Source organism: Polyodon spathula, chromosome 16 (genome assembly GCF_017654505.1).
Source record: "Polyodon spathula isolate WHYD16114869_AA chromosome 16, ASM1765450v1, whole genome shotgun sequence".
Taxonomy (NCBI): domain Eukaryota; kingdom Metazoa; phylum Chordata; class Actinopteri; order Acipenseriformes; family Polyodontidae; genus Polyodon; species Polyodon spathula.
In genome coordinates, this window is record NC_054549.1 from 29,594,786 (window position 1) to 29,666,874 (window position 72,089).

General features: G+C 38.6%; 3 protein-coding genes across 5 annotated transcripts in view; 2 read left to right on the forward strand and 1 right to left on the reverse strand.

Annotated features, from left to right (window-relative positions):
• The window catches only part of LOC121328853 (RNA-binding protein 5-like), a 20,832-nt gene extending 17,154 nt beyond the window's left edge, over positions 1–3,678 (reverse strand). For all 3 annotated transcript variants that reach the window (XM_041273975.1, XM_041273974.1, XM_041273973.1), the window contains exons 1-4: positions 3,577–3,678; positions 1,096–2,758; positions 867–956; positions 579–648 (exon numbers count right to left, since the gene is read on the reverse strand). In XM_041273975.1, coding sequence (XP_041129909.1) covers positions 579–648; positions 867–956; positions 1,096–2,758; positions 3,577–3,620 — 1,867 coding nt within the window. In that variant the 5' untranslated portion in view covers positions 3,621–3,678. The remainder of the gene's footprint in view (positions 1–578; positions 649–866; positions 957–1,095; positions 2,759–3,576) is intronic.
• A 1,835-nt stretch (positions 3,679–5,513) lies between these two features.
• LOC121329206 (protein SAND-like) lies at positions 5,514–11,600 on the forward strand. Its single transcript, XM_041274679.1, has 6 exons — positions 5,514–5,855; positions 6,331–6,501; positions 8,032–8,433; positions 8,783–9,548; positions 10,126–10,273; positions 10,688–11,600. Exons 2-6 carry the CDS (start codon positions 6,381–6,383, stop codon positions 10,826–10,828), a joined length of 1,578 nt encoding a protein of 525 aa, XP_041130613.1. The 5' UTR covers positions 5,514–5,855; positions 6,331–6,380; the 3' UTR covers positions 10,829–11,600.
• A 2,576-nt stretch (positions 11,601–14,176) lies between these two features.
• On the forward strand, positions 14,177–40,535 carry LOC121328235 (macrophage-stimulating protein receptor-like). Its single transcript, XM_041272791.1, has 21 exons — positions 14,177–14,362; positions 19,354–20,671; positions 28,073–28,249; positions 28,547–28,669; positions 28,966–29,136; positions 29,601–29,761; positions 30,099–30,237; positions 30,392–30,528; positions 30,907–31,086; positions 31,288–31,387; positions 32,727–32,948; positions 33,444–33,590; positions 33,733–33,895; positions 34,229–34,327; positions 35,129–35,338; positions 35,663–35,743; positions 36,904–37,085; positions 37,242–37,351; positions 37,475–37,640; positions 38,720–38,856; positions 39,449–40,535. Exons 2-21 carry the CDS (start codon positions 19,415–19,417, stop codon positions 39,651–39,653), a joined length of 4,167 nt encoding a protein of 1,388 aa, XP_041128725.1. The 5' UTR covers positions 14,177–14,362; positions 19,354–19,414; the 3' UTR covers positions 39,654–40,535.
• Positions 40,536–72,089: the final 31,554 nt, after the last annotated feature.

The following is a 72,089-nucleotide window of genomic DNA, read 5'->3' on the forward strand; positions in this document are numbered from 1 at the left end:
ACGACACAATAACCTTTTACACTGAACTTAGTTTGGTCAGGTTCCTCATCAAATATGGAACACAAACTAACACCACGTGACAGACCCAAACTAGTCAGCAATTTGGGAACAATCCCGACACTAATAAAGCTTGCTGTCCTTTCTTCCCCCAAATATTTTAGTACAGTAAACACAAACCATTGCAAGCTAAGGCACAACCCCAGAGAACTACTCTTGGTTCTCAAACAGCCAACATCTCCTATTAGGTAAAGCTTTTGATAAAAACAGTTACTGCAGTGACTTATTTTAACTTAGTTTTCCCTTTTTTTATTTGAGTGTTTAAAGTCATGAATGAATGAGGTACTTGCATGGCTATTGCCTAATTTTCCAGCTAGGTGTAACTAGCGTACAGCTTCTTCCTATTTATACAACTCAAGTGTGGCACGGCACTGCGGCAAACTGCCAAAAAGCTTCACGACGCACAACCTTCTGAAGATCATTTGCACAAGAGAACACGTCCTTGTGACAACATTTGTTTCAGTTTATCGAGTTTAAAAAAAAAAAAAAAAAAAAAGTCTCTACTAGGTCTTGTATCTCACCTGGCACAATGTCCTTTATTTTCATTCCTTGTGGTCGAACTCCATTGGTGTAAGTGAATGCAGAAAGAATCTAAAAGAAAGAGACAGAATGCAAGTCATTTACAATGCTGGACCAAATAATAATACACACAACCAATCAACTGGATTTTATCAAGACTGATGAATTCCTTTAAACTAGTGTGTGTGTGTGTGTGTGTGTGTATATATATATATATATATATATATATATATATATATATATATATTATATATATATTTTTTTTTTTTTTTTTTTTTTTTTTAAATTACCTCTTCCGATGTGGCATTTTTACAAATCCCTTTGACAGAAATAATGCTGGAGACCTTCTCTTTAATTGAGCCACTTCTGTAATCCTGGTCCTTAAATTGAAAAGACAAACAATACATTTAATTTGATGACATTAACAGGAAAGGTCTGAATCCAAGAGGGGATTATAACACTGGATCGCCTCAGATATAACCGTTTTAAAAGCAGAAAAACAGAAATGAGCTTTCTTACTTGAAAGCTGAAGTCACTTGAACTTGGGGCTGGAGGTTGTTCTGTTTTTTTTTGCGGCTCCTCCAATGACAGATTCCCATGGCCGTAGTCAAAGGTCTGACCGGAAGTGACCCGGTAATCACTATCTCTGTAGTCTTGGTCCTTGTAGTCACTATCTTTTTTTCCTTGAAAGTCCACGGTCAGCTCTGGCGCTTTCTCTTCTTGGGGTCCTGCTGAAGGTTTCTCAGACTCTGGGAAGGCAATGAGGGGTGCCTTGCTTTCAAGTTCGTCAAGGGCCGAATTGTTTCTCCCTAGGAGAGAATCAGTGTCCTTGTTATGCAAATGGACATCCTTGAATGATGCATCCTCATTTTGGTCTCCTGGCCTACCTAGTAGGTCCACTCCAGTCCTAGACCGGTGTAGTGTTGCTTCTCTGCCTCCAAAGCTCAATGGATCCAAGGAGGAGTTTCTCTTCCAGTCTTGGGAATCAAGTGGCTCTCTTTCCTGTGACTGGAAACCAAAGGAATCTTTAACAGGATTACTCTCCCTCCCTCTGAATTCAGAGCTTTCTTGGAAATCGCCAGGAATCCTCTCCCTTACTCGGAAGTCCAAGCTTTCTCTGGCTAGGGGAAGTCTCTCTCGTTCTTTTGATTCCAAAGCACCAACGCCCTTCTGGTGCATGTCTACTGGAAAACCATCACTCCCTCCAAAACCTGCTGAGCGCCAGTTTTCCTGTCGTGGCTCTTCTCTGCTTCTGAAAGGTGGTTCTCCTCTTTCTCTGAAGTCACGTTTATTACTTCCGTCGCCACCTCTGAACTTAGGAGAAGGTCCTTTCCACCCCCCAAAATCAGAAGACAAAACATCCCTTCCTTTAACATCTGGTGGGACTCCATCACTTCCCATGAAATGCACAAGTGATTCATCACCACCTCTCAAATCAACTGAAGGTCTAGATCTGCTTCTGAAGTCCATGTCAGATCCATACCTCCCTCTGATAGGTACTGGAGGCATGCCTCTCCTGCCAAAAGCCATAGAAGCCCCATCTCTCACTTCCATATCCATACTTAAGCCATCTATATCCTCATCCCCCATGGGGTGCCTAAATCTTTCCCTTAAGTCCATGTTACTCTCCTCTCTTTCCCTTATGTTCATTGAACGTCTTTCACATCCCAAAATGTCCAATGGAAGCCTTCTCCTTGTATCTACAAGGAGTCCATCTCTTCCTCTAATATCCATGGGAAGTCTTTCTCTTTTCCCTAAAACTATAAGAGGGTCACCAAATCCTCTTAAACCCACAGCATCTCCATCTCTTCCTCTAATATCTAAATCATGGCCACCTCGCCCCCTAATATTTTGAATTGCATCTCTTTCTCTCATTTCCACAGGCAAATCAAACCTTCCCCTGTTATCCATCGGCAGAGTATCTCTTGCCCGAAAGTCCCTAAAGTGAACATCTCTTCCTCTAATGCCTATAGGTTCCAAATCTCTGCCCCTCATGCCAGGTGGGTGACCATCTCTGCCTCTGATGTCCAAAGGTGGCCTGTCCATTGGTCTGAAGCCCATTTGAGGATTCATGCTTGGATGTATTACAGCTCTTCCTCCAAACTTCGGAAAAGGACCCGCTGGACCATCATGTGTCTCTTCCCTCCAGTGAGGAGCAAATCTTGGACCTTGGAGGTTTCCACTGTGAACAATTGAAAAATGAATCAATGCATAGGGCACAATAAGGACATTTCATACAGGAGGCTTGTAAAAACAGTTTACAAGGTGTCATTTGCAATCAAATCAGCATGCACCTGAACACATATGGGAATGCTAAATTCCTTTAAATGTTTCTAATCATTTAAACTTTAGTATTAAACAAACTATTGAGTGATGTAACTATGATGCACTGTAACATTAAAACATGCATGAGTACAACTGATGTTTATTGGAAAAGTTTTTTTTTTTTTTAAATAAGTTACCTTACACTGTACACATCCTACTGTACAAACACTACAGAAGACCTATACTTGACAATGGTTAACCAGCTAGTACAAAATCTCTCACTTACGGAGTATGCCACTGTGAACTATTTACAAATTTGATACTACTAGTTTTATAAGTAACATGTATCAGTACAAAACTAAATGTTTGACTGTAATAACTAGCAACAAATGCAGAATACATGACACATTAGTTTTCCTGTACGTGTACGTATCAGTAGTTACCAGAATTGTTTAAGACGATAAACGGTAAAACTCAATAAAAAGACATTGTGTTATCGTCAGACGTCAATTTTCTCCAGTCTGGTATATGTACATATATATATGTTGATATATATATATATGATATATATATATATATATATATATATATATATATATATATATATATACACACACACACACATATATATATATATATATATACACACACACACACACACATATATATATAATTCTGAATCCTACCTATATTAAAAGATCATGTGTTGTGTCATGCAAATTTTAAGTTTCTTACCGAAAAGGAGTGCCTCTTGGGCCAAACCGAGGGCCACCCCACATAGTCTTCCACTTGAGCCAACAGCACCAGAGAAATAAATTCTAACCAATGCTGCACCAAGCTCCTGCAACAGAAATCAGAGGAATATGAGCGAGAGAAAAAAAAAAAAAAAAAAGTAAACAAACTAGTTTCAGATACATTTATCATCTGCAAAACCGGTACATGGGTCCACTGAGCCCATGCAAAGGCAATATCCTTCATTGCCATGAAAATGTAGGATCACTTGGGGAAGCCCAAGACATGGGAAAACATTTTGTGGTGGACCAGTAGAGTGCTCAGCATTTACACATTCACCACTGGGGTGTTTAGTTTACATTTTAACAGCTGCCAAATTAAAGTCAGTAGTATATTTTATTATTTGCTTTGCTATATGGTCAATGGCTTGTTTTACTACATTTTGTGCTGCTAACCAAATTGGTAATCTCTTTGTAATGCACGTACACATCCTAGCTACAGGGGCCAAACCCTCAAAAAAAGGCATGTGATAGTTCACATACAGCTTACCAAAATGCCCATGGTATAATAATCATTATTTTGCAGCTATATTGCATTCATACCCTTATTTTTTTCCTGTAATCAGTGATTGTGCATAGTATTTATTTGCCTAATCATCACAGTCTCAGAAATTAGTAAACACAACTGTAAACGTACACTTTAGAGAGTGGCCTAATCAAAAAACACCACGACATCGACCTAATAGATAAGACCGGTAAATATACCCACAGAGCCAACCTTGGCTGGTAGTACTCAGTACCTATAACTACATATTTCAAAACTATATTCTTAATTAATTAAATACGATTAAAAGGAGGTTATTACATAATACCAATGCGATTTTCACTGTGTGTGAATAATGACCGCTACATTCTCAGCAAACATGATGCTAACAGCACTGGCACACGTCTCTACCCATTCCACTAATTACTACTAGGGTCACAATGCGGTTGCTTTACAATCGATTATATTATTAAGATCACTAAATTACAAAATATAACTACAACGATGATGTGTGAGAGAGAGATGATGCCATTCTATCCCGCCGGTGCAGGCACACAGCTGCCCACGATTAATATCACATATCTTTACTGAAAGTGACCAGAGATGATAACAGCATTTCCAAAAATAAATAAAACAACTAAAGAAATGATAACAATAAAACTACCAACCCTTTTTTTTTTTTTTTTTTTTTTTAAATGTGCCCACTCTGCTGCAATACACAAAACATGGAGTAGACCGGAACTACGGTAGATCGACAAATAGGAAGTGTGGTATTTTTACGGTATGTTGGAAGTTGTAGTTCACTAAGACTGCTCGACTTTAGACTGAAAAATGAACTACTGGTTGTAGTTTATTTCCTCGGCGGTTTGTGAGATACAGGTGTATCACGGTCATATAGTTATGATTTTTAACTCTTTTTTTCCCCCTTCTATTTACAATAATGTATAGATAGTTTTTTTTGGTTTTTTTGTTTTTGATAAATCACCATGTGACCAATGTATCCATAAGCCATTGCAGGGACCGTGTTTAAAAAAGACTCCCATTGCAAATAATTTTGGCCCATTGTTGTAATGTGAGTTTAATTAGTGTATTGGTTACAAGCTTACGTGTGCCAAATTGCAATTAAAAAAAAACGATATGGTTCAAATTGTTATAATGCGAATAATCAGTTCTCTTCATTAGTATGACAATGGAGAACGTTACATTTTTGTTGTACCATTATATTACATATTTAAGCATTAATATGTTTAATATTTTACCACATATTAAGGTGGGCAAAAAAGTCTGCAAAAAAATGTAAAAGACTATTAAACATATCATTATACCATTCTAGGTGAAAAGAGAAAGCGAAAGACTCAAAATCCCAGAATTCAGCGCACTCCATGTTGGACAGTGACCCTTTCACGAGTTCCTCTTTTCAGGATTAAATACAGTAATTGAGAAATGCACTTTCACTTGGGGTTTGCGGAGTGTCAGAAGGTGACGTTTTCCTCTCTTTGCTGTCAACAAAAATTCCGAGCACTTTAAAATATATGTATCCAAGATGCTGGACACCGTAGTAGCCACAGTTTTGCCGATCCCCAGCAGGCATGCAAAGAAGATCAAACTGTAATTGTTACAATCTGACACAGTATACGCAGTTGTAGTCAGCTCCCAATACACTAGTACGCATAAATTCAATCAAGGGCCGCTCCTTCAGATTTGCCATTTATATATTCTGCTTGTGTAACTCTGCTGGGGTAAGTTTCAGTTTTGTATTTTTACATCATGATTAACACTGGTTTGAATGGTTCTGTTTTGTTTGTGTGTGGAGCTTATAACTAGTAAAGTTCCTGACAGTTGATGAGGAGATACTTCTGTGATGAAAGGGGAGAAATTTACAGTTCTGTTTTCCTTATCTGATAACAAGTGCTTTTAAATGTTATATTCATAATTACAAAATAATGTGCAAATACACAGGGGGCACTTTAATAAATCCATTGGCATATTTAATGCATGATGCTGTACCCGTAGCATGTGTTAACATGCCCCTGTTATATTTGTATTAACGGTTTTTCAGGCACTTTACAAATTGCACAGTACAGTTATTACAACCAACATAGATTTGAATACCTTGTTGAAGAACTTATGATATGCAGCAATGTGTGGTTTAGTGGAAAAGTAATTTCATTTAAAAGTAATATTACAGTTTTCTTTACACCTGTCCTTTATCAGCCCAGCCCTGCGCTGTCTGCCCTGGCACTCAGTTTGAGCTGATTGGGAGAATGGCTGCTGACGTCCATAATAGAAAGGTGACCTGGGAGATCCAGAATGGATCCTTGGCTCCTGTGGACAATAGGCGGAGCGAGAGCCCCACTCCAGGGCTAGTGGAGGGGACAGAGCCAGGTAGAGTCTTTCAACATTGGGGTTATAGTATGACTTATTTACATGGTCTGTACAGTTAATTTATTGTTCTTTGTACTGTTTTATTGGTCCTCTGTGTTTCATAAGAATAAGAGGTCAATTCATAAGCAAATAAATAGTTTCAAATTGCAAAATAGCCCACCTTTATATATGACAGCTTGTATTTGCCAGTCTCTCAGTATGGACAGCCAGACAAAATGCCAAGTATAATACCTGATTCTGAACAATAACAAAACAATGATGCTTTGCACTTGTGAACTCGCTTTTAACTTTTTAGTCAATCTGTTACCCATAAGGGCTTTTCACATTGCCATTTTCAACCCGGGGCGAACTCACCTTTGCCAGAGACTAGGGTTGAGAATTTTCAACCCAAACGTTCGCCCTGCGGCGACTCGACCCGGGGTTGAATGATGTAGTGTGAAAACGGCTGTAGGTGTCTCCCTTTCATGGCTTAATTTCGTGCCTGCAATAAGAAAATATTGCAGTTTGTTACAAGCCATTGAAGACAAGTCAAATGTTTACAGTAGCTTTTTACCCCTTAGTCACTACTGACTTGCAACTATTGTTCAAATAATGGCTCATTTTGCTGGTATTGTGAAATGTCACAGAGTTATCAGTTGTGACTGTGAAATGCATCCAGTCTGGACTGATGTCTGGGTTTAAAGAATGCCAGAGTAGTAGCCAATGTTCAGCTTATTTTGATGATAGGCACATAATTCTAATTTTGGTGAAAGTCTGGTTCACAAATTCCTAATTCTGAAGGTAGGGTTACAATAGGTAGGTTCTTAACAGTTGTAATTTTTCTCACTGTCTATTTGTATGTTCTTTCTTTCCAAGTACACAAAACATGCATTAGTAGTTGTCTTGTTAAACCTTAATGCCAATGTATTAATGTATGCAGGTCTATCTCGGTTGTTAAACAGGGACAAAGTCCTATGTTAGTGCTTTTTCTGCTGCATTTTTAGATAAGAAATACTGATTAAGAGTGTCCTCGTAGTGTCAGTCTGATTGCAAGTATGGGCTCTGGCCAAGACGCTCCTTTTACAAGCAGAATGTGAGCAGAGTGAGAGAAAATAAAACTGTAAAAACCTGACTCATTTAGTACAGATCCTGTCACTTATTTACATTAGGTCACATCCTTCTTCTAAAAATGTAACATCTGTAATTTTCATAAAAAGCAGTGTTGGGGAGGTTGGTGGATTCAATCATTTGGTGGAAGAAAATCGCCTTGAATCCCCTCAAATGGAGGTTAATTTAACGACCTAGTTTCAAGCAAAGGTATATATTTATTTTGTAGAATGAGTATGGGTGCCATCTACCTGTTTAATTCTGATTTCTTTGTCCCCTGGTAGAGGATTCAGCATAAACTTTTTTATTTTTTTATTTTTTTTCTATGGTATAAGGTGCAGATGTCAGGGAGTCCTTTAAATGTTCATACAATTTGTTAAACCCAACCCAAGTCTTCGTGGCTATGGACCACTAAGTGTCCTTTTTTATTTTTTTTTTCTGCAGGTGCTGGGCAGGAGAATGCCATGTTCATCCACACCCGGTCCTTCGAGGATCTCACTGCAGATAGTGAGGAAGCAGCCGGCAGAGACAGTCAATCAGAATCCACCTCCGAGCTAAGCCATGACATCAGCCAGCTCAGCACACAGGAAGGAGACCAGTCAGGGGAGGGGTTAGATGCCGAGCCGAGGCAAGAAGGCAAGCCCAGCAGGAGGGTGGATGAGGATGACGTGACCAGCGAGACGTGGAGACAGAGAAGGAAACACGTCTTTGTGCTGAGCGAGGCGGGGAAGCCGATCTACTCCCGATATGGAACAGAGGAGGCGCTGTCCAGCACCATGGGGGTCATGGTGGCACTGGTGTGTTTTGTGGAAGCTGAGAAGAATGTCATTAAGTCGATTCATGCAGGTGAGAGAAGGGGGTAATTTTGTTTAAACTTTCAATTCTGTTTTCTACAAGCCTTGCCCAAGCATAATGAGGACTACACTGAAAGGAAGATATTTACCATCCCCAACTTACAGGTACATATACGCAGAGAACTTTTTCTTGATTTTGATAGCTCTAATTTAGTATTGATCACTAAGGTGAGGTATTTGTATGTCAAACCCCAAAGATTGTCTCATTTGTTAAAGATTTTGTGTTGAATGGCATTTTGTGCTTATATGTAGATCAGATTGATTTGTTTTAAAGAGTTATGTTTTTCTGTCAACAAAAAAGTAATTTAAATTATTATGTACCTTCATTTTTTCATTTCCAGATGGCTACAAGGTAGTGTTCCTGCGGAAGAGCCCACTTGTCCTAGTGGGGGTGGCCCGAACAAGACAGTCGGAGCAGGAGCTGTCCCGAGAACTGCTCTACATCTACTACCAGATTGTGAGCCTGCTTACCCTCACACAGCTCAACCACATCTTCGAGCGCAAACAGAACTATGACCTACGGCGACTGCTGGTCGGCTCTGAGCACCTCACAGACAACCTTCTGAATCTGCTAGACAGAGATCCAGGCTTCCTTCTGTGTGCAGTCACCTGCCTGCCCCTCCCCTCCTCCACCAGAGATGTGATCAGCTCTAGCCTCCAGGCAGCCAAAGCCAAGAACCTGGTCTTCTCCGTCCTGCTGGCGGGGAACCGCCTGGTGTCTCTGGTGAGAAAGAAGGACCAGTATCTCCACCACATGGACCTCCACCTCCTCTTCAACCTGGTGAACTCCTCCAGCTCCTTCCGTGAGGGCGAGGGCTGGACGCCCATCTGTCTTCCCAAATACAACCCAGCCAGCTTTTTTCATGCCCACATCTCCTACCTGGAGTCGGACTCTGACCTCTGCCTCATCCTGGTCTCCACAGACCGCGAGGACTTCTTCAACCTGTCTGACTGCAAGCGCCGCTTCCTGGAGCGCCTCCGCCGCCGCAGTGCCTACATCACACTGCAGGAGGCACTGCAGGCCCCTGTCTATTCTGCCACTCAGGTGGGCATCCCCGAACTGAGGCACTTCATCTATAAGTCCAAGAGTTCTGGGCTCTACACAAGGTAAATGCTTTCAACTATTCATTTGTACAGTATATGTATTTATTCATTAAATAAAAGTTAGAAAATGTTTTTAGTCACTGCTGCGTTAAGATCTTACAGGACTTATAAGTAATGAAATATAGTAATTTCATATCTGTCATACACCTCTATTTGCTATGTCTCACATATTATAGCAAACACAATTTTTTTTTTTTTTTACTATACTGGGTTAAAGAAAGCTCTCATTTTACACACTCAGAAGTTTTACTTCTTAGAAAAATGAAAATACATGCTTAGTTCTTTTAAAAAGTGAACACTGCAACTGCGTTTAGAAAACAAAATACTGTTAACCACAATTTTCAGACTGAAGTAGGGAGCATTAACAAATTACATTAACATTATACATGCAAGTGTCAAAACCCATTCATTTTAGGCTGGCACTATTGTGGGAGAGGACGACAAAGGCCTGCCAGCTAAATCTGTTTTATTATTTTAGAAATGTTTGACATCTTTCTTCACTTCTCTTTTCCCCATCTATATTTCTCTGCCTGCTTGCTTCATCACTTCCATCTTAACCATGCCTCCTGCCCCGCCACAGTCCTGAGCTGCCCGTCCCCTACCTGGCTGAGGAGGAGCAGGAGAGGCTGATGGGTCTGTACCAGTACCTGCATAGTCGTGTCCACCACCCCAAGCGCCAGCTGCACTCCATCTACCACTGCGGAGAAAGAGAGAACTTGCTGGCTTGGGTAAGGCAATTGTTTTAAAATGTCTAAAAATGTTTGTTTTCAGCTTGTTTTAAATACACCCAACAATGCTTTATTCAGTTATTGTCAGGAGAGTTTCTCTCCTTCTCCCTCCTTTGTTATATAAGATAATTCAATAGTGTGCATTGTTTAATGGAACAATGACTCGTCTTTGCTGAGTTTTTATACATTGGTTTCATTGCTTTTTTTAAACTGTTCATATATATTTGAAGTAAGTATTTAAAACTCCACATTGATGCCAGTTCTAAGCACACAAGTACACAAGGAAGGATGAGCCTCATTAGCAGGGATGAAACCCTGGATGTCCTGTACAATAAATTGGATCTGCTAACTCAGCTCACTTAGTTTGTACTTACCTTACACTGGTTTACATTACTCTTGTTTGTGTGTTTCCAGGTGACCAGTGGCTTTGAGCTGTACCTGTGTTTTAGCCCCTTGGGAACCAAGGCACTGGCCATGACTGCCATTACCAAGCTATTAAAATGGATTAGAAAAGAGGAAGATCGCCTCTTCATCCTCAGCCCTCAGACATACTGATCAATACCATTTCCCTAGAAACCGACAGTGGCTACTTCTTTGGAGATGGACCAATTCCTAAACACTGACCATTTTGTTAGAAATAGACAGTACCTGTGTCTTAAGACATTGCTTAAACTATAACCAGTTATACTAATTTGTGAAACCGTCTTTTAATAGATGCTGTTTAATTACAGTGGAACATACTACTTTCTGAATGTGAAACTTACAAAAATATGTATGCATTCATCATATTATGGTTCAATAAGGGAGGTATCAGGTTACACATTGAATAATGAAGCAATAATACTCAATACAGAATGAATTACAAGAGACTATGAACCAGTCTGTCTCAAGTAGACAAACGCTTGGTTAGTCTTGAGCGGTATTAGTTTCGAGTTCATTCAGAATACCCATGAGAGGAGCTTATATTTTATTGTAAATGTGTTAACCCCTTTTGACCTACATCTGCTGTATACTTTGGTGTAATGGTGAGGCATGACCTACTTAACTTAGTAAGGTCAACAAAATATTCTGGAATTATGCTTGTTTTATATTTCCCTTCTATTTTTAAATTATGTTTCGTTACATATTGTAAGTTTTCCACTAGAAGAAGTATAAGGACATTGGAAAATCAACACTGTTTATTTAGGTTATGTCCATAGTGTAGAAGTCAGGTGACATTCTTTAAAGATTTTAAATTGAAGCTGACATATTCAAACTACCTATATGTAATGTGTGATCAACCCATTTGGAAACCTGCTTGTGAATGAATAAATGGCAATCATTTGGTTTTGACTTGTTGATTGTATATTGTTTAGATAGTGCAGGGTAACTCACACTGAAGCCTTGTTTGGCTCGAACTGTCTTTCCTTTCATGTTCTATTTCAGATTTGCATGCCTAATTACATCTCATAGTTTCATCTGTTTGTACAAAAGATAGCCTTATTATAGCTAACTAGAACAATATGCTATATATTTAGAAAATGCAGCAATATATCCAAACATTCCCACAACAATATTAGGTTCTAAGCTACTTTGGTTTTTAAAAGTTTATTTTATGCAGTATGTGTAGAACTGCATGTCATATTCTTTTTATTATTTTGTGTATGTATATGTTTTGGTATACAAAAGACAGCAAATGTAACATTCTTTAATATACAGTCCTGTAACATTTTAGAAGGTATTTTGTCTATACCTTTGAGGTAATTGACACTGGATTTAAATTGTTTAAACTGTTTTGTATCACGTCTGGGGGGAGAGCCACCTCCTGCGAGCCAGCACACAACCTCATACCTAATTACATGTAAATAAAAAGATAACCTCGTTGCCTTGTATTCATGTTCATACACCCGTTCCTTCCCACCCTCTACCCCTACAGCTTCCCTTGGATCAAATTCATTCCCCAAAATAAAATAGAGTCTTAATTGTGTCTGCAATAAACACGTTTAATAAAAATGGACTAAACATTTGAGTTTTCATTGTGAGGGAAATGTATGACCCAATATTCAAATATGTCGCTGGATGATTATATTTTTTCTTTTCATGGAGACTGACATACTGTAAGACTAAGTGATGATTCAGTGATTTAGTTTCTGATAGTTACCATGGCCACAGTTACAGTGAAAAAGACTTGTTTCCAAACAAAGTTAATTCTCAGCATACACAATGTTAGTGACAACAGGCAAACAGTGCTTTTACATCACTAAACAAATGCTGAAATGTCAATAGAAATTTTAAAGATGTTATTTTAAATAAGTCATTTTCAGTAAAAGGGAGTTCAGTTTCAATATGACTAATGAACACGTGTATGCGTTTAAATGTACTGGCACGATGATCTACTATTAATACTACTATTTTCGTACAAAAAATACTTTTTCTTATATGCTTAAAACATGTTTTCCTTTTTTTTTCATTTTCCATCAGAACTATGAGAAAATCATGTGAGACTACACAAATAATATAATAAATATATATATATATATATATATATATATATATATATATATATGTGTGTGTGTGTGTGTGTGTGTGTGTGTGTGTGTGTGTGTGTGTGTGTGTGTGTGTGTGTGTGTGTGTGTGTGTGTGTGTGTGTGTGTGTGTGTGTGTGTGTGTGTGTGTGTGTGTGTGTGTGTGTGTGTGTGTGTGTGTGTGTGTGTGTGTGTGTGTGTGTGTGTGTGTGTGTGTGTGTGTGTGTGTGTGTGTGTGTGTGTGTGTGTGTGTGTGGTGTTGCATCCAGCAGGTGGAGTGCCTGTATCAGTACAAAGTGTTCTTCCCTGTCAACAGGGTCTGCACAAATAAAGTCATATAAATGTGTAACAAATGGCACAGAAATAGCACATGGACAGTTAAGTTTGACCAATTGGGAACAACGTGTGTTTGTATTACTAAAATGCACAGTAAACTCCGCGGGGGGGGGGGGGGGGGGGGGGGGGGGGGGGGGGGGGGTCATTGAAGCTATGTTGCTGTAATATAACATATTTTTATTGGTTACCTGAATACCGTGTCTGTATTATATTGCAGTGTGGTAAGGGAGGGGATATCTGTTACTCTCCCACTGCCAAGTAAACATTGCTTTGCTTGTATAGCTGAGGTGCTCAGTAAACTTTATAAAAGATTACCACAGTAAAAGCATACTGAATGCATGGTAGAGCATAGCAAAGCAATGTAAAGAACAGCGAGGTATGGTAAAGTGTATTAATTAACATGGAAAACCAGGGTAAATTATGGTTAATACATGGTATTACAATGGAAAAAGCATGGTAAAAGAGCAAAAATACCATGACAAAATAAAATATAAAATACCATGTTAAACTTGTATATGGGAAGTGCCTCCACTCAAGCATTAACTGTACTTAATAGTTATCAACTATTAAAAAAAATAATATGTTTTCAAACAGTGATTCCATTTTTGGTTTCTGCACAGTCACTTTCTACCCCTGAAAAAGAGAATCGTTAGAGCATCCTGGAATGTTTCAGTCTGACTCCTTCATGCTATTGACACGCTGCCAGCATACATATTTCTATCCAAATAGTTTGAGCAATGGCCCGTGGTTTTGCATAACCTTCAGTTGACTTCTGAATCTGCTTTCAGACAGTCGTTTATGAAAAATATAGCCTGTTTTAAACCAGACTGCTAGAGGGACGGGAAAATACTTTGTTTTAACATACAGTAAAATTTGAATGATGTGACTAGTGTTCATAATAATACGCTATGATTTGTGTTGCTGTATCTTTCTTAATAAATCAGAAACAATGCATACACAAGCAGTTGAGCAATCCTAGACATTATTTACACAGCCCCTGTCTTAATTGTTATGGAAAGGGAGGGGCATACAATACCTAGACAAAATTACCCCACTACTCACTTTAGCTGTTCCTTTGGGGAGGCATTTCTACACGTTACTTACCGTAGATAAAAGAGTGAAAAACGAAAGAAGGGTAAAATAACTAAAAATACTCCAGCAGTAACATTGCTTGGTCCCGGAGGGTCGAGCTTGGAAAGTTTCTTGTGTCCACATTGAGCCTACGGTGTTTCTTCAGGTTTCTAGTCAGGTAGGGTTAAGTCTGTTGCCTTTAAATATAAGAAACTTTTTTCAGTTCTCTCCATGTTTACTACAGAAGGGGAATTAAATTAATACAATGTGGGCATAATTATGGGACAGTAAAAAAAAAAAATGGTATGTAAGCTATAGCTTCAATTCTCAAGATCGTGACAAGTTTCAAAATGTACTTAGACAAGGTTGATACAGTAACGATGGCAACTCTTCACGGTCTTAAAAACTTAATGAGGTCACAGATTGTGTTGGTAAGAGTGATATGGTGAAATATCCACCTGTACAACCAAAGGCTACGTATTGCACGTTTGGATTTGAGTTTAAAGAAACACCTATACTCTATTATTATTATTATTATTATTATTATTATTATTATTATTATTATTATTATTATTATTATTTATCTACTGGTAGAAAAATACATAGTCTATTTGATACTGCCTTACAGTAGGGCATACATAATGTTCTAAATATGACTAAATATGAATTGTCTGTCACAATTTTATCTTTTACATTAATACTGACATTCTAAGTCTGGAAATGCTTGCTCTGAACCCCTGGCTACCCTCATGAGAAAAAAATGTATTGGCATAGATTTCTACACGCCCTGAGTTCATCATGATGTGCAGAGAACGTGGAATCAATACATAACGGATGTTGTAAAACACATAGCTGCCTGTAGTTTTTCTAAACAATTTAATGAACACTAATCTTTATCTTAATCCTGGTTACACTAGAGTACTGCTATGTTTTATCTCTTATGTCCAATAGAATAATAGACCATGCAATTTCCCCAATAAAAGTTGAAGCCACAACTTAGAAGAAACCAGGTTTATTGTTGTATATCTTGGTATAAAATCAGATAATGTAGCAGTTTATAAATATTTATATAAAGCTTTATGTAAGCATAATGAAAGTATAGAACAGTTCTACAAGGGTAAATCTAGCCTTTCTGAACATGTTTAGTGATTGAAGTTTTTGAGCTAGTCCTTAAAAACAAAATAAAAAAAAAATGATGTTACCATTTTTTAATGAGTACTTTTTTAAGCAGCACTGTCAACAAACTGCTGTGGGGCTTTTGTTGGGAAACGTGTTTAAAACTTTCTTTATTTTCCCACGCTACTACCTGCCAGAAATGTGTTCACGACCCATAATTTAAGAACATCTGCCACGGGCACGATGGCCTGGCTTCACGGGCACGAATTTCCCCGCGGGCACCAATTTGAGGATCACTGTCCTAGAGCCTATTGACATTGCTGGGCAGGTATTACATTTTTTCCAGCATGCGCAGTGTCTTTGTAGTGGAAAACAATGTATTGATGTGTAACATAGCTGCCATCCAGAATAAACCAGGTTAAGTTGTAATGAGTACGTGTCTGCCTTGGGAAACAAGCACACGTGCCATGCAGGAAATCAGCATAGTCAAAAACAGGGAGGACAATTAACTAAGGTTTAGCTGCTTGTGAAAGACAGCATGGGGTTGTCTTCTTAATACTTACAGCACTATGGGAATACCAACATAGATGTGCCTAAAAAAGATTATGTAAAGCCTGATTGAAGTTAGGGAAATGTTCAACCCCAGTTTTCTTGGAATGAAAAAGCTAGTAATCGATCAATAAGACAAAAACGTGCGTCTTTCTAGTTTTTTAACATTATGTTTCTTCATAGGAAAAAAACGTGAGTCACCTTTTTACATGCTTTGATTACAAATTTACGAATTACAAACTATTTTACTGTTGTAAAATAGAAAATGCATTCACAATCAATGTATCTTGTTTTTCAAAATGGCTCTACTACAAATATAATGGTTGTTTCTAATCAAATAAATTAACCGAATGTGCTCAATCCATCAGACTCAAACCTGTAAAAGGTTCATTTTTATTTTTTCGCACACGCAGAAAGCAGATAAAAGGTTTGAGTGATCAACCTGTCAATGTTACCGACGTTTCAGCATAAACTTTAATTCAGAATTTATTTTTCTTTACTTGACGTAGTCAAATATTTTGGAGCTTTACCTGTAATACATTATTAAAAAAATCTAAACCAGTTAGATTCCCTGTACTGTTCAAATATCTCTGACAACTTTCTTCAACAGAACTCTCTGAAACATTATTCTGCTGCTCATCACATTCAGTTGGTAACATTTTGATAATGTGTACAAATGTTCTAAGCCTTTATTCAATGTACCATTTATTTTTCTAAAATGAAAAAGGACTGGTTTGTATTGTTGAAAATTGGTAATGTACCCAAGTGGTTTCTTACCAGTATTGTTAACAAACAGCCCTTTCTTTTGATAAAATGTTGCTCTGCAGCAACAGCTTAAAGTAAATCAGTCCCAAAGAATCACAACTGATTTACATGTGTATTCATTTTTTTACCTGCTGTGAGATTATATATATAAATTCGCCTTTGATTTTATTCTCTGTTGTCTGAAGTATGTTTCAAGCTTGCTAACATGATCATATTTAGGAGGCAATCATAAGTCACAAAGACATTGGTTACCTTTTGTATTTCTTACCTTTTTTTTTGTTTGTTTTGTTTTGTTTTATGTATTTGCTTTAAATGTCTAGTGTAACTAGTCTCCGATATTTGCAACTAGCTTTTTTGACAGGAAATACTCCCATTCAAACTCACCTAGCCCACCGGTATGATAGATGCTACCCTGTAGTAAGAGCCAACATGTACAACATTAATGGAAAGCACACTCAAGGGTAAATCTACTGAGCCCTAGAAAGCCATATAAAATGTTCCAAGGTACTGCACTTGGCATCCTCCTAACATTTTCTAGTGGGTGCGTCACTTAAAGGAGAATTATTCCTTGTTCACAACTGAATACTGATGTGTAATATTTTCCAGCAGATAACCTAGTGGAACCATTATGTGACTTGGCCTGTAAATGTCCACACAAACAGCATGCTTTCCTGTTAATTGATAGCCTTTATGAAATTGTATAAAATTTGCAGTGCAATCATATTCAAAATCATCACTTAAGAGGTGAATCACAAAAGATGTAACTTTCACTGTCTGAAACTCAGCTGTAATCACTTAATTCACAGTTTCCAGATCTGTGTAGAAAAAGGTTCCATGATAAATTACCCCCCTCCCCAATCCTTTCTCAACATACACATATGCAAACGTCCATTGCTAAGTCATGTAGAGAGTACATAATGTAGGAGTAAAAATTTATCTGTTCAAAGTGAGTCACGAAAGATTGTGAAACAGTCATCTTACTAACAACATATTACAGCCAATGGTTTTGGACTTTCAAATCAAAACTTATAAGTACCTAATCAAAATGGAAGTAAAACCTAGAAAATCTGATTCACTAATTAATTCTTAACACCACCAAGGATCAAGTTGTCTTCAGACCATAAGCTACTAAGTGTTACTAACCGGTTTCTGTCTGCTTTTTGGGGATAGGGTAGATGGGCGTGTGCAAGAATGAGACAAGACTAAGTTTCAGTTGGTCTTTTCATTCATCAAACCTAGAAGATTTTTAGCTGGGTGACCACAGGGTGAGTCATTTGTCTGTACTGTATTTTATTTTGTCACTTGTAAAACTTGCCCTTCTGCTCCAGGCATTTTCCATGTAATGTTTTGCCTAATGTAGGCTTAATGGAACTCTATTTCTGACCACTAACTTACATAATCAAACCCAATGTGGTGTTGTCTATGCTCTATGTGGTATAAACAGTGGAACATAAGTACTGTGTCTCTTTCCCAGGATAGGTTAAAGTAGGTTTGAAATGTAACATTAGAACGCATAGCAAGGTTTCACAGCAAGGAAAAGTTGAACAAGAACAGAATTGATGTAAGTAAATGAAATAAAAAAAAAGTCAAAAGCTTCTAATTTTGAAAGATTCTGAACATACAATTTGGAGTTGAGATTAAGATCAATGCCTGACTTAAACAGGTCATCCTGATTGAATGATGGAACTTAAGGAGGTTTGTTAAAAATAAAACTCTCATTAGAAAACCTCTAATGACATAAAAATGATATGGTTTGCAGAATTATCTAATTTGTTAGTAAAAATTACGGTCATTTTACAGGCATTCTTGTTGATGCATGCCCTTCTGCCCCTCTCTTTTAGAAGAACATGCATTGGTAAGTGGTCACATTAAGAATTGGGAGCAAAAGAAGTTTTATTTTTTAAAAACAAAGTTTGTTTCTCAGCATAAGCACATACGCAGGTGTCAGAGACGGCCGAAGCGGGCGGTGTCAGAACCAGGAAGAAGAATGAAATACACAACAGACAGGATGAAATGAAATGATGAAGACGCGTGTTGGCGCCGGTTTATTACAAAATAAAAGGTTTAAACAAGCACGAAAACACAGGACACAGCATTCTACGCCAAAATAAATTGACAAACAAAAACAGACTAAACTTAACAAAACCGTGCACGGACAGACACACTGACAAACACGGCGAGTTTTAAATAAACAAACATCGTGCTGGCTTAAATTTAGTCTGTTTTTGTATATAGCAATTGATATATTTAAGTTTCTTCTTCTCTCGCTCCCGTTCTCCACTCACCGAACACCCAACCCCGAGTATGTGACAACGTGCATCTATATATACTGTTGTGCTGGGATTCAATTACCAGTTAATTATTCACTTGAATCCCAGCACGTGAATTAATAAAGTGCAATTCCCCGTGCTCACATATTACTACATTTTACTTGCACGTGAAGTGCTGTGCAATCCTCGTGCCTAAATACACATATACATTTTAAACACTCGTGTTACACAGACCCGTTTATATCCCGTGTACCAATGTCTATACACCAACATTTAAACACACCACACGCAACACATGACAGATAATATACACACTGGCGGGCACTTCGTCACAGCAGGTTACTGTTTTCTTGCTGGTTTAGAACATTAAAATAATTACATCTTTTCAAGAAAAATAGTGCTATTACATCCTTGAAATCCTGCATTATGTAATATGGTGAATTTGATGTTCTTTTCTCTGTCTTTATAGCAATCATTTTAATGGTGCACAAGATGAGCCAGAAGAGTTCCATACTTAAAGCCAGCAAGTAATGAAAAAAAAGTTGCTGTTTCTTTTCTTCTCTGCTGAGATGGTCTGGCAGGAAATGTTTTGGGCTACCTGCTTCTGGGCAATACGTTTTATAGTCTTAGCTCATAATAAGTGCCCAGAAATCACCTCCAACTTCGTGGATTTTTCAGTGACCTACAACCCACCTCACTACCAGATCAACAGTCCTATACAAAATATAGTTATTGATAGAACCACTTTCAATGATAAAACAACAGTGTATCTGGCCTCTCGGAACATTATTGAAGCCTTGAATTCCAGTCTTGATAAGTTATGGGAATTACGCACTGGGCCAGTGGGTAACCCGGAATGTCAAATCTGTCAATCTTGTGACATAGAGGCTGAGTCCAAGAAACCAGAGGACACAGACAACCAGATCCTAGCACTGGATACGTATTTTTCATATTTATACAGTTGTGGCAGTTCTCAGAATGGTGTCTGTTACTTCCACCAACTTAACCTTACTCACCAACTGGACCCACCCAACTTTTCCAAGTGCCTTTACAAAAAGGAGTCTAACAGTCAAAACAATTGCCCCGACTGTGTAGCGAGCCCCTTGGGCACAAAAGCCAGCTTGGTTCATGACGGCCAGGCTTTGTTTTTCTTTGTGGCAGCCACAGTTAATAGCACGGTGACCCAGAAGTATGGGAGAAAGTCAATATCTGTGCTCAGGCCATTGGCAACCGAGGATGGATTTTTCCCTGAAGTACATGGGTTTACCGTCCTACCTCAGTTTGTTGACTCCTACTCAATCCACTATGTGTATAGCTTCTCTGCGGGAGATTTCGTCTACTTCCTATCAGTGCAGCGGGAGATAGCCGAAATGCCCTCCACATATCAGACCCGGGTAGGCCGGCTTCCTCACTCCGAGTGGGAATTGAGCCACTACCGTGAGGTGCTGCTCGAATGCCGCTTCGAGCCCAAGCGCCGGAGGAGGGCCCAGGATTATCAACGACAGGTGGTCTACAATGCTCTGCAGGCTGCTCATCTGGGGAAGGCAGGCCATGAGCTGGCCCAGGAATTGGGAGTGGAAGTTAGCAGCGACATCCTCTACGGGGTATTTGCCGAGACTGTGCCGGGGAGCAACAAGCCTATCCACAACTCAGCCCTCTGCGCCTTCCCTGTTTCCAGAATCAACGAGGCTATTGAACGAGGAGTGGAAGACTGCTGTAATCCTGATATTGAGCGACTCAGCCGAGGGCTCAGCTTCTTCCAACCCCTCGAGTTCTGCCCCCATGAGGTAAACATTTACACCTCATATTATTATTTTATGCTGTGATTGTACCAAATAGTTCCATAAAGTCCAACTAACTCCACACAATAAAAAATACTGTTAAAAAAAATAGAGCTTTAACTTACTAGGCTAAAACTTAAGGCAAGCAAGAGGCAACATTCCACAAATCATATTCAAAAATGAAAGTTGGAAAAACCTTTTCACCTGTAGTTCACCCAGTGGGGCTTTAGGGGTTAAAAATGAGCCATTTGAGAAAGAGATCTGCTTTGGGCCAAAAGGGGTATGTTTCAGAGGGTTGAACAGCATTTTCTGGTTGCCTACATTTATTACATGGATTTCTTCATGTGCCCAACAATAAGCAACAGATTTTTAGATGTCTGGTACTGCAATGGTATCCTAATGGCATTTGTAAAACTCTCCTTTATACACTACTGAACTGATTAAAATAGCATACTGACTGTCAGTAAATGCATTGAGTGCATTAGAATTTGACATTGAAGAGGTGAGTTGGCAGAACTGCATGAATTGTTGGATTGGGTGATGGGAATAGGACAGCTGAGCCTACAGGCAGAGTGGCATGGTGGGGGTGGATTGTGGTAGGATGACTGTTAAGAAAGCTACTCGTAATTAATCTGCTCATCATACATGGGATCTGTTGATCTTCCTTGCGCTGTGCACATTTCTTCAAACAGAAAACATGACAGCAAACATATATATACTCCCTGGAAGGTAGTTTGTATTTTTAACATTTGTATTCTCCTTCAGTGTAACAAACAAATAACCTAAAATCTATTTAAGTTACTCCTACCCTTAAACTCTTGTCTAATATGATATTTTCGTAGCAATGGTTTGCAGTCCATTGGATTCTAGTAGATTTGTATTTCAATTCATTAGCTCAGGGTATAATAGATTCATATTTTTGGTAAGTCATTTAGTAAAGGTGTTGTAACAGGGGTGTACTGTTACGGTGTGGGTATCTGCTGAGAACATGAGAGACAGGTTTGTATTTGAAACACAGCTCAGACATCCAGGTTTTATTAACTACAAGTATTGCAGGCAGTTGCAGTGGTTGGTGGCCTCCACTTGGGTACCAGAAATGGCAGCCCTAGTGCGGGAGGATATTTACAACATAATACATGCAGAACAAAACACTCTGCAGAAACCACTAGGAAGTAAAAGGTGGCCAAGCGCTACTCCCACTGAAAGAGAGGTCCTGCTTCAGGAACCTTCTCCCTACATCGAGGGTCTCCAACCCTGGTCCTGGAGAGCTACTGTGGCTTCTGGTTTTTGTTTCAGCCAATCCCTCAGTTACTTAATTTAACCAATTATTGGCTTAATTAGTCAAGATTAACAGGTGTTCCAGATCTTTAGCCACTGATGATGTAAAGACACCTATAAAACCTGCTGGAAAGGGGTTCTCCAGGACTAGGGTTGGAGACCCCTGCCCTACATAAACTAAAATAAACCTTTGTAGGATTAATAAATCCCCTAAATTAATTCCTACATCTGGTCCTAAGGATCACAGTTAAACCTGCAGTCATGAGGGACAGGGACAGTGACCTCCATCACCATCACCACCACCTCCTCCTCCTCCTCCTCCTCCTCCTCCTCCTTTGCAAAGCACAGACCCCCAAAATTAAATAAAAAAGAAGAACAAAGAAACTGGCTTTTCAGCCTCTTTTTAAAGACAGATGACCAGAGTTAAATGATTGTCAATTGTTCAATTCACCGCTGGCCACTTGCTGCACATTCATTTTAATTAGGCAACAGGGAGATCTGACCTCCCAGCCCTGCCATCCAATTAAACAAATTAAATTACTTAATTGTTTGTGAGGAGAAAAATACAGGAATGCTCAGAGGTCTGTGAAAGAGGGAGGCGTTCATTATTCGATGGCTCATAAAACAGATGGTATTTATAGAAATTATATAATTACAGGAATTACTAGGAAAGCAAGATTTTTAATATAATATGCAGTAGATATGTTTGTTTTTGTTTTGTTTTTTTCCTGGTCAGTGAGGGACACACAATCATAACCTAACCTCTTCCCGATAACTACCAATAATTCCTTTTGAAATGCCTCGGTAAAGCTCCTGCCTTGGAAGTGAAGTATTGTCAGTAGCTTTCTGAAAAACAAGTAACTCATTGTTGGAATGCAGGTGTGGCCCAGACTGGCGAGGGAAATCTTTGATTATGAGCATAGAAACAGTAAATATATTAAACAAATAGCAGAGTAAGTGTTAGTCATGGACCTGGTGAAACTACAGTACAGACTCTTTCTGTGTCTCAGCATGTTGATGGTACCTGGTTCTGAGTGGAACTGGAGGTCAAATAGGATGTTTCTGTGATTGCAGCAACAATGTTTTGCTCACCTGATTATAAGTCATTTCCCACAACTTTTTGTCAGAAAAAGCACAACACAGTTTGTTTATCTGTCAGGGTTTTACTTACATGTTACTTTAAAAAGAGACCCTGTCCTTCTCTGAGACTGTCTGTCTCTCCATAGGGCAGGTACAGTACAGGGATGCATTTCGTGACTGTGAAAGGTGAGGAACTGAAAGCTCTAGATACCTCAGTCTGACTATACAGTTCAGGGCTGAACAGTGCCTATTTTCTGGCTACATCAAGATTCTCCTTCTTAAAGTGGTTATGGATAACCAAAATTCCATAATTTTTATTGGTTGTACAATTCCAAATGTCCAGTTTTGCAAGGAAAACATTGTATAGAATGTTATGTTATGCTACTGTTTCACTTCCTAGGTCATTCTTGACCTTAGTCTTATTTCTTCTACAACAGCTTTAAAGAGGGACTATTATCTGTTGAATCATGCACATCGAGATTGTATATTAGGTTTAAAATTGCATCACTGAACATGTTCTGCTAAAAGGCCCTTCCTACCGCATTGACTTGGGTAATTTCCTATTGCTGAGCACACTGTTGCAACAGAATACTTTGTACAAACATTATCCCTCCTTAATGAAATAGAAAAACAGCCAGACTATTAAAAACATCTGGAATAAAAAACCTTTGCAAGTACTGATCTCACAGGTCCTCCTAGCCACCACACCATTTGTCTTAGCTCTCAGTACCGTCCTGTTCTGTCATGGAGTGCACTGGGCTGGAGGAGCTGTGGCTTTGGAAACATCATGACTGCACAAAACTAGCTGTTTCCTGCACTTGTTTCCTGTTAAGAGCCTACTTTTGTATTCCCATACTTCCTCTTTGCATGGCACACTTCTGCTGCTATGATTTCAATGGCCACTTGGGTATAATCAGTGCCAACTTGACAGTATTGTTCATGTATCGCAGAATTAACTTCTTCCATGCTCACCTGGATAACTGAAAACAGCTTTCTTTCCTCTTTCCAACACTCTTTAAGGGAAGTAGAAAATACCATGGCTGATCATGAAAAGTACTGACTTTAAAACCATCCTTTAAATCCACATTCCTTATCTTCATTAACATATACAGGCCTATCAACATGGCTTTAACCCATAGTTACAGTAATATACTTTTAACAAAGAGGGCACCAGGGCATGTCAAAAGTGTAAAATAGTTGATCATGATATTATTCAGTGAGGGGGGACGTTTGAGGAAATAATGTTTTGCTATAAATTTGGCATTCATTCAAAAACAAATCTGGGGCAGATCACATTTTCAGCTGACAAGATAAAGTTTAAAACTGGAAATACACAGGAGAATACATTAACGGATTGATTTCTGCCTCACCGAAGATGAACTAAAGGAACCATATAATAAAAAATTTTAAAAAAATAAATAAATCTCTACTTCATTTTCATTAACAATCTCTAAGCAGGACAGTTATTGTTCCTTAGCATCTCCCTTACAAACCATTGCAAAGTGCAAGGCAACTGCAAAAAGGTCTACAGAACCCTAATTGGGAACACCCCATTCGTACTATGCCCAGCCACTGATAGTTCTATTTAGGATATTAAACACAGAATTGTTTAAACAATGCTAACTCTTTAGTTAAACTTCCAGACTAAAGAAGGACACACCTTCTACACACTCCATTTGCAAACATTATTGTGCATTCAGAAAGTTCTTTATTTCGTAAATTGAAGCCTACCATGAAACACAATACATGTTGTACACAAATGTCTTAAATGTATATTCCTCAACTCTGATTAGATTGCATCATATTGCATCAAGTGGGTCCATCTTGTTGACATAGCGCAAGGTGTTGAATAAGCTGACCAGTAGCAGCCCCTCTTAATTTCTTTTGTAGAATGTTTTAAAAAAACAGGAGAAATAAAAAAACCCAGTGGATCTTCATACTGTATGTCGCATCTCAAGCATCACAATATGATATTGTAAGAGCTTAAATGACACAGTTCTGTAACAGCTTGGCACAGAAATGTAACTCTGAATAGGTCTTCCAAATTAAACTGACACTTATGAGTCATTCTTTTGAATAGGTTTTTAGAAATCGCTGTATTCTGGAATAAACGTGATTCCTCCTGTTCCTGCAATTCATGGGAAGAATTCAGACATGTTTAACAGACATTATATACCTGACTTCTAATGTTATGACTCCTTGTTTTGTCCCCTGTGGAACTTACAATATGTACAGTACAGTTTACAGTATATGTCACACTTACTGTACATTTAGAATTCGTTAAAAAAAAAAAAAAAATTGAAACAACAGGGATCTTAACGTTTAATATTTCCTTCCTGTTGTTTAGATTCACATCTTGGTGACTTTTGAACCCAAAAAAGAAGTAATTAGGTGCCAAATTTCTAAGAAAAACATGCTTTCTCATAATTAATGTGCTTCTGACTCACTCTTTTCCAGTTTCATACTACTTAAGCTTCAGCTGTTTTAAAGTGAGCATGCCAGTACCCGTGTGTTTAGTGGCTAGTCAATGTCAATGTCAACCTGAAACACGGACGCCTCTGTATAGCCTTGTTCTAAAATATTAACCTGTACTCTGCAGAACATTTACATGAAACGTGTTTTTTTTAAACTTAGCTTGAAGACCAATCAGAGCTGTAAAACACACAGAAAGTGCACAACTGTCGATTGTTTTGCATGCAAAAACACACTTTGAAAGTTCTGTTGACAAGCTTGTTATCCCGAATAACCTTTAAGGGCTATGCACATCGGACTCGAATGAAGCGAGGGAGCGAATAAAAAATAATTAAATCTACTGATTTAAACGGAGCAAATCACACCGCAGCCGTAGTGAGCGCCTCGAACGAATTTACGAACTTTTATTTCTATTCACGCCACGAACTATTCGCGTCGCAATGGACCAATCAATCAGAAATACGTTCAAAGGTATTACCTGTCAGACTGTGACTGTCTCGCTCAGGCAGAGATTACCACAGAAATATATATATATATATATATATATATATATATATATATATATATATATATATATATATATATATATATATGACACCACATGGCAAGAAATAGCAGAACAATTGGAAATTGATGGCACGTCATCTCTCTCTATTTCACTTTAATTTTAGTCAAAGTGACGGGGAGCACCGCACACTGGTTTTGTATTTCTGTAAAATGACGCTTCTTTGTTTTAATAATGTTGACCAATAATAACAGTCACATTAGATCTTTAGCAAGCCGGCGGTATTCCCCGAACTGTTTACTTTTTATAGTGTGTGGTGTACCCATACTCTATTTCTTTGTGTTTATTTATTTTATTTTGTCTCCACAAAAGGAGACAGTATTTACTTTTTATGACTGGATACAGTTTTTTTGTTGTTGTTTTGGTTTTCTTGTGTGTTTTTTTTTTTTTTTACTCGTGCTGTATTCGTGCAGTTCGCTTCGCTCCCGATGTGCATACTTTATTCGAATTTGCTTGCTCTCGCCGTTCGCGTCCGGTGTGCATAGCCCTTTAAAGCCAAGTGAACAATAAATAATTTGTCGCATCTCCCTAATTATGAACTGACACTGTAACCAACTGCACTTGGTAGTTGCGAATGAATGAATGAATGAACGATCCGTTTCCAGTCAGAGGTCAGTCACGTTATACGACAGTGTTGAGTTATCCACTTGTGTTTTTAATAGTTTTTTATCCCTTCTGCACCAATAAATGTTGAGTTACGAGTAACGCGTAGTGTCGAATTAAAAAATTAAGAGGCAGAATGCATATTTTTTATATGGAGAAAATTTGGGACCAAGAATGTATGTCGAATTAAGGTTTAATTAAGTAAAGTTGTTTTTTTATTATTATTTTTAATTTGTAAGTCCAAACAGCTGTAATGCATGTTTTCACTGTTGATAGGAATTTACATTAAGAACAGTTACATTGCATGCTAAATATTTCACAACAAGTTTCATACCACAGAATTTGTCAATACTGTTCGTAAATAACCAGCAACAAACTGCCTATCCTGAAATTTCAAAGTGTGTATTGTAATGGCGATTCTCCGCTGCCAGAGGAGGCTATAAGCAGATGTGTAAACTGAACGTCACTCCAGTTGTAGCCAGTATTAAGGGAATTTGTTAGATAGTAAAGCTTGTCAGAAAAACGTCTAAAAGCAATCTTTAGCTGAGTATTTCTGGTCTGTTTGTCACGTTAGGACATTCCGGATAGCTATTACATTACACTGATGAACACTTTAACTAACCATTGCCTTCCAAAGTTGAGATAAGAAAAGCCAAGAACAATTCTATCATAACAGGGCACCGTTATGTGTATTTTCCTTTAGTTCTTTGCGCTAATAGGTAAAAACACCTTTGTCTTCCCATATTAAATATTCAATATTCAATATTTAGTTCTAGCAGTAAATGCAAAGCCATTTAAAAAGTTAAGAAAATCGTGATAAAATATTTGGTATAATAATACATATAAAACATAAACAGCAATACAAACAGGAGATCTATATCCCACTCTATAATTTTAGTATGCTTTTATTAAAGCTTCGTATTTGTGGTAGAAAACACAATATATGGTTTTATGTTTTTTTTTTTCTCCACCTTTCGCTAACATCCAGAGAAATATATAGTCTATGAATTTAGAATTGCAGCAAATGTTTTATTCAAAGATCCAGTGTCTTATAGTAAAAAAAGAATATTGGGTTTATTTCTTCTCTCCTTTATCTGACAGTTGGAGGAGCCATGGGATGTATGTGTTGCCAGTACAAACTATTTTCAGCTTCTAGTGTCTATACCAATGGACAGTGTTAGTTTTAGTTTTTATGTAGCAAAAAATAACCACGGTAAGTGGCATTTTGGGATTTGCCCAGCAACTGTATATTAATAAAATAAAAAAAGTAGTAAAGCATAGTGGAAGTCACAATTACTTTGCTAATTTGCCACTGTATGTGCGGTGTGCTGCATCACAATTAAGACACAGATGCATACGTGTGCCTAGTTCCTGTGTAAAAGTTCATACATGTGTTTTTGTGATTTCAGAGTATGAATGGCAACAAAAGCTGCATCGACACCCCAACATTTGTCTCCAAACCCTACTACCGAGTGGATCTCTTCAACAGAGCGATGAAGGGGGTCCTTCTGACTTCCATCCTGGTCACTCCCATTGAAGAGAAGACTGTGGCTCACCTGGGGACATCGGACGGGAGACTTTTCCAGGTAAAGATCTTCTGGCTGGGGACAAAGGAAAAGCAGTCTAGATAGAGGCAAGTACCTTCACGCAAGTACTTCTCAAATTAACAAGTTCTGCACGGTTACTTTGTCCCCATTCTTGTGGCAAATTTCCAACACTGTACAGTATGTAATTAAACCAAGGGCAGGTAGGAAAAATTTATGTATATACAGACTTTCTTCAAATAAAGGTTCAGGTTCTCAAGGTGAAAAAAAAAAAGCCTTTATTCTGATGGTTGGGCAGTTTTATCTGCTGAGTATTGACCTGACTGGACTTGTTTTAAGGCTGTGCTCCGCAGATCAGGCCCCATCCTCTTTGCTAACTATTCCCTCGATGAGAAGCACCCGGTGTCCTCCATTGCAGCAGAGCTTCCACCCGACCACCTGCTCTTTATAACCGGAAACAAGGTACATCGTCTTCTGTCCTCTTACACATTTTGTTTATTTAATATAGCGCTTACCAAATGGTCACACTTTCACTCTCGACCAAAACTCCTACTCTACCTCTTGTATTGATTGAATTTTGACATTACAACTAAAGACCGCTAATTTAAAGCCAGCAGGCAGACTCAAAACAGTATATACACTTTGTATATGTCTCTGGGAATGTTTTGATTCACAAACATTAAACAATACAGTTGAGTGTCCTTACCCTGTTGGGTTGTAGGTTTTGCTCATCTTAACGATATCTCCAAAATTAACAGGTGACTAAGGTCTCCAAAAGAGGACCAGGTTGTCAGCATTTCCTGTCTTGCAACAGGTGCTTGACAGCACCTGCGTTCATGAGCTGTGGCTGGTGTGAGGGAACCTGTACCTGGAGGGAAGAGTGCACCACCCTGTGGACAGATAAATTCTGTGCACCTGTTATCACTGAGGTAACTAAGAAAAATTCAGAAAAAGAGATGCATATTCTTTTTTACATTCTTTTTTATTTATTTATTTATTTAATTTTACAGCAGACAGAGTCATGTAAAGCAAGTACCTACAGCATTAAACAATTAGTTCAGGTAAAATGTATTATGACTATTCAGATGGCATATCAAAACTGATGTTAGTGAGCATATTGTATTGTCCTAATACTTAATTAATGACTAGCATATCCGTTAAATCAATTGTCTTTTTCTAGGCAAGTTTCTTGGGTATATTTAATACTCAGAAAACAAATAGGCAAGAGTTGTTAACATTTAATGCAGAGACGGGAACATTTTATTAGTTGTGTGCACAATTACAACTGTAATATACTGTAGAACTATGGACATAATCAGGGTAAATGAATATTACTGTACAAAAACAGTATTCTGCACACCTGACTTGGATGGTTTTCCTTCTGCTCCTGCAGTTCTTCCCGAAGACAGCACCCCCTGATGGAGGGACAGAGCTGACACTCTGCGGGATGGAATTCCAGTTCCCACTAGGACCCTTAATCAAGGCCAGCACTCATCTGGTGAAGGTGGGAGAGAGAGACTGCAAAGTGCAGGTTGAGAAGAGTAGGGTAACCCAGTGAGTAACTGCACCAAAGTACAGGCTTTCTTCCTTTCTTGTCTTGTATTTTAGACATAGAGCTACAATTAAAAGTTATTAAGTATGTTTAACTCTGCTTGCAATCATTCCGAATGATTCAGTGTTCTGTATGGCTGCAATGTTAAGATTTGTATGCATTTGGCCATTTTGATTGCAGGTCCATTATGTTTTTCCTTGTTTACTGTATGCATGGGATGAGTTTAATAACGTTGATGCTTGTGAATTTTATTGTTCATGAAATATATTTTTTGATATACAGTATGTATACATGTGAGTTTGGTTGCATTGTTGGCTTATCCTCTAATTCTTTCCCTAGTCTGGTCTGCAGAATAGAGACTTCAGGAGCCGATGAGCTCTCAAAGCCTCTCGCCATCACGGTGAACATTAACAAAGGCCTTGTCAACGGGTCGTACTACGTCGAAGGCAAAGCAAAAATCAGCGGATTCACGTTCGTGGTAACTAACTTTGGTTTGTGTTACGGTTCACAGAAGTCTAGAGCACAGGTATTCATGTAATAAGACTGTCTTAGTCACTGAGATAAGAACCCTCAGGAGGTTTCATATTGTTTCTGTCAATATGTTTCTGACTGGGATTTTCTCCTCTTATCAGAAATGCAATGTCACTGGGATCCTGCCTGACTTTGGTCCCAAAGCAGGGGGTACCATGATCACTTTGACAGGGACTCACCTTGATGCAGGCAATAGAAGGACAGTGACCATGAATGGGAAGGAGTGCTGCATCATAAGGTATGAGAAGTGACTCAGCAAGACAGCTTAGTAATTACGTTATGTTTAGCATTATTGTCATTACTGGTCTGGTGATGTCTAATATTTGCAAGTGACACTTTATGTACATGTGCGCCAGTAATGTTGTTAAAATATATTGTGCCTGGCATGGAAATGTTAATCTAAAGCTTTAGTATTATTATTCTATTAAATATTGTCCTAACTTTAAAGGCGAAAGGTCATGAGTTTAAATGCCTGTGTGGCTGTTGTCCTACTCAGACACTGTAAGAAATTGGTTTGGCAAAGTATGACTACAGTATCAACAAAGAAAGTGTGCAAATTAATTCCAGAAGGACTTGTATTGTTTTAAACCAGATTGTTATGGTCTGCGTTTTTTAGTCTAACCCCCAGGAACACCAGCACTTCTTCGATAGTCTGTGTAACTCCAGCCATGGAAACTGTGCAGGAGGTTGTTCCAGAGGTGAAGATAGATGAAGCCCAGGTGCCGATATCCCAGTCGTTCAAATACAAAGAGAACCCCACTATAATAAAGGTCCTCCCAGAATGTGGCTTTGAGAGGTGAGTCTGACATCCCAGCACAGAACACAAAGGAAGGATTGCTTTCAAACACTGGTGAAGCATTAAAATAAATGTTGGCTTATTTATCAACGCATAATTCTCACTTAATTGTGATAACATATACCTGTAGTGCGTTGTCTTGAAGGTCATATATAAATGTTTTATAACTGTCAAGTTTTCTATTTTTTTTCCCTAATACAGTGGATCAAATATCACAATTATCGGCAGAAATCTAGATTCCGTCTACAAGACGATCATGGTGTTTGAGCCTCTCGAGAAGGATTTTAAGCCTGTATATACGGTAGGTCCATCATGTGAAACAGGATTACTGTGAGGAACGGTTCCGGGACGAATCATCTCATGCTGTAGTGGTGAAGTAAAACCAAATACCATTAAATTAAGATGACATGAGTAATATGCAATAGTAATACATACTAATTCCCAAAGTTATTACCTTGTATTATTTGCTTAAAATCGTCTGTTGTTATAATGCTACCATTCTAGAATGCAGTCGTGTCTTGTTTACAGTACTCCACTCTCCTTTACTTCCGACATCAGTGGTTGTGACCCTGGAGGTTTGTTGCAGTCCAGGACTTTGTTCCAATCAAATCCTAAATGAGTTAATTGACCCTTTAATTAACCCTTTGTCTGTGTAATTAGCCAATTTCTCATTTCCAACTGTAGTTCTAACATAAACAATAACAGCTGACTCGTGTCCTCATTACGAATAAAAGTAACTTCAGCTCTGACATTCCTAAAGCTCCCTTTTTAATATTCACTTTTAATGGGAACCACATATTCTCCTATATACAGTCGAACCTGTCATATCCAATCGTGTAAAATACAATACCCTCTATTAATCAATGGACCTCTAGCATGTATCATTTACACATGCTGCTACCAACTGAACGGTACTGATAGAGAATGGTCAATGCACATTTTAATTTCGGTCTAAAACAGTAAATTCAGTTCAGGACATAATGGATTCAGTTGCAGTTCAAACAAAGGAATAAACGTTTGGGAATTCAGGTTTCACTTTTTAAATGCTGTCGCTTCACGGAACTGCCTAGTTTATCCTTGTTAAATAATTACTGTATTGCTAAACAAAGATGAAACAAGATATTCTCGCTGACTTCCAAATCCAATTTGTGTGCACGCATTCTTGTTGTTGTTTCTGTCTTGGGTTAACGCGCACGGTGCAAAAAAACCTGGCTGATTTCTTTGGCATAGAATGCAGTCTTGTAAATTGCCAAATACTGTATTAAGGTGCTTTGTTTTGATGTCATTTTCACAGATTTTCTTTGGATGGTATACGTTCAGGACCGCAATTTGGTGTTTTAGACGCACCGATATACTGCACCTGACATTGTTACTTTATAATCCCCCAGCGTTAATAAAGCAACTACAATATAGTATAACGACCCTCTGAGATACAATATTTATACACATCTGTTCAACCCCTGTAACCCATTAAATCAGATATTGCAGGTTCTAATGTAAGTTATAATAAAATACAACAGCCTGTAATGCTTTTAATGGAAGCGATTTAAGCTACAGTATTATGTTTTGTTCTGCACATTATCACAGCATACAGAACCAATAGACTAACCTGCTTTTCACTCTGTCGACCCATTGCTCAGGTGTGTGGTCCAGCACTGAGCTCAGAGAAGATGGTGTGCCCGGCCCGTCCATTAAAAATCAGGGAAGATAAGGAGCAGGGGGAGCTCTCATTTACTATGGACGGGACTCGGGGACTTCAAAAGTTTACCTTCTTTTACTACCCGGACGCAGAGGTCATCCCCTTTGAACAGGAGGACAACGTGCTGCGTTTGCAGCCTAACCAGGATAAAGTGGATGTACATGTATGTACACTGGGGTATTTGGGGCATTTGTCAATGTACTAAATGTATGATGTGGTGCTCTATATGTCTATTTGCTTCATCTCAGCCAGAGATGTACAGCTTTGGCCACCTTGAATTTTAGAAATCATATATAATGTAAAAAAATAACTATATGAACATAATTGAGATCTTTTAACATCATGTAATCAAATAAACTACAAAATGATATTGCAAGAGAGTCTACCGGAAACTATGATAGTAGTACAGTATGTTCAATTTCAAAATGTCACATTTTTTAATTGTCAGTTTTTTCTTAAGTGTATAGAAAACTACAAAGCGGAATGAATTCAATATGTTAACGTAACATTATTCAGCAGGTTTCATTGAACTTTATAAAGCAAAATTAGTTAATACAATAGGGTGATGCAAAATGTTTGGCTATAGCTGTACTGTACAAACAAATCAATACAAATAAATACATGTATAAATAACAGCATAAACATTTTTATTTTGCAGCACAAGAAGCTGAATTTAGTAACTGAGTGCATGAAAGTTATCATGACTGTTGGAGGAGTGGATTGCAAAGCTAAAGTGCTGGAAAATGAAATTACCTGCAGAATTCCTAAAAACATGTTTGTCCCCAGTGACGGGTTACCTGTGAAGGTGAGTTTATTATTAGTAGTGGTAGTAAATGTAGTAACAGGACTTACTGAGTACATATATACCTACACTTAAAAAAAAAAAGTGTTTTGCCATGTCTTGATTAATCTTATTTAGTATATCTCATAAATTGCCCATCCCTCAGATCTGCATCAATGGTGAGAATGGTCTTTGTGTTGAGCTGGGCCGTGTGGTCATTGTCAGCCAGGGCCGGTCTGTGACAGGCATCGTTCTGGGGACATTCATGGCAATGCTGGTGGTGGCTGCATTCGGCTTCCTGGTGATGCACTTGAGGAAAAAAAAGAGCGGTACCAGCAAGTTTATTATTCTTCTATCATTAACTTAAGAGAAACAATTCGGTAAGGCCTATCAGGTGCGTTTGATCCAAAAATGCTGACATTTAAATAAGTTTTCCAAGTGTGTGGTCCATAAATAAGAACTCAACTTACAAGTGCTTCATTATCCCTGGCTCTACTAATGATTACTATACTATTACTCGAGAATGACAACATCAGTGGACCATTCGAAAAGTAGCAGTAGCAACCAAAGACAATGATAGATGAATGACGATGGATAAGATACCATGTAATAAATATTTGTAATGGAAATTAATGAACATTCATGTTTTTGGACATTTTCAGCTGAAAATGCAGAGAAACACTTGTCTCGCGTCAGCATTTTAAATCTAAACAGAACGGTGGGTCCTACAAATCTGTCACCAGTTGGCGATTTTAACCGAGGTGAGTTTTTTTTTTACAATAGATTTTCTTAAAGTTCTGCATTCTACTCAGACAGAACATAGCCATAAAACAAATCATTCTCATGTGTTAGCAGGAGTTAATTCAAAATGAAATTCCTTAATATCTGCAAGTCTGCATTCTGTAGTTTAGCCAACTTAAGAATTCTGTTACTGATTCAACAACAGCGCTAGGACTGTAGGTCCAAACTCTTCTGAGAAAACTTAGTCCAGGAATGTTCTGTTTTAACCAAGACATACTGCTGGCTCCCGAGTGGCACATCCAGTAAAGGCACTCCACGTGGAGCCCTATAGCCTGGAGATCGTAGGTTTGAATCCAGGCTATGTCATTGCCAACCATGACATGGAGTTCCTAGGGGGAGGCGCACAATTGGCTGAGCGCCGCCCGGGTAGGGAGGGTTTAGGTCGGCAGGGCAATCCACGGTTCACCGCACACCAGCGACCCCTATGGCTGAGAGGGCGCCTGTGGGTCTGCAGTGGAACCATTCAGATCTATGTTGTCCTCCAGCACGATAGGTCTGGAAGCTTCGCTGTGGATCCACAGTGGAAAAAATTCCGGATTGGCAGGAGCATGTTTCCCGAGTTGCCGGGGGGTTGCAGTGGTGAACCGGGATAAAAAATAATAATTGGGCATTCAAAATTGGGGAGAAAACCAGGGTAAAAAAACATTGGTGACGACTAAATGAAAAAAACAAACAAACAAACAAAAAAAACATTACTGTAATGCCTTCCAGGGAACATAAAACAGCACTCACAGCGTGTAACACACTTTGCCTCCCTTCAGACGCACCATCCACTCCCAACACTGGCTCACCTGGGATAATGTTGCAGAGCCCACTATACGCTGGCAGCTGTGGCAGGTCGCTCATCTCCCTCCTGGCTCCTGACAAGATCTCCATCACCAGCTTACGACCAGAGCTGCTGGAGAAAGTGAAGGATGTGCTGATTCCAGCTGAGAAGCTGAAGGTGCATCGAGATCGGGTCATTGGCAAAGGTTACTAAATGACTGACAGCTTCCTTATAGTTCTAGGGTGGGATTTAATCTAAATAAAATAAAATAATTTGTACAATAATATGTATCGGTGCACAGTTTGTAGCGTTACACCATAGGCTAGCAGTTTAGATATAGAAGCAAAGTGTTGGATGAGCGTGCATGTTATCAACGTCGTCAAATGTCTAACAGGTATACCCAAATAGAAAACAAAATACTAGTGCTGTAAAATATCTGCTGTGAAGTGCATAAAGAAAATAGCAATGCTGCAGTATGAACGAGGGTAATTAAGAGCTGGCTACAATAATGTTTCGCATGTCATTTCAGGTCACTTTGGGATAGTTTACCATGGCTATTATGAGGACCACACTTACAGAGAAATCCATTGTGCTGTCAAGTCACTGAACAGTAAGTGTGCCTGTTTTTTCGGTCCCTGTGTTATTTGGGGCTAGAGGGAAAGAAGCAAACAAATCCTTCCTGATGTGTGATCATGTTCTGTAGCCAAAGGGGTGTGAGATCAGACTGGCAGCAGACAGATCTGAGCTTGCAGTGGGGAAGTCAGGAGTTAATTAAACCAGGGGAGATACAGGGTTGGCATTGTTACAGCTGGAGAGGAAAAGTCTACATTTTCTTCAGTTTGAAAAAGCTTTGAAGGTACAATACTGTAGAACAGCCCTCACCTCAAAGGTGGTCAGCACCGATTATGCAGCTTAAACATGGCAGTAGCCTTAACTGGACCTCTCACAGCTGCCATATTGATATCTAATTCAGTGCAATAACTCTATTGGCTTCAACTTTGGCACACGTCTGTGTTCTATGATTCCATCTGCCACCTTTTATTTTTATTGTCCAATTAAAAATGAACCATTTTGTTTTAACCTCTTGCCACATGTCAGAAACTACCAATACTGTGGCAGAGCAAAGCTCTGCCCTTTTTAAATTGGCCGGGATGGGGTTAATTTCCCCTACCTGCCTGGGTTTATTATGTTCAGGTGGCTGGGGTTGATTAGTTGATTAGGTTAATTAAGGATCAATCAGCGCCCAGCCACCTGACATACAAGGAGGTCTCTGCTTCTCATTTGAAAGGAGGGAGCTGAGGAAGCAGTTTGGTGGTTTTTGAATTTTGATAAATCCAGTGAAGGCATTGCCCAGCCTGGAAATTGTTATTTTTGTTAGTTTTGCTTTTTGTCTTTCTTTTTGTGTTTAAATTGCTTTGTTTTGGCCCTTGTGCCCTTTTATTTTTGTGTATTTATAATAATTTTTTTTTTTTTTTTTGAACTACAGACTCTGGGCCTCTATCCACTCGCCAGCCTGCCACAAATACACACCTCTTAAATACTTCTTGCACTTTACAACTACCACTCATTTTTCATCTTGCCATTTTATGTTTTTAAACCATTCAGTCAAGTATAGCAGAACAAGACAGTGTAATAGTAAGTCTCTAATGTGCAATAACATCAGAAACAATAATAGGCTTTTCAAGGTGACATAAAATGATTAGAAATGAAAAGCTCCAATACACTCTGAGTTGAAATTAGGTAACTGAAAGCCCTGTGTTGATGTTGCAGGGATTACAGATGTGGAGGAGGTGGAACAGTTCCTAAAGGAGGGGCTCTTGATGAAGGGCTTCCACCACAACAACGTGCTGTCCCTGCTGGGGATCCTGCTGCCCAATGAGGGGCTCCCCCTGGTGGTGCTGCCCTACATGAAGCACGGAGACCTGCGCCACTTCATTCGCTGTGAGCAGAGGGTAAGACACACGGAAACCACTTAGAGGTGGAGGTCCAGTAAACACTAACAACAAATATACACAACATAATTCAAACTTTTTCTTGTAACAGGCCTAGCTCTCTGTTATATTAAACTGGACTTAAACATCCCTCTTTCTCTCGCTCTTTCTCTGCAGAACCCCACAGTGAAGGACCTGATTGGCTTTGGGCTTCAGGTTGCCCAGGGAATGTTGTATCTGGTACAGAAGAAGTTTGTGCACAGGGACCTGGCCGCCAGAAACTGCATGTGAGTGGTCAATCGCGAATATTGTCATGTTATTTCTGTTCTGGTATTGAACATTATATAACTGTCTGGGAAATTCTCCCCAGTAATACCATTGCACAACCTGATGGTTTAATTCATTGACAGGCTGGACGAGTCCTATTCTGTGAAGGTAGCTGATTTCGGCATGGCAAGGGACATGTTTGATAAGGAGTATTACAGCATCCAGGATCACAGGAAAGCCAAACTTCCAGTCAAATGGATGGCGATAGAGAGTCTGCAGACACAAAAATTCACCACCAAGTCAGATGTGGTAAGTTCACTGCTCAAGCTTGCAACCATTCTTTATGAATTGTACAAACTCATTACTTATTCTTGCTGTCTAGTCTGCTATATGTATGCTTATCCTTATTAGTTTCATGCCACAGTTTAATAAATCACCCAGGGTACATGAATATAGGGTTAATTTGCATTTGTTTGTATGTTTTACTTATATATCGGGATTTCAATGTGCTGTTTTTTTTTTTTTTTTTTTTTTTTTTTTTTTTCCCAATAGTACGATTTTGAGTTCAGGTAATTCTTAAAAAGACTGCAATAATTGTTCAAAACACTGTTGGTAGGATACAACAATAAATATCAAAACAATTATGATTATGTTAAAAGAAGATTTTGTGAGATATCAGGCACAGACAGACACAATTCATCACTGATTGTGTAGCGGTTAATGGTACCACTGTCACAATGGAGCAATATCAATGTTGATTGTTGTAAGTGCTTATATGGTATTGTATCAAGGGGAAAAAAGCTCTTGTTCTTTTCCGAAGGAACACAGTGGTCAAAAGCAATAAATCACTGATGAAAACACTTGCACGAAAAGAAGGGAATAACTGTACTAAATATAAATGAGTACACAGGTTGTAAGTCTGTAAAAAGAATATCAGACAAATTCTGCTTGCTAAATGTACATTTTAAAAATAGACAGCAAAACAATGTTATTAGCAGTTACAAGCTTTCGTCCATACCAAGTACTAGCATAACAATTGTGAAGTCTTCATGCTCTTATCAGTTTTGAGAAAAATCACAGTTCATATTCATTGAGATTCAATAGGAAATAGAAGTGTAGTTCACGTGTACACATTTCTACCACGTTATTTTTACTGTAGCTTGTGTAGTAGAAAACTGTTGTAAGACATGACATTTTATTTTCTTGGGTGATATTTAAATTACACTTTCTGAAATTAAACCTGTTTTCACATTTCATATATTCTTAAATGGCCCTTAAATTCAAGCCCTTAAAATGTGTCACCTAAAGGCTACGTTAAGTAAGACGAAGTGGAGAGCTGCTCCATTACCGTTGTGATGCAATGACTGAAGCCTGCGCTTCCCCCCTAGTGGTCGTTCGGGGTGCTGATGTGGGAGCTGCTGACCAGAGGAGCGAGTCCCTACCCTGAGGTGGATCCCTATGACATCACCCACTATCTTCTGAAGGGCAGGAGGCTGCCTCAGCCACAGTACTGCCCCGACCCAATGTGAGTGCACTTCATTACCACTGATACAGCAATGTTACAGCATTTTGCTGTCAATCAAATTTTCTATCATTTGCTTTGTTATTTCTAGAAATGTTGGGGATTTTAATAGAAATAGTTACTATATTATTGTCCGTGTGTTTGAAATGCAGTTTAGTTTACATGTCAGCCTTAAATATACGCGAATTATATATATAATATATTAGATATATATATATATATAATATATATATATATATATAGTCATAAATGAGTAACTGCAGCTGTTGTGATATTATAGTTTGTTAAGTTAGAAAGTTCAACTATCAACTTTGTATAGTTGCAAAAGTTACTACGTTTTCAATTTACCCCCCCCCCCAACTGACCGGGATGAATTTCTCAGACTACTTTACTTATATCCAGAGAACCACTTTTGAAGAAACATGATTAGGCACACAGTTTATATATGGTAGGAATAAAATCCATGTAAAATAATAACTGCATAATTACAAGAAAATGTAACATTAATTTAACCACAACAGTGACGCTTAAGTCTGCCTCTCTGAAGTGCAATTATTTCCTTGTCATCAACGTAGCTGTTCTTCCCTGTCTTCAGGTTCATTATCATGCTGCAGTGTTGGAACCCAGAGCCAGAGCAGCGCCCCTCCTTCTCGGAGCTGGTCTACGAGATCAAGGAGATCCTGTCAGGCTTAACGGGCGAGCACTACATCAACCTCAAAGTGACCTATGTCAACCTGGACCAGCCCAGGCCCTACCCTGCCGAGGCAGAGTCTGCGGATGAGATGGATTCCACTTACTGAGAACCAGTCCAGTCCCACCCTGCCCTGGTAAGCCAGGCTCTGATGCTATGAGATTCGAAAACCAGCAACTGGAATACAACCTTTAATTAATTGTCGACATGTTGGACCCAGATCCAAATATAAAAAAGGAAACAAAACCAGGAAATTCATTTCTGACCTTTGATGATAGCAGAATCTAGATCCAAATGTAAGAAAGATCAGAAACTGGATTATAGACTGCACTGATGTTACCGTCAATATGTGGAAAAAGAATGTGCTCCAAATGGAAACTGGGAACTGGGAACAAGAGTGTATCTGTGGAACTGGATCCCATTCAGTGTGACAGAGACCTAAATCCTTTGTTGGGAATTTGCGACTGTGGAGTGTCCTTGCACTGATTGGTGTTTTAAAGCAATGCACAAACCTGACCATCCTGATTGTGTGGTGGGAAGACATTTTTTATTTTGTTTTCTCAGTGGATCAAGGGTGTGAGGTGAGGTTGTGGGAAAACCTCATCAAGCTGTATACGGTAGATACAAAAAAAAAAAAAAAGACTGTGCTCGGAGACCTAAAACTGGTACGTCCTGTGAGCCGGAATCAAATCTGTATAATGTAAATAAGTAAAGATGAATGTCCTCAGAGATACGATATACTGTATGTTGGCTGTAAATTTTGAATCGAATATTTTATGAAAGTGTTATTTTTTTTATTTTAAAAATGTATATTTTAAATTGTGATATGATTTTTTATTTATTTTTTAGATAAATTTAAACCACTGGAATTTAATTTTTAATTTTGTGAGAGGGCAGGTCACAGTACTGAATGTTGTAAACTGACTTTATTGAGTCACCATATTCATTTGAAGCAGCAATATGTTTGTTAAAGATGCTAAGCAAAGAGACTGAAGACTATGATGTTTCACTCCGACGTTGTCTCACCCGTCTACTGGGGTTCAGACCCAAGTTTAAAAAAAAATCTATTATTAGTTACTCAGTGTGTGTATATATATATATATATATATATATATATATATATATATATATATATATATATATATATATATATATATATATATATATATATATATATATATATATATATATATATATATATATATATATATATATATATATATATATATAGTAAGATAGCAGGGAGAGGGTTAGATTCCTCCCTGCCTAAAAACATGTGCAAATGCGCTTTGGTTTAATTTAATTAGAGTTCTGTTAATTGTTTTATTATTAATTATTCCCTGCACCCTGTGATCATTGTAAATTACAGCCACGTGTAGGGTATTTAAAGAAAGCAGCCAGTGTGCTCAGGGCCGCTGCTGTGTTGAGGGCCCGGTTGATGGTGCTTTCAACTGTTATGAAAAAAAAAAAAAAAGTTTTTTTTTTTGTTTTGTTAGCTGGTGTAACAGGTAAACAGCTTAGCTGCCCTGTTGTATAGTTTAGGTTCATGTTCAGTTAGTGCTGTAGTAAGAGCTAGGTGTTTATTTTTGTTTATTTTCTATAATTAGAAGTGCGCGTCAGCGCTGTTCCTTCCAATCCTGTGTGTTGGGTCGTGACTTTGAAGGGAAAAGAACCAGAGCGAGCCTGTGTGGCTCCTAAATAGTTAACCATGTTAAATACATTTAATGGAACAAAAAACTGAAAATAGATTTAAACACCTCAGGGCTGTAATAGGGTGTTAGAATTCAGCTGACAAGGTTGTTTTTTAAAGCCTATGCTGAAGTCTGCGTGTCATGTTTTTCTCGTTTCCTGTTGTATTATTCCTCGACAGCAGTGCTGTATTTGGGAGTGGTGGGACGAGAATAGCTGCAGGCAGCCCATAGCCGCCACTCTTGGTTCCCAACAGCAGTTTGGTTTGGGCTCAGAGAGTGAAGGACATACAGTATCCCAAGGTCCTGGTTATTTCCACTCTCATCTGAGAGACAGAAGTGAGGGTCAGTGTTCTTTATTGCTAGGAAACCATATTATTAAGGCTGCAATGTTATCATTGTTGCCAAGTGCAGATGAGAAGAAGGAATATTTTCAATAATGTACTACACTATTACAAAAAAATTCACAACAAATACAGACTATTATGTGCTATTTCAAGAGAAACAACAGCAGATTTAAGCCACCAGAGTTCACTACACCCCTGTCATTACAATGTATCCCAGCTTCCTGTGCTCTTAGGTAGACAACTTTCATTTCCATTATAAAAAGCTAAAATACATATTGAAATCCAAAATAGTCGCTAAATTCCAACTGTAATTCACCACTCTCTCATTAAAACAACCTGCAGTTGCATGTCTTGCCAGTGCTCTGCTAACCTATGCATTATTAAGTATTCTAATCCTGCATTTCCTGGTAATTAGAAGCAGGCACCGGCAACTTCTTTGCATCCAGAATTTAATGAAGTTTAGCCCTGGCTTTGCTTTCAGATCTCAAGAACCCCACTTAAGAGCCACTTGACATCATTGCCCACTGAGAGTACTGCAGGAGCTGGGATTTTAATTTAGATTCTTAGCTGTTCACTGAACTGCACTAAATTCTGACTCGGGGTGGGGCACTTAAAAAAAAAAAAAGGGGGGGTTCTTGCAGCCTTCGTCTACAGTGGTTGTTTTTGCATGTAGTTCCACAGAATTCCCAAAAAGGGCACAGTAACTTCTAGCAATGCCTCCCAGGGATGTGTTCATACTGCTCACAAATCACTCCCCATTCATATTTCAATGAAACTCTCCCTGGTAGTAAAGATGTTGTAGTTGACACCTTGTGGCTTATCCTCATATGTCTTTAGGCCACAACAGCGCTGAAGAGTGATCAATTATTATTTCCCCCACGGTTTACTGTTACAACCTGCCATTCGTTACTCCACTGCATTTTGCATGTCCATTAACTAATAAAGTTTTCATTATACATGAATCTTTAGGCTAATCACTCCACTGACATTATCTCTGACTGGGAGATGCAAACTTTGAGTTCCATGACCAGCGATTATTAGAGTAAGGATATACTTCACCTGAATAACCACAAGATGGCAATCACAAAGCACAAAGCTTTATACTCCACTGTGCTAAAAGAAAATGAAACTGGCGCTGTTACAAAACTAGACAGAAAGAAATTAGAAAGGTTAATTTAAGAACTCGACAAGAAGTTCTTTCTTACCTGTACTAGTTTTGTAACATTACTGATATGTTTGCTTTTCCCAGCGAAAAAATTGCAAATAATTGCCCCCGGGAGGATACAAATTTGTTAAAACAGGAACCATTTAGTGGGCAGCACATGTCAGGGATGTAAGTCATTGGAGATGCATTCATTTCTTATGGCCTGAGAAATAACGAAACGTGAATTACGTTTCATCTTCCTGGCACAGCAAAATCATGTTTGCAAAGACTCAAGAGAAAACAGTGGGGCGAATAAAACCACATGTTTTTTTTGTTTTTGTTTTTTTGTTAGAAAGAGATTGAAAGCAAAATGCCTTGAGAAAAAAAGCCTTATATTCTTGCTCAAGCTCTCATGGATTTTCAAAAAGAGACTCAGCCGAATAACCTGGAGAGCAAAATGGATACAGTATTGTACTTGATCAATATCACCCTGTGAGGCATGTGAGTAAAAATGGATTTTCCAGACAGCGATTTACATGTAAAAAAAAATAAAAACTGTATTTAATATTACACGGAAAAGAAAAAAAAACAATAAAGAAGAATGTGAGTGAGGGAGTGCTAGAGTAATCAAAAATAAAAGAACGGAAGCCTCTTAATCCTCTTCGTGATCTGCTCAATCCAAAATGAAACAAAAAGGAATAAAAACAGAAAAGAGCAAAGTTAGTAAGGCCTCCGTCCGTAATTAAAAGTAAATAACACAGTCCAACCCCACACGTACTTCCCTCCAGCCTTTTTTTCCCCGCCTCTATTCCTCGGGACCAACCCCGAACACAGTAGCACGTTCCCTTTAGTATGCAAACCCCGCCCCGGTAGTCAGTGGATCACCAATCCCAGACTGACAGGTATCCTTAACTTCACTTGACTCCAGTGGCTGGAATTTACATACTCATACTTCCGCCCCTCACCAAGGTGCTGCCCCTCATAAAGATAACTTTTGTCATGGTCACAAGACCTTGGTAAGGGAAGTCCCAAGTTGGTTTGATGCCTTCTACTGTTGGGAGGCTGAATTGCAGACTGAAACCCCTTTGACTCATCACATATCCCACCCCTCAGATAGGAGCCGAAGGAACACTCGGAAACCTCTAACCCCTCCTTTTTCCCTCCCTCCCGGGAAAAAAAAATCAGCGTTTTGATGTAACTTACCCTCACGATGCCTTATTTGAAAGGCGAAGGGCTGGAGCGCTAGGTACCACCGCGTAATCCTAGCGTTTGAATCCTTCATTGTGTCTAACCACTTTAAAGGGGCATGATCTGTGATGAGTACAAAGGGTCGTCCCAGAAGATAGTATTTTAAGGACTCCACTGCCCATTTTACTGCCAGGCATTATTTCTCTACCACAGAGTACCTTTGTTCTCTCGGCAGTAACTTCCGACTAATATATAGTATCGGGTTTTCTATACCATTTTTTTCCTGGGACAGAACCGCCTCCAGACCAGTCTGCGATGCATCGGTCTGAAGGATGAACTCTCGGCTGAAATCCGGGCTTACTAATGCTGGGGCCTGACTCAAGTTAGTTTTAATAGACTTAAAAGCCGTCTGACACTCTGCACTCCACTTAATTTTATTTGGAGCGTTCTTTTTAGTGAGATCAGTGAGAGGGGCGGCTATAGTGGAAAAGTGTGGAATAAAGCGGCGGTAATAACCAGCCAACCCTAACAGTGATCTCACCTGGGTTTTTGTGGTAGGTACCGGTGAATCCAACAAAGCCTGGACTTTTGAAACCAACGGTTTCACTCTACCCTTACCCATTATGAAACCTAAATATTTTGTTTCTTCTTTTCCAATAGCGCACTTTGCCATGTTCGCTGTGAGCCCCGCCTTCCTCAGAGACTGTAGGACGGCTTTTAATCTACTCAAATGTTCTTTCCAGGAAGAACTGTATATGACTACATCATCGATATATGCAGCTGCATACTCTCGATGAGGTTGTTATACCCTGTCCATCAGTCTCTGGAAAGTTGCGGGAGCTCCATGAAGTCCGAACGGCATAGTACAAAATTGAAAAAGACCATCTGGGGTTGAGAATGTCGTTTTCTCACGAGAGGCTTTTGCTAATGGAATTTGCCAGTATCCTTTCGTCAGATCCAAAGTTGAAATAAACCGAGCTCGCCCCAGCCTGTCTAAGAGTTCATCTACCCGAGGCATGGGATATGCATCAAACTTAGAGATAGCATTCACCCTCCTAAAGTCTATACATAACCGTAGTGACCCATCTGGTTTGTCTATTGGTACAATTGGGCTACACCACTCACTTCGGGAAGGTTCAATTATCCCAAGTTTCAACATACACTCCACCTCCCTCCGGACAGAATCTCTCCGACTTTCTGGAATGCGATACGGTCTCTGTCTAACTCTCAGACCTGGCGGAGTGATAACCGCATGTTCAATCAAATGCGTTCTTCCGGGCACGTTAGAAAACACATCACCAAACATTTTGATTAAATTGCTTACCTCTTTGCGTTGATCAGGAGTTAATTGTTCCCCCATCGGAACCCCAGCTGCTGATACTGGCTCAATTGAGGGTCCATAGTCCTCTCCCTCCTGTTCGGGAGATATAAAATGGACCTCTCGTTCTTTCCACGGTTTGAGGAGATTAACATGATAAATTTGATTTTCCTTCTGACGCCCAGGCTGTCGGATCTCATAATTAACTTTTCCTATTGCTCAAATGACCTCAAAGGGACCCTGCCATTTAGCAAACAACTTAGATTCTGATGAGGGCAACAACAACAACACTTTGTCTCCAGGTCGAAAGTTCCTAATTCTTGCATTTTTATTGTAGCTTTGCTGCTGCTTCTGCTGTGCCACTTTGAGATTGTCATGTGCCAATCGACCGACTAATTCTAAGCTATCGTGTAGCTGTAATACATATTTCACTATATTTTTAGAGTCTTTTGACTGTTCTTCCCAGCCTTCTCTTATGAGATCCAAGATACCCTGCGGCTGCCGACCGTACAAGAGCTCAAACGGAGAGAACCCCGTTGAGGATTGTGGTACCTCACGAACTGCAAAGAGCAAGCAGGGAAGCAGTTTAGCCCAATTACGTTTCTCCTGATCTACAAAGCGGCGCAACATACTTTTTAAAGTCTGATTAAATCGTTCAACAAGCCCATCCGTTTGAGGATGAAAAACTGAGGTTCTAATTGAATGGATTTTCAATAATTTGTATAGTTGCTGAATACAGTCTGACATAAAATTAGTGCCCTGATCAGTGAGAATTTCTTTCAGGATTCCCACCCTAGAAAATATTTTAACCAATTCATTTGCTACTACTTCTGCACTCATGGAGCGTAAGGGAACAGCTTCTAGATATCGCGTTGCGTAGTCCACTACTACCAAAATATATCGATATCCTGACTCTGCTCCCTCCAGAGGGCCTACTAAATCTACACCAATCCTCTCAAACGGTACTCCAATAATTGGCAGTGAGACCAGAGGTGCGGGGCGAACTAACTTAGGGGCAGCTAATTGACATTCCGGACACTCAGATACATACTTCCACATAAGACCATAAACCCCTAGCCAAAAAAAACGGACCAGAATTCGTTCCTGGGTCTTTTCAGTTCCTAAATGACCTGCAAATGGAATGTCATGCGCCAATCTCATGACTTCCGACTGAAAAGGCCCAGGAACCAATAACTGTTTTACGAGCTGTCCCATCCCGGGAGCCCGGGTTATTCTATATAATAAGTGCCCAGATACAGAAAAATGAGGAAATACCACTGGTTGTCCTTCCTGCATATCCTTCCCCTCAACATATCTGACCTGTTTCCAAGCATACTGTAACGTGGGATCATTTTGTTGTTCATAGCCTAGGTCAATATCTCGGTCCCAATGATTAGGTACGCTGAGAGGAGTGCCTTTTATTATGTGACCTTCCACATCAGTAACCTCGCAGCCCCAGTCACACTGAACACCTACTCCTTTACCCTGCCGTTTACAAGATTGGTTTACCTTTGAGTCAGACCCCTCCCCTTGTCATCTCAGAGTTCCCTCATATTTTTCCACCCTGCGCTCCCTCTTTGTTTTTCTCGGGCGGATTTTAGGGTTAAACAGGTCGGATTGTAACGGGAAAATCTCACCAATTGTTTTCTCCCACTGCTTAGATTGTCCCCTGGTAGAAACTAAGACCATTTCCCGACCTAAAATACAATAAAAAAATGGCAAGTCTCTTCCCAGGAGAACAGGGTATGGTAAACATTGCGCTACAGCCACTTTAACGTAAGCTGAGTAACCATCAACAGTAAGTCTAACTTTAGTGGTGAGATAAACCCGAGTTTGTCCATGGATACATGAGATAGCTACTTTACCCTGTGGCTCCCAGGTTACCCCCTCCAAAAGAGCTTGTCGAATCAATGTTTGTGCACACCCAGAGTCCGCAAATGCATTAGTACTCTTATGCCCGACCTGTACTCTTAATTGATAAGGGCCCTCCCGACATTCCCCAGTGTTCTTACCTGTTACTGTCAACCAGGATCTTCTTGCCAGGTTTACCTACCATCATCGGACAGTCCCTGGCTATATGTCCAGGCTCATTGCATCGGTAACAAACTGGGGTACAAGGCACCAACAGAGTTTGCTTGTCCTGTGAGTCAGTGACCGACAGGTTAGGGGTTTTTTCTCTCGCCCAAGATGGGGCTAACCTTGACCTCCATGGTCTGAAGGTCTGGTTACCTCCTCTGGGCTTCATTGATGGGTTGGTCCTGGTTAGTTTAGGCACAGGAGTGGGGTCAGAGGCGGCGCCTTCGTTCGCATCCTCATATGCCTCCACCAGGATGATGGCCTTCTCGAGAGTGGTAGGTTGATTCCTTTTAACCCACTCCCGATTTCCTGGCGGTAGTATGGATGCGAACTGCTCTATGGCGATCTTCTGCACCAGTTCTTGGGGGTGTGTTCTTCCGGAGCAGCCACCGGGTGCACTGATCCAGGAGATACTGTCCCGCAACCCGGGGCCGCACCCCCTTGGACAGCTGGTATTCCCGGAAACGGCGCCGGTATGTTTCTTCCGTGATCCCGAGGCGTGAGAGAATGGCTTCTTTAACTTTTGTATAATCCACGGCCTCCGAGGCCATTAATGCTCTGTACGTTGCTTGCGCTTCTCCTGTCAAACAGGGTGCCAATTTCATGGCCCAGTGTTCCTTCGGCCACCCTGCTGCTTCTGTCACTCTCTCAAAGGTGACCAAGAACGCCTCAGGATCATCTTCCAGAGTCATCTTCTGTAACTTTGGTTGTGAAGAAAACATCCGGGCAACCGCTGTTTCCGCCGGGAGTGTCGAGATCTTTCTCTACCAGCTGACCAAAGAACTGGGCGAGCTGTTCCTGGCGCCGCGCTTCCCTCTCCTCTCGCTTCTCCTCCTGCTCCCTAAACATCGCCAAGACTGTAGCTGGATCCATCTTCCACAATGACACCACGTGTGAGTAAAAATGGAATTTCCAGACAGCGATTTACATGTAAAAAAAATTAAAATTTTATTTAATATTACACGGAAAAGAAAAAAAAACAATAAAGAAGGATGTGAGGGAGGGAGTGCTGGAGTAATCAAAACTAAAAGAACAGAAGCCTCTTAATCCTCTTTGTGATCTGCTCAATCCAAAATGAAACAAAAAGGCCTCCGTCCGTAATTAAAAGTAAATAACACAGTCCAACCCCACACGTACTTCCTTCCAGCCTTTTTTTCCCCGCCTCTATTCCTCGGGACCAACCCCGAACACAGTAGCACGTTCCCTTTAGTATGCAAACCCCGCCCCGGTAGTCAGCGGATCACCAATCCCAGACTGACAGGTATCCTTAACTTCACTTGACTCCAGTGGCTGGAATTTACATACTCATACTTCCGCCCCTCACCAAGGTGCTGCCCCTCATAAAGATGACTTTTGTCATGGTCACAAGACCTTGGTAAGGGAAGTCCCGAGTTGGTTTTATGCCTTCTACTGTTGGGAGGCTGAATTGCAGACCGAAACCCCTTTGACTCATCACACACACCCTTTTGTGAAAAGCAGGACAAGACCAGCTGTGTTCACTGCAGTGATGTTGCCATGAGTGGACCTGCTTTCATCTTGCTCTCCAAGTATTCTGGAGAACAAGCTCATGCACACAAATATTAATTTACATTAGAAATAAAAGTATATTGTATACTAGCAACAGCAACAGTTATACATTTTACTTTTCACTATACTTGTACCCCTGAGACCCAGCAAAACGTGTGTTTGTGGACACTTCTGTGGTGTGAGAAAAGGAGAAATAAGTTATATATACTGTAGATACACACTGTATATCTATTTTAAAAGAACTAATTAATTGTTGTGTCTGGAGCTCTTGGCAAATTGAAAACGATTATGTAATTCGAAAGCTATGACTGTCTGCAACAGAATACATTATGAATTACAGGATACTTTTCTAATTAGAAACATGAAACAAAGGCCCTGTTTAGTGGACAAAGTCAATGCACGAGGTCTCAAGAGCCTAATATCAGTATAATATGTGTATAATATAAGAATATATAAAAGATAAACATGGTTCATTGCAGCCAATGCAGAGAATTACACTGAACAAAAATATAAACGGAACATGCAACAATTTCAAAGATTTCACTGAGTTACAATTCAATCAATTGAAAAAAATTCATTAGGCCCTGATATTTATGGATTTCACATGACTAGGAATACAGACATGCATCTGTTGGTCACAGATACCTTAAAATAAAAGGTAGTGGCGTGGATCAGAAAACCGGTCAGTATCTAGTGTGACCACCATTTGCCTCATGCAGCACGACACATCTCCTTCGCATAGAGTTGATCAGGCTGTTGATTGTGGCCTGTGCAATGTTGCCCCACTCCTCTTCAATGGCTGTGCGAAGTAGCTGGATATTGGCGGGAACTGGAACACACTGTTGTACACGTCGATCCAGAGCATCCCAAACATGCTCAATGAGTGACATGTCTGGTCAGTATGCAGGCCATGGAAGAACTGTGACATTTTCAGCTTCCAGGAATTGTGTACAGTTCCTTGCAACATGGGGCCGTGCATTATCATGCTGAAACATGAGGTGATGGCGGCGGATGAATGGCACGACAATGGGCCTCAGGATCTCTTCACGGTATCTCTGTGCATTCAAATTGCCATCGATAAAATGCAATTGTGTTCGTTGCCCGTAGCTTATGCCTGCCCATACCATAACCCCATCGCCACCATGGGGCACTCTGTTCACAAAGTTGACATCAGCAAACCGCTTGCACACATGACGCCATACATGCTGTGCCATCTGCCCGGTACAGTTGAAACCGGGATTCATCCGTGAAGAGCACACTTATCCAGCGTGCCAGTGGCCATCGAAGGTGAGCATTTGCCCACTAAAGTCGGTTACGACGCAGAACTGCAGTCAGGTCAAGACCCTGGTGAGGACGACAAGCACGCAGATGAGCTTCCCTGAGACGGTTTCTGACAGTTTGTGAAGAAATTCTTCGGTTGTGCAAACCCACAGTTTCATCAACTGTCCAAGTGGCTGGTCTCAGACGATCCCGCAGGTGAAGAAGCCAGATGTGGAGGTCCTGGCCTGCCATGGTTACACATGGTCTGCAGTTGTGAGGCCGGTTGGATGTACTGCCAAAGCTGTTTAATCAGCTTCTTGATATGCCACACCTGTCAGGTGGATGGATTATCTTGGCAAAGGGGAAATGCTCACTAACAGGGATGTAAACAAATTTGTGTATAAAATTTGAGAGAAATAAGCTTTGTGTGCGTATGGAAAATTTCTGGGATCTTTTATTTCAGCTCATGAAACATGGGATCAACAGTTTACATGTTGCATTTATATTTTTGTTCAGTGTACATTACATATATACAGACATCAATTAATAATTAATACGCAGAAGCAAGGTTTTAAGAGGCCTGGGGCTTGTAGATAACTTAATTTCATCAGGCAACTGGAGAGAGCACCCTGACTCCAGAGTCCACTTACTAAATGTGGTTTTCTGTGAGGTGAATCTGAATGGATTATTGCAAGGTGTCAGAGGGTTCTGCAAAAACAGGTGCTGGGAGGCAGTGGTGTACAGTAAAAACATCTACAAATCATGGTTAACCAACAGTGCAGATTCACTGACTAATTCTATTTTTGTTGAAAAGGGCTTTATAGAAAAACAAATTGCGTGTTGACAGCGGCAGTGGCATAAGACCTTGGCTTGCTGTCAGTAGACCTGCTCTTAATGGATGTGTGGGTGTTGCTATTGTTGTGTAACCCCTTGCTGTCTGTTGCAAGCTGTCTAAGTTGTTGAACACACAATTCTGTGTCTTAGACAGCGTGGAGGATTTTTTGGACTGGCTGGCATTTTGCTTGAAAGAATAAATCCAACCATGTCCATACAAAGTTAGTAGTTTCCTGGTCATTTAGATTCAATAGCTTCTAAATATCTTCTGTTTTATAGTTATTTTATGATAGAATTTCTAGTTTTACAGATGACGTGGACCAAGTGGACCACAAAGGGAATAACATCCATTCATATGAATTGGCAGCGATATTTGTAACCAAAATGGTTAATAGATATTTGGTTAATAAGTACATTCATTACATGTTCATGTATATTAATTTGCATGTATGAGAATGAGAAGAACACAATGTCGAACCATCAATAGCCCACAACACCACAGGAAAGGAGAGAAAGAGAACAAAACACAAAGCACTTCCATTTTAAGAGGGCACTATTCTGATACAAATGTCATATTAAAGAATACAGCTTCAATCAAACGAAAGCTTTGAAAGTGGCTTTGATTGAAAGGCTGATAGCAGTTTTTTATACAGCAAGTGGCACATGCTGTAAATAAAGTAACACTCCAGAATTGAGAGAGTAGGGTCCATTGCCCGTGTTAAACCAGCACAGAATGAAAATGCAGTGTGTACTTTCTGTTTTACATTTAGCAAAAGATTCCACATGTGACAACAATACTGCTGTAAGAGTCAAATAGCTTATTCTAGTACTTGTTAGTAACATTATAAACCTGTTTTGACAAGATCTTCACTGTTGTCTTTACAAATACATTTATAAAGATTTCTTAGGGTTTGTTTATTGTACAATATTTAGCAGGATCATTTATTTCTATTTATTTTTTGCAGTGTGGTTGCTTGGAATCCTGAAATCACTACATATATAGCAAATGTAGTTCTGTATTTTCTTGATCAGTTTATTATCAGAGTACTCCTTTTTTGTACCCAATTTGAAATGCTCAGTTTGATTGTTGCCCAACTGCTGAAAACTGCTTACCAATCAGGAGGGCTGAAGATCAAAGGCTGATGGGCAGCCCATCCTGTCATTGTTGTGTGTCTGGCCAGCAGTGGTTAATGAAGCTTGATAAGGAAAACTAGCTAATGCAGCATGCCATGTGGGCCTCCAGTCAAGATAGGCCAATACAGCTCAAGCAAGACTCAAATTCTGCTGAAATTACTTGCCCTGCACTGCAAATAGGAGTGCTTTTACATTGTGAGCCACTGGTGAACCTTAATCACCTCAAATTGAGATTGGAGCAAACACCCTTCCTTGAAGGTAATAGTTACTAATTTAATTGTTATCTTTTAAATAATCTAGCAAAGTAATTCCTGTAAATGTTGCCTAATATAAATTATCATCCATTCTAAGGGGTCACATTTTTCAATAAGAAGAAAAAAGAACTAGGGGCTGAATATACAGAAAGAAAAGCCATTATGGGTTGACTCCCAGAAAGCAAACCCTACATGCTTTGATAGTTCTTCTCTGTAATCAGTCGCTGCTTTTCATTTGACTCACATCTTTATAATATCTCTCATTTACATGGCATTTATGATAGATGGGCTTTTCCCATTCTTAGAAGTAGTCACACTTCCCCATGAATCAGCATACATTTATTAACCCTTTGTCTTTTATTGGAGCGGCTTCAGCTTGCCATGTAGCTAGACCAATGAACCTCCAACAACATACAAGTCCTGCTGTTAGCTCTCCTATTCAGGCTTGTGTCAAAAAACATGCCCTGCACCGTTGCTTAGAGACATACAAAGAGTATTGTACTCCCATTTAAGGTAATATTGGCTACCAGTACCATTGAATTAAAAGCTATTTTTAATAAGCAAGCATGGATATCTGTTATCTGTGTGATAATCCGCAGGACAGACTAAAAAAAAAACTGATATTTATAGCACATATGACACTGAGCATATGGAATTAATGTCATAACATAATATATTCTGACAAAAGGGACTGTCACTTATTTATTAAGTGATTAATGTTGGATCTTTCCATCTTCTCATGCAAGAGTGAAATACATTTTTTCATTCAAAATGTATTGAGATTAGTTGTTTACAAAGAAACATCCCTAAATCAATCAATTACAAAGCAACTCTCAAAGGCTACTGGGTAAAGCGTTGTCACCAACATCAAAGTGTTTATGTTCTTGGAGTATTGATGATTTAAAAAAAAAAAAGATAATTATAGTGCTAGTCTTTGTCGAGCTCTCTGTCTCCTGTTTTTTGTGAAAGTAAATAAATAAATGAAAACAAACAGGAAGCTAAGTTTAAAGTTCACTGTGGATATGATTTTCTGACTTCACTGTGGATGAAACAAACTTTCTTTATCTAATATTTCATTTGTTTCCATATTATATTATCACTGGCCCTCTTCTGTGATGCTGAATGATGTGTACATCTTTAATTGACAGTAAAATGGCATGTATAATCTGCATGTCAAACTGCATAGAAAGTAAGACAAATGAAGTGGGAAGCTATATTATATCTGAACAGGAGGTGTTATCAGTATGACAATGCCACTGGCCACAAGAGTAATAATGACTGAACTTCTTCATTAACTTGTGTTATTTTGCCAAGTCTCTAAACCCCTGCCCAGAATGCTGCTCCGAAGCTTAGGACTGATATAATGTTTCATTTTGTTAATTGTTAACTCTATCTAGAATACAATAGTTGACGCAGTTGCTGCTCTATGCAGGAATGCAATTGATGAACTAATTCCATAAATCTGTAGATGATTGTCAATAAGCTATCCTTAATGTGTTACAGGTGGGTCAGCTTGCACCATCACGTTGAATGGTCAAAGGCTTCAGTCAGTGGCAAACCAATGGCAGTTTTCCATGATGATATAATTAAAAGCCATTCACTGAGGCTCTTCACCAGTTAATCTGGACCACCTTTACCACTTTATTGGGGGTATTTCATGATGATGGGGGCTGGTTTTGGATTACTTTTTTGATGGAATAAAGTACTGTAATGTTGAGTCAGATGGCAAGGTTTTTCCTCTTTTACGCGAGAGTGTTTCTGCCAATATTAGAACCACCTCAAAGGACAGTAAAAGTTATATTCAGGTGGGCAGGTATTCTTTTAATTTTATTTTGAAGATATTATGCTACAACAGTGACCTTCAAAGCTGTTCCCATGTGAGAGAGTTTTTGACCCCAGTGTCAACTGACATAATTTGGAACACTGCAGTAGTAGAGAAATTAATCATTACAATAGCGCTACACCCTCTGCTTTTGTGGCATGAAATAAACCTGTCGTGCAACATTGTTTTGTTTTAGATAGTTAAAAGCAGAGTGGAAATTTCATGGTTTACCTAATCATTAACTTCTAAGTATCAGGTTTTTAAATACTATAAGACCATCTGTTAAAAAAAGACTGCTAACAATTTTTCCCTGACTTGGTGAATAAAACAAAAATATAGTGGATCGGATTCAGGTTAAAAGAAAAACCAATTGGAGTTTGGTGCATGGAAGCATAGTCAAGGCTAGCAGCAGGAATAGCAGTGGCAGGAGACTGCAGTTTCAAAGCACAAATTGACAAATTATTTTAACAACCAAAGAAACAAAATAAACAAGCAAATACTAGCTCTGCATAGCAACATGACACTAAATCTCCTGCTCCAAGTCCCTTTTTTCAATAGCTCTCTCTTCAGCTGAGTTCCAGCTCTTTTAAAGCATGTAGCCAGGTGTCAGCGATCATCAATTAATCAATTAGCACCTGGCCACATTCCATCCAGGTTTTTAGCAGGAAGAGCATAATAAGCTAAGCCCTTCTGTATTCTTTTTTTTACAAAAACAAAAAGAAAAACAAAAAAAATAAACTATTTGCATGTGCAGCGCCTCTACCTTGCCACATCGAAAGAAGCCATGACCTATAAGTCAATAAAGATCAAAAGAATAAGCTGTAATTCTAATGCCATCTACTCATTCTTCTTTTTTTTAAATATGAGGCAAGTAAACAAGTATATTGCATCTCATTGGATATTGTTTAAAAAAATTAAACCTGCTGAACGATGTTGGTAAATTCTATAAAAAAAATAAATAATAACTTAAATTAGTTTTGAGTTTGTCTGGATGTCACACATCAGAAAATATTAATGTACCCCTGAACCAACATACTTAAAATAACCAGATCAGCTTCCAACTATATACAATAAACAAGTGAGTCACTAACTGGATAGTTATTGGAAGTGCTTCCCAATTTTCACATACTAGTGTCCTTTCACATAATATCAAAATCATTACATTTGATTAGCAGTGTCTTGCAAATTTTAGCCATCACATTCTTTTTTTTTTTTTTTTTTTAGCTATCACTCTATTTCTGTATTGTAAAAATATAATAATAGAAATGATGAAATCAATTTCGAGACATGAAATACTGTAACAAACATAACATAAAATATTCTGGCTGGGTATTACGAATGAAGTGAGCAGAAATTAATTCTGGACAGTCAGTAATGTAAACGTGGGAATCATACTGAAGGGAATAGATGATGTGAACTGTGGCTCAATGAATGCTGAATTTATTAAAGAGCAGCGAGGCTGGCATGGACTATACAAAACAAAACCACTGCCCAGTTATGCATGGCTACCAGCTTTACTAATCAACTCTCCTTTCTGGAAATCAATGAACTCCGATACTTCCTCCCCAAAGGCAGGGGTGAAATTCTCAACAAGTGCAGGGACTCCTATGCACAGCTGGGTGTAAACATTTAAAAAATGAGACCACTTGAGTGACAATGAATACTTTTGAATACAAAAAACATTTATGAATACAAATTAACTGAAAAAGTATAACCACTTCACTAAAAACTAAGAAGCTGAAAATACTGAAAGCTTTGTACTCTCTGTATGTATCACTCAGTCATGTACTGTAATATAACACTTAAACCTTAAATTACAAGCATTAATAACGATTACACTGTGCAGTAACTACTGTAGAGAGGGAGTTTTGTTTCAAGATATTATAAAAAAGGGACGATGTTTTAAAAAAACAACTGTGCTATGAAAACATGGTACAAAAAGTCAAATAATGTACGATAGGGGCTAAAATACCCCTCTCTAATTTTTTTTATGTATCAGGCAAAGAATTATGTACTTGATTTGGCTGTTTTAATCTCCATAGTATTCTTTGAAATCATCCCCATACTTTCCAGACCCTGAGTAGTCATCTACAGCAGGACCTGGTCATGCTACAATGATAGCCTTAGATTAAAACATATATCCCTGTTATTTCTTTTATCTTTATCCTACAGTAATATATTACGTGTGCTTCTCTGTTGTGTTTATGTGTAGATTAATTACCTTGATTTATTCCAGAAAGATTAATGTATTTCAGAAAGTAACAGTATAGAAGTACACATGACAAAGTGTCAAAAGATACATTTTCATAAAGTAATTACTGTGGTTTACTTATGCCTTTTTTTTTTATATGTACACGCAAGTGAAAACTCAAATATAACTTAAATGAACCTTGCTGTTTTGGGTTTCGTTTATTACAGTTAGGTTTGCCAACTGGGTCCATAATTCCGGGACACTTTAAAACAGGTCAAGTATTTTTTAACTCACCTCTAAACTACAAAATTAATTGGTTTTAAATCAACTAGTGAAGTGGTTGTGAATTGCGTGAGCGGCTTCATTATATGTGTTGAATTGTTTAATTGCAGTGCTGATTCTATCCAGGGAGCATCATAACAACATGAATTAAAATCATATTACTGGTACTGGAAATGTTATATGCTAAACAATATCTATCAAAATAGTGCAATTCCGTATACATTATTTGGCATTCACTCATACTGTTTCTTGTGTAACCTTGTGGTAAAGGTTCTGTTTTTGCAATATTTCTTCCTGCTTCACAAATTCCTGCCCCAGTTAAACAAAAACACCAAGGAGACTGTGTGGTCCAGTGGTTAAAGACAAGGGCTTGGTTCAAATTCCAACTCACTCACACTGAGTAAGTCACTTGTGCTCCATTTTTCAAGTGAGACGTTGTTGTTGTTGTAAGTGATTCTGCAACTGATGCATCATTCACACAACCAAGTCTCTGTAAGTCACCTTGGATAATGGTATCTGCTAAATAAACAAATAATAAATCAGCAAGCTGTAGAAGTTGGATTGATGAAAATGATCTTCACATGCGTGTGCTTTTGGTAAACAATTAAATTCCTTTAGTGACAGTTCATACTCACATTACATGTTCAGTAAAACCACTTAATTTGCATTTAGAATGTTGAGTTAAAAACCTAGCCTGTCTTAAAGTGTCCCAGATGTATGGGGGGGGGTGACATGTTATATACCATAACAGAAATACCTAGATTCACAACAAACAAAACTTGAAACCTTGAAACCTATACTTGACATAAAGTTGCAAGTTGGGTCAGTGTTTGGACCCATGACGCAAACCTTTTCTGCATCCCTGCGTAGGGACTTGAAACTGAACTAGGATCCTTTTTTAATTAGGGATGACCTACTGTCTCAGTGTACGATGCCAAAACAACTATGATATTATATATATATATATATATATATATATATATATATATATATATATATATATGATATATATATATAATATATATATTGATTATTACTATATAATTTATGACATGTATTTTTGCCTGCAAATTCATGTGCAGCAAAGCTCATTCCAAAATTCAGATCATTTCTCTGCACTTAATAATAATTACTTTATGCTGCTGTTTTTACGTCGTCTCTCGTTCACCAACCAATGAGCACTGAGACAAAGAGAGAGAAATGGGATTGTGATGCATGCCAAAATGAAATCTGATCAGAATGAAAGCTCAGCCAATCAACGTGCAGTGATTTTACTGATGTTAATGGTGGCCAATAACAGTTAACAGAAACAAAAGATGAGGAAACAGAATGCAAGCAGCGTGAACTGTGCTGAATGAAAGCGCATTTAAGAAATGTTGCGCTAGTGGGCTCTGTGAGTAGACCGCATTGGATAAGTCCCGGTACCCAGCACCAACATTAAAATAAGTCCCGTTACAGAGTATCGATGAGTACCGGCACAATTCCACCCCTGCTCAAAGCATCATTATCAGTTGTGCTTAGTAACTCCACATCCTCCACAAGTACAAAATAAATAATGTAATACATATCCCAAATAATATAGGACTATCGTAATAATAATATGGTTTATAATAGCCTTAAATGACTGACTTAAAGGTCTCTAATGAGCAGTGTTGTGGGAAAATTACTCTTAGCTTTCTGTTTACTTTTTTATGTTTAAGGTGTCAATACAATAAGTAGAAAAGGAGTTATCAAGTAATATGTGTTTTGCTTTTATAAGTATTAAAAATTGTATATAGTGTGACAGAAATACAATGAGTTCTGGTGATAAATCTTCCTCCCGACCTGTGAGGGCGCTAAAGAACGAGAGAAGAAGTAAAAAAATGTTACCTCGGGAACGTAACTACTCCGTAGTCGAAAAAGAGTGTTTGGCCATTAAATGGGCTACTCACTCTTTATGATACTACCTGCTGGGACACTCATTTGAGCTAGTCACAGACCACGCCCCACTCAAGTGGTTAAGCACAATGAAGGACAGCAATGTCCAGATAATGTCCCTTCATGTACCGTATCTGAAAGGGCTGGCCTGACAGTTCGTTTCCGGGACCAGGAAGAGGGTCAGCCTGGAAAGAAGCAAGACTCTGTTGTAAGACTGTATTGACTTGAAAGGTAAACGAGGGGCAGCTGCAAGTAATAAGGCAGCTGCAACCGTTTGCCTAGATATCATGCGGGATTACATGTAGGGGCCAGGGTAACGCTGATCTTTTCCTTCATTTGGGTTAAACGTTTGGAGAGAGAAAGATCGAGAGAGGAGCTCTCGTTGTTAAAGAGAATTACGTGTTGTGTTTTGTTGTGTTTGTCTGTGTTTTTTCACCACCCCACAGTTAAAGCACTACTCCAGAGCTGTCGCCAAGGGTCAGCACTGTCCGGAGCACCACTGCACACCGCACTGTCTGTGTTTGCACTGACCACCATCACGACTGCACTCACCCAGGACTGGTGACCGTCTGTTCGTTTTTGTTCGGGACTGTGCCCTGTTTATTGTTATCCCCGTGCATTATACATTGTTGTGTATCGCCAGGGATTTGTTTATTTTTCGGTCACCAAACCCGGAAAAGAAATAAAGCACTTTTTCACTGGATTACCGTTGTCTGCCTGTCACTCCTGCACCTCATCACCGCTACACCTGTTCTCCTTACCAGCCACTTTGCCACAATAGAAATAAAATAAAAGTATGTGTTTTTGGTTTCAGCAGACAAGACTTGTGGGGAGCTAAAGGATCAACTTCCCATAGCAACTGACTTAACAAATCAGTCACCAATAGAAGAAGTTGGTAAACAGGACACAAGATAAACCACAAGTCTTATCTGGCTGTCTGCAGGGGTTAAATAAAATGTTTTCATACAATTAACTAGCTGATATGTGACAAAAGTCACGTACACTCAGAACAACTGCCTATATAAGGGGAAGATAGAAATAGAAAATTGGAGCTTCTTTGAGATTGCTTGCAGAGCCTGTGTTGCTCTGTTGAAACTCCAGTCTGCAGACTTAATAAAAGCTTTTGTTTTACTCCACTTTGTCTGTTCTACAGTCTCTTTTATAGGGTCTGGAAATGAAACTTACACCACAGCAAATACCTGTGGGTTGATGAGTGCCACCCTCTTAGGTCATTATCTGCCAGATAGAGACTTCCATGTCTGTCATTAACGCTTAGATCAGAATCCTTTATTACAAAAAAGTTTACTATCTCAACAGATCTTTAGCAGAACCATCAGTAGAACACAGGATCACTTGCAATGGCAACACAGTGGATAACATCTGAGTAAAACTAAAGCAACTCTTCTTTTCCAATGTCTACTATACAAAGAAGCTTCTTTTGTTTTACTAAAGTTATTACATATTACACAATGTGACAGGCATTAAATTCAGTAGGAAGTTTACTGTGGCTTTATTCTTTATCAGGCTGGCTGCTGTCAGGGGCTGTAAGCTTGGTCAACACCTATATAGTACTAGTGCCTGGCAGCACTCACCTATATAGTACTAGTGCCTGGCAGCACTCATCAGACCTTTAATGCTCAGCTGAAACCCTTAATGGAACAGCATCTATTCAGGAATATAAATCCTAATGAATATTTACATCTCTACATTAAAATATAAAGAAGGCATTACATTTTCAGCAGCATCGAGGCTCTCAACGCATCACACAGGATCTGCTCTACTGTTGCGTCAATTATTTTTCTTGTAATTAAACGCAGTGTTATTAACTGTTTGTTTTCCTCGATACCCCTGCCTGCTTTAGTGGTTGCTATTTTTCTCTCCAACATGGGACAAGGTTGGTGCTTCTACAATGCATATAAAATGAACTACTGTACAGTAGTGGAGTCTAGGAACAAGTTATTGAAATAATTGAAGGCTTTATGATAGTCTCATGATAATGTTTAATTGTATACAACAAACATTACTAATATGTGTTTGATGTATTCCTTGTTTGTACCCTTCAAGGAATTCTACTCCATAAGGAAAACTGACTTTGTTTGTTTACATTCCTCAAAGGTATTTTAGCTGTAAAGAAACAAGCTTCCTCCCCCATTGAAATCTGCTAACACCTATGTCATTTTAAGGGCCAAATAGTCTTATTCCTGCTTCTACACCAGGTTAGAAATCTTTAAGATCTATTATAGATCAGGAAGCAACATATTTTACCAAATGGTGTTTTCACACTGGTAACAATAACATTTTACAGGAAATCCAACAACACTACACTCTGCGAAGAGACCAAACTGATGGAAACACTTATTAAGGTGTGGAAAGGCTGTGTTGTTATATAGAAGGAGACTTTATTTGACTAAAAACAAAAGTGTAAAATAATTTCCGTAAAGGGGTTGACATTAGTGCTTCCCGTGGCAAGATACTTGACTCATTTGTTCATCATACTGATTCATAGTGACATATTCACTTTCATAAACTGAGGCAGGCAAACGGTACAAAGTGAAAACGCATTTGGATAACAAGTCTTCCTGACCCCCCCCCCCCCCCCCCCCCCCCCGCTAAGGAAGCCAGGTTGAATTACAGTATTCAGGGCAGCAAACTATTTACTGTCCTGGTCAAAAGTAATTTTCTGGATCAGAAAACCTCTATCTGTAAAGCTGTCTCTTTTGGTTAATTTTGTGTGAGCCTATGCAATAAATAGAAACCCTTGGATCTCACAATTGCTTGTGTGTGACTCGATTGAAATTGTAATTTACATCGTATTTTGTTTTTTCTTTTGGGTGGAGGGATTTTAAGAGACTGCAGGAATTGTGCGCGCATTTCTTTAAAAAGGGATTCCCGCAATTGCACACTGAAATGCAAGCCCTGTTTTAGACATTAATTAAAAATAGGCTATACTGACACAGCATCGATTAGGGAAGGGAGTTCCATAATTTTGCTGCATAGTTGATTTTATTCAGCAAACTGAAAAGTCAAGTGGGAAGATACATTACTCAGGCAGTAATTGTGTTTTTGCTTTCGATGTTGTCCCATAGTCTCTGCTCAACGTTGTATCAACGACCATTTCAGTGTTGATAAACCCACACCAAACCCACATTGAATAGTCTTGTTGTTCAACGTTGCAATGTAATTTCATTCAAAATTCAACATTGAAACAATGTTCAGTGCCCGCTGGGTTTAACTGCTTACATAAATTATACCAGAAAGAGAACTCTGAAACTGACATTCCTTATGATGCAAACATGTTATGGACCTGTTAAAGAAAGAGTAAGAATTGAGTCATGTATGACTGTCAGGCACCTTCATTTTGCTGGAGATAGGCACCATCAGCAGAAGAGGCTCAACAAAATTTGCATGCTGCACTGCTGTGAAAGAGAGAGAGAGAGAGAGAGAGAGAGGGTGAGAGAGAGACATAATCAATTAAGAGTTTGTTTATTTGTGCAGTTCAGTGCTATAAGACTCTGCTCCACTAAACTACAATGACCTGGACTTAAGAGGAAATGTAGTGGGAAATGAAAAATCAATGGACAAGAGCAACTCAAGTTTATCTGGGATATTCAATGAGGAAAGCCTTGTACAAACTTTATGAGAACTGACTCTTCAACAGTATTTTTGCATTTTGGTTCAATTCACTTAACCTCACACTATTTAAAATCAGTTTTTTTAAAGGATGACTTCAAATGGTTAGTAAATGTCAAGGCTATCTTAAGTAATATATTTTTCTTCTTTAGATTCATTGTTTAGACTGTTCATTGTCTGTTTTAGTCATCACTTTCTGGAGACTTTTGAAAACATTTTTTGTTAAAAGTTTAAAAGAAAGATCAAGAAAGCTCACCAGGGTGCAACTATTAACCTGGATGCCCAGTTCCTTTCGCAAAGATTTCATAGCGAATATTTTACAATAGCACTCACTCTTGTATCCTAAATCACTGCTACAATATGTTTTTTATATATACTGTAGGCTATATAAGGTTATAATTCAGGGCTGGCAATGGAACATGAAACAAGCAATGTGACTGGTCGAGCAAGGTTCCAGCTGTCCGTATATTGGATTGATATGGACAGCTGGAGCCTTGTCACATATTCAAAATCACTGCTCTGCTTTCTTAGTTACAGTTACAAATGTACAGTAAAGCTATAAAACTCTGTGGCCAATTACCAGCAAACAAAATCCCAAAAGTAGTAAGTAGACATGCCGATTTGGATGAAGAACAATTAAATGAACTGGAAGACCCAAAACAAAAAAAGCATACCAAAAACAAATAAAATAAACAATTGCTGTCTTGTACTCGCTCACCCTGACTTTGTCACTTCAAATTTTTAGTGGTTTGTAAACGCTACAGAAAAACACAAAAAGACATTTCTGCACATTATCCACCCCACTCCAACACAGATCTTGAAAAATCTGAGACGTCGTTGAATTTATTTTTATTCCTCCCATCAGTTTTGCTCAGTGTCTACACTAAGAGGGGAAAAAAATAACTAAACTCTGCCCCCTGGTGTATCTTTTCAATGGCAATGTGCACAATATCAAAAATAAATATGTACTTTCTTTTGCATGTTTCAATTAAATTAATTTACTCAGCTTAACTTAGTTTATAGTTCAAAGTTATAAATGGGACTAACAAAAATACTTTATTGGCATAAGGATATTTAATTAAAAGAAAATAATTTTTTATGCTTTTTTTCAAATCCACTGTTGTACCTGGATTATAAATACAATAAGACCCTTCACAGTGTCCGTATAGTCGATTATACGGACTTCTTGGTGGTCTAGTGCCGAACAACGCTCCGAGGCATATGTATATTCGACAAATACATACACCCTGTTGGGCCTTACTGCATACGTATATCATCATATGAATAAATTAATAAATAAACACTAGAAAAAGACAACATACTGAAAAGGTTAAAGTCTATTTCCAGCGGTGCTGCGATAATATTGTGTACTGGTGTTAATCTTCCTATTGCAGAGGATCACCATTCAAGCACACCAGTGTTTTTGCAGCCTCTGGGTTGGCATCTGCATGTCATTAAAAACCTTAACCATGGTTTCAAAGCCAATGGTGATGCAGCATGGCAGCCCTGCATGGTGCACAGTCGCAAGGGAAACTGGAATGACCCTGTCAAGCCATAGCATGCCTTTCAGTTTGAAGTTAGCATTTCTGTAATTGCTTATTATTACAAACTGGTTATGCTTATTTTTTTATTTTTGTATGTATTTAAGAATCTACTTTGTCTGACAGTATATGGAATCAACACAGTCTTGTGAAAATAAACTGTACATGAAAGAATTTGTGTTATGTGCACTTTAATTGGCAAAAGGAAAGTTCCTGTTCTAAATAAAACATTGCAGTGAATATGTAATTGTGGTAATTCATTTAAGTGTTACCATGAGGTACCACAACTGCCATACAATTTACAAAAGTTTACAATAGTAAAAGCATTAGAGGTATAATAAACAACTGATGGTAAATTATATCGTAAAGCATGGCAAAAAAAAAACAAGTTTAATTTCAGAATTATTGCACAAATATACAGTGATAAAGTTTGAACTATTAACCAGCAATGTCAACAAATACAGCACAAAGGTCCTAATACTGGTCTGTATTGGTATATTACATTGTGATACAGTACCATTGGTATGAAAATATTATCACTGTAGTTTCATGTCACCAATGGCTCATGCAGAACTATTGAACTGCTATTATCGTGCCACCTCTTTCACATTCTTTGTTAAGGGGCAGTATAAATATTTAGAAGTCTTTTGTTTAAAGACTTGAAAACACTGAAAAAGAGTTTTAGTGTTACTGCACTTTTTACCATTCAATTGCTTTATAGTTCTGCATTAAAATGCATGGTGCTGTACTTTCAAAGAACTGCCTCCCTACTGTAGAAACAAACCAAACAAGGAACACTTTGCAAACAGGCAGTGCTACACTTGTCAGCTCATCAGAATGCACCGATCACCTCCTCTCTGCAAGTGGGCTTCATTCAGTCAATCAGTGCCCTTTGAAGTGGAGCCTGTTTCTATATTGAGGGATGATTCACCTGCACTGGAGACTAAGAACCTCCACAGGGCAGCACTCAAGTGCTTTCAGAGCCCTGCCTTTTAATGACTAACACAGTGCCAGAGCTTGATTAACTTTGGAACAACTTGTTTCGGGAGGAATAACCCTTTCTCCTCTGTCTCAAAACTGGGTTTAAATCTTGACATTTTCTACTGATAGATTCTTTTGAGCTGTACTGTCTGTTTGTGTTTCCCTCAGCCAAATGCCATGTCTAAAAGAAAAGGATTACAAATACACCAAGATCATATATATATTACTGAAAATTTAACAGATCAGTTTTTTGTATAACATAGGCTTTCAAGTTTCAGACTAACAGAAGTAACTTAGAGTGCTTTTTTCTTCATTCTGAGATATTGTGAAATATTGGGTATATCTTCCAGTTGCCCTTTTGCCAAGATCTTTAGTACCCGCGGCCATTTTTCAAGATTTATTTTTCGTACTAAGTTTTCTCATACCGCATTCTGGTAGACAAGATTAATCAATTTTTAATTGATCAAAGCCCACAGGTGTGATTCATCTATTAATCATTAATCAATTAAAACCCCTAATGAAGATGCAACAAACATGGCTATTTTGCGAGCCTCAGTTAAACAGTGATTGATTAATTGCCATGGTGCCTTATCTGGAGACTTATATTTATTTAGTATATTACTATCACATGCATGTTTTCAGTTTTATTTGAAGACTTTTGTAAAGAGTGCACAATGAAGTGTTCTCAATACATTGAATGTTGACAATTATTACCTAATATTTAATTTAAATTGGTATCTGAATGCATCTCTAGTAACCACAGTATTTGGAATATGGTAAATGCAATTGCACTGTATTGTGAATGCAGTTTTGCTCCATCTTTAAAAAAAAGAAAAACTATTTCTATAGCATAGGGTTGTTGGGGCAAAATACATTTTTCTATTTTGAGAAACGTTGTTCCCATAAATATTTTGAATACAATCATCTTTCCTGTACCCCCCCCCCCCCCCCCCCCCCCCCCCAAGACCCAAGACCCAAAAGCTGTTTTTGAATAATTCAAATATTTGTAAATGCTTGAAGAACTCTGCAAAAGCACTCCCTCTGAATAGTTCAGATCCTGAACGTGTGCTCTGGGTGTTGTCTGGGTGTTACGTTATCTGCAGATCATTAGCTTCAGGGGCCCCAGTCAGAATGCACTGAAAGCTGTGGATGTGAAAGAATACATCTTGTCCTCCCAGGTCACAGCACTACACAAAGCTGCTCTGCTCCCCTACTCCCTTCCACATACCCACTGTGCCTTTTCTTCTACATAGAAGCTCTCATGAGAGGTATAACACAGTGCTGTTTCCAAAAAGAAAAACATGTATTTTAAACAGTTTGAAGCAGATGCCATAATGCTTTCAATAACGTGTAGGGCCACCATAGAAAGCCAGGCACTAATTCAACCTGAGTCTTCAATAGGTTTAAATTGGTTCTGGAGGTACAGGGGACCGTCCCTCAATGATCACCACCTCTAGTTCAATCAGGAATTGTTTAAAAGTATTGTTCCCAAAATGGTCATTACATTTGAAACTGTTCCTTGTAAACTAAGTTATTTGTTCTGTCTTGCCAGCCAAGCACCTGCTATCATCCCTCCATCGAAGTCTGCAAAATCTGCTGTTCAGCCCATTGTGACCTGTGACAGGGATTACATCTGCATGACAAATGAATGTGACCAACAGTCTGTTTACACAAAAGTGCTATTCCACCAAGACGTGGACAAAAAGACAAGTCCTGATTGCATTTCACTGTAATGCGTCATTCAATGGTTGACATTTCACAGTTCAGAAAGGCTTCTCCAGGTAGAAATAGCAGAAGTTAGCAACATAAATCAAAGAGTAAAATTAAAAAGCCATTAAAAACAATAGCTGAGAGTTACTTTTTAGAGGCTGTCTTGTCTGATATGTACGTTGACATGATGGTTGTTAAAAGCGTGAGTGAATGGAGAGGGTTAAAGCAATTAAAAAAAAAAAAAAAAAAACCTTAATAAACTAGGCTTAAATTATTCAGTATTAGTTTAAACAAAAGTCAGTATGTTCTATCTGTCATTCAGAAGGGAACACCCAGACAGCCTCTGACACAACCTGCTGCAGGTTTTGGGAAAGCTGTGATTTCATCCTGCTTTCAGAATCACACTTGCTGTCTAGCATCTTAGGTATACATTTAGCTAGCATACTGTATTTCATAATCTCTTACTTCTAATGCATTCAGTCTAACTTTCCAAATATGAAAAAGGAAGGTATTGAGAGAATGATATAAAGTGATTATAGTCTTATAATAAAAAAAAAATCACTAAGTGAAGTGGTAACAAAGATTCCAGAGGCTACAATAAGGTTGTCTCTGCTGCACTCTTGTCTAGGCAATCTTGTCCCTGTTACCTAAAACAAGCAGAGCTTCCTGGGCTCTTCTTTAACTTCTCTCTGATATCACTTCAAGTCATTTGTTGGCTGGAAAATGGAGCTGCAAAGAAAAGCATGGTCTTGCTTAATGCAGTATTACAGTTAAGAGATACAAGAAAGCTAGAATGTGTTTGTCTTTCCATTACCTGGGGGAAAGACTTGCCTGTTGTAGGAGAGACAAACCAAACTCTGGAAGCTTTGTTCAAAACAGCGTTTTTTGTTATTTACTTATTTATTTGTTTTCCCAAAAGTAGTAAGACTATACCCATAGCTTTGATCAAGTTTAGATGTTAGATAGGAATGAACACTTTAATAGGTAGACAAGAGCACTGTTTAAACCACAAATCTAAATAACTTTTCTGAATGATTTTCAGACTTTTATGATGTTTAGAGTAGTTACGTGGAATTTAGTTAATTTGTTTCCTAAAACACCAACGGCAATCGCAAGCAGGTACACATTTAGATGGAAAGGGCAGTGGAATATTTAGTAATAAGTTAAAGCAAATTATTTTCACATAAAATCAGCAACTCTATTCATCAAAAATGTATATTACTATTTTTTGTCCTTATAGTTGCCACTTACTCGCTTTCATATTTCAGTTCCTTGCTCATAGTGGACTGCTAAATGGGAAGGGGGATATAAATGCACCTGAATTTACTATGGGTCTATGACGGGATGAAGGCTTTGATTAGAGAAACACAGATAATTTATACAGGATTTACCTGCAGTAAGTAGAAAGAGTTAAATTAGTCTCCTCAAGGCATCTTGCCTCATTTCACCTTGAAGCTGTCTAGTGGGTGGTATGTGTCTTTATGTGTGCAATCCTTTTTCGAAACACCCTTGAAAGGAAGATTGAGTGTAACAAGGGCTCTGAGTCAGCAGTGCTCAAGGTTTTTTTTTTTTTTCTGAATTCAAATAATACATGTTGCCCCAAAAAAAGTAAGAAAAAAATCTGTTATTCTCCTACTTTCCCAGTGTGATTTGTCATGTCTGATGAGAAAGAAAGAAAGAAAGAAAGAAAGAAAGAAAGAAAGAAAGAAAGAAAGAAGTCTGCACTTAACTTAATTTTAGTTTTTTTCAATAGAATTACAATCCTTTCAGCATATTTTGGTTACATAATTTGGAATATACCATTTCTCTAGAATTCCCAAATTACATGCAACTAAATGAATGAAGTTCAGTTCACATGTCTGATAAAAATCAAGAAAGAAAGAAAAAAGAAAGTCATATATAACTGGACTCTGCCTACCACGCTCATGGTAACAGTGCTATATAACACAGTACAGCTCACACTCAAGTAAGGTCAGTCTGATTACTGCACACTTTGTGGATGGGTTAGAGAGTCACAAGTTCTCTCTCTCCATTATCCATCTGCCAGCAGGCTTTTATTTCCTTTCTGTTTTTTTTTTTTTTAGCAATTTTCTTCTCGTTCTTGAGCTGCTCACCGCCACCATCCAACACAGAAGAAATACAGCTTTGTTTTTCACCCCCATTTGCCTTTACATATTTAGAAGCTGATGAATGATTCTTCAAGGTCACAGCAAACATCGATTTACATAGAATTCTTTACTCTCAGGTTTAAACGAGTCCAAGAGCGTACAAAATGGAAAGCTTTTGCCTGGATACAAGGGCAAGGGTGTTTGTTTAAAATCTTTAGAGAAGAGTAGTATTATATTATTATACTGTATTTACAGTATAATCGTAAATCTCGAAAAACTACTCACTTCTAAATATTTTGTAGTCATTTTTGTATAACTTTAGTATAAATACATGATAATTTGGATTCATATGTTGTTTTTTTCTGACTTTATGTGAACGAAAAGACACACATTTGCCCATATTCCCATTGGAAATAGTGATATTTTGAAATATCACTGTCCTGGTCACAAAAGCAAAGTTTGTGGGGAATAATAGCCATTTTCTATACTTTTGAGGCATAAGCAATTAGGAAATAACACTTACTACCCAGGAACAAAAAAAAAAAAAAATGTTACACGGTGTAATACATTTGAACTTTACTTCCTGGATAAAAAAAAAAGATAGTTATCCTGTGGTTTAATCTGTTTGAACCCTTCTAGCTGCTGTTTTAAACTAAAACAACATTTAACAAATGTTGCAGCTCTCCTGTGTCTCATTCAATTATAATAACTCTTATAATAGAGTTTGGGGTTACCCCTTCTACTTTACTATAGGTCAAGCATGCTGGGATATTCAATAATATCCTGTTGTTGTTGTTGCTTAGGCCTTTAAGCCATGGACCAAATTACAAGGTCCCTGGTGGCAATGGATATTAAAAGGGGAATAGCTTTTTGCATCTTTAAGGCTTGTAGGCTGTCCGTTATGAACAACTGCGTACATTTAACAAGCTTGTTGACTGGGAAGACACTATTAAAAACCCCACATAGGATAAAACTAACTGTACTTGTGAAACAGGAATTACAAATATTTTGGACTGCACATATAATTTTACCTCAAGTGCACTTTCACTAATTGTACTTGTGAAAACAGGAATTACAAAGATTTTGGACTGCACATATCATTTTACCTCAAGCACACTTTTTCAAGACCTCACCGTCCTTTTCCTGAACCCTCTCTCTACAACCTAGTAAAGTGTTCCTCCTGCTTCTGCACACAACTAGTATTTACCTCTTTTTTGTGATTGCATGGAATCTTAAACCCCACAACTCCAAACATTTGATACTTATCCGATATAATATTGAGGCTGCCACACCCTCAATATTCTAAGGTTTTAACACTGCTATATACGTCTCCACCCTCATTGCAAGACTCTGTGCTTATAAAACACTGATAGATAAACAGGTCAGGACAAAAACTCACATAACACTATCAGTAAGGTGTGGGGCTGGTCTGCAAGGTGTTTAAATTTGCTCTGCCAGTGAATGTTTTACAATTTCTCTTACATACTCATGTTATGCAAAACATCCAGCAATGTGTCTTTCAGCGTAAATTAGTTCTGCTAGTTGTTTTTTGTTTTGTTTGTTTGTTTTTGTTTGTCTCTTTTGGAAATATCTGGAAAGTCTAGTTTCATGCAATGTGTCGAGGCCTAATGAGAGCTGTAACAAGGTTGAATGGTATTGCTTAGCAACACAGGGCTAGAGGCAAAGAAAAGCTGCAGAGCACCAAGCCTTTTGCTGCATTATATCTGCCAGTTATATAAGATAAACAACTGGAAGCAGCGTGTACAAAAAAAAACCTAAACAAATTACTGCTATATTTAATGGCTCCTTGCAGAACAATGGATCAAAGTATGGTTGTCACTTTTTTAGGACTAATGCCTAATATTGGGTTGGACTAGTAGACGAGGCATAAGTAAGGTGCCAGAAGGTGTCTCGAGGGATGTTAATCCATTATTAATATGATCATTGAGATGATGCATGCGTCACTCAAGTTCATCCCTGAAGATTGTGTGACGTACAATACTGGCATGGAGGATGGTGCTTTATTGTCTTAAAAATAGTCATTGCCATCAGGCAGTACTTAAGTAAACTATGTCATAATAATCAAGGTATGGTGTACCAGGAGAACATGCCCCTCCACTGGGAAATTATTATTATTAGTTTATTTAGCAGATGCCTTTTTCCAATGTGAACTATGCATCAGCTGCAGAGTCACTTACAACAACATCTCACCCAAAAGATGGAGCACAATGAGGTTCAGAAACTTACTCAAGGTCACACAGTGAGTCAGTAAGTGAGTTGGGATTTGAACTGGGGACCTCCTGGTTATAAGCCCTTTCCTTTAATCACCAGACCACACAGACTCCTACCTATTTCATACTTCCATTAAACCCAGAAACCATGATTTGAAGTGATATATGGTTACGTCGTCATTACTGAACAGTGATATCAAACCGCCTAAGCAGCTCCCCAAACTCTGTCCTCTCAGGTAGAATTTTAGTTAGTGGATATTTTCAAAACTGACACAGTTGCAAGGCTGTGGTGTGTTTGCTATGTGGCCGGCCAAGCCATGACTGTTCTTGTTGAGAACATTTACAGCTTGTCAAACTTTCATAAAACACTAAATTGAAAAGACATTGAAAGCAAACAGGAAGCAGTTCCTCTAAGCCTCACTGGATAGCCTGCACTCCAGGGGCTATCAGCTTCTTACACTGGTTCACAAACGGTCTTCAGTCTTAACCAACAACCTCATCTGCAGAGCAGCAGTGTGTTCATGTGCTTGGAGACAAATCCCTTTGGGGAGGATTCATTAATCATCTGATGCAGCTATTCCATATCACACAATTCATTTTAAATTAAATGGCTTGTTCTGTCTTATGTGCCTGATTAAACAGCACTTCCTAAGGATGGAGAAACGTTAGCAGAACCATTAGAAGGCCATAGCTGAACAAGTAATGGCAACAATGGATTGGAAATGTGTTATTGGTTCTGCTCATATTGGTTCATAGTAGTGTGAAAGAGGTGTAGTACATAAAAGTACAGCACAGAACAGAACCACTCAGCAGTCACTCCATTGTCAACACTACGGCAGCACCAGTAAAAATCACTATGGTAACAGTCATGCGAAGGGAGTGCAGGAGTTGAACTTAAGATGGAGCTAAAGGATGTCTTCATTTTTGCAACTTAGTGACAGTAAAACATGAAAATTGAGCTAATCCACTAACAGGGCTCTTGCATTAAAATTAATAAAGAAATGTCACCTTTAAAATATTAATATTAACAGTGCGATATAATACTTTTTTAAATACTTCAAAAGCGCTGGAGATTTTTTTTAAAAAAAAGCCTATTTAAAAAAAAGTCTAATTTTTTAGATGCTGTAATGCTAACTTTCATGTTTTATGTATGACTGATTCTGAGTAATTGCTTTTTGGATGGTTCCCTTGGAAACACTAGGACAAATATTCAAAGGCCAGAGATTCAAAAGAGATGTAAGCTTTGCAAGGGCAGTTGCAGCGATTTTCTTCCCCTCAAACCTGAGAAAAAAGTTGTGCCTGCGACCACTTTTTAAAATTTAAAATGGGATTTGAGGGAGTAAAAAACTGCTGCTCATTTCT

Bases quoted from the DNA above. Each gene is read 5' to 3' on its own strand.
- LOC121329206 (XM_041274679.1), top strand. From the start codon at position 6,381: ATGGCTGCTGACGTCCATAATAGAAAGGTGACCTGGGAGATCCAGAAT. The intron at 8,434-8,782 runs GTGAGAGAAGGG...TTTCATTTCCAG, and splicing joins CATTAAGTCGATTCATGCAG to ATGGCTACAAGGTAGTGTTC. The intron at 10,274-10,687 runs GTAAGGCAATTG...GTGTGTTTCCAG, and splicing joins GAGAGAACTTGCTGGCTTGG to GTGACCAGTGGCTTTGAGCT.
- LOC121328235 (XM_041272791.1), top strand. From the start codon at position 19,415: ATGAAAAAAAAGTTGCTGTTTCTTTTCTTCTCTGCTGAGATGGTCTGG. The intron at 29,137-29,600 runs GTAACTAAGAAA...CTGCTCCTGCAG, and splicing joins GTGCACCTGTTATCACTGAG to TTCTTCCCGAAGACAGCACC. The intron at 34,328-35,128 runs GTGAGTTTTTTT...GCCTCCCTTCAG, and splicing joins AGTTGGCGATTTTAACCGAG to ACGCACCATCCACTCCCAAC.